The 72089-nt window shown below is 36.4% G+C and overlaps 3 protein-coding genes and 1 non-coding gene across 4 annotated transcripts; 1 reads left to right on the forward strand and 3 right to left on the reverse strand.

Annotated features, from left to right (window-relative positions):
- Positions 1-8127: 8127 nt before the first annotated feature.
- Positions 8128-9522, reverse strand: LOC133832403 (uncharacterized). The gene is made up of 3 exons (XM_062262752.1): positions 9411-9522; positions 9132-9275; positions 8128-9050 (listed from the first exon to the last, which is right to left on the reverse strand). The coding sequence occupies exons 1-3, from the start codon at positions 9520-9522 to the stop codon at positions 8128-8130; spliced, it is 1179 nt and encodes a 392-aa protein (XP_062118736.1).
- A 15585-nt stretch (positions 9523-25107) lies between these two features.
- On the reverse strand, positions 25108-25214 carry LOC133833667 (small nucleolar RNA R71). Its single transcript, XR_009893035.1, has one exon. It is a non-coding gene; the product is annotated as a small nucleolar RNA R71 (small nucleolar RNA).
- Positions 25215-44952: 19738 nt separating this feature from the next.
- Positions 44953-45303, forward strand: LOC133832404 (uncharacterized mitochondrial protein AtMg00820-like). Its single transcript, XM_062262753.1, has one exon. The coding sequence runs from the start codon at positions 44953-44955 to the stop codon at positions 45301-45303; it is 351 nt and encodes a 116-aa protein (XP_062118737.1).
- Positions 45304-47235: 1932 nt separating this feature from the next.
- On the reverse strand, positions 47236-49690 carry LOC133830655 (pentatricopeptide repeat-containing protein At5g66520-like). Its single transcript, XM_062260674.1, has 2 exons — positions 49381-49690; positions 47236-49176 (listed from the first exon to the last, which is right to left on the reverse strand). Exons 1-2 carry the CDS (start codon positions 49404-49406, stop codon positions 47490-47492), a joined length of 1713 nt encoding a protein of 570 aa, XP_062116658.1. The 5' UTR covers positions 49407-49690; the 3' UTR covers positions 47236-47489.
- Between the last annotated feature and the right edge of the window lie 22399 nt (positions 49691-72089).

Consider the following 72089-nt stretch of genomic DNA (forward strand, 5'->3'; position numbering starts at 1 on the left):
AAATAAGAGATTTTGTTTTCTTATTTTAATCGAATAGTAGGCTGTTAATAATGGTGTCAATTATTAAATGAGTTTACAAATCTATTAACTAATGATATTTTTTTACTCTCGCCAACCGGGACAATGATATCATAGAATAGTTAAAAACCTAGAGAAATAGAGATATGTTGTGCTATTTCTTGAAATTGGAGTGAATAGAAGTTTTATTGAGCAAATGTAATTGATTTCTATTTTATTGATAATATGTAGTTTTAAATATGGCTGAGTTTACTCCCATCCTTTCTCAACTTTCTATGGAGAAACTCACTGGAGAAAACATCCTTAAGTGGAAGCAGAATATCAACATAGTGTTGATTGGTGACAACGTCAAGTTCTTCATGACCGAGGAATCCCAGAAAGTTCCAGCTGAAGGAGCTACCAAGACTATTAGAGACAATATGAGCGTCGGCAGGCGACCAGTAACAAGGTACGGTACTACATGTTGACTAGTATGGTTGACACTCTAAGACAAAGATGGAGAATGACGAGACGACCTACGAAATCATGGATCAAATCCAAGACATGTTCGATGCAAAGTCTGTGCAGACTTGTTTTGAGGCCACCAAGAAATATGCCAATGCTCGGATGGCACCGTCTCAGCACGTCACCTGATCAAGATGACCAACTACTTTCAAAAAGTTGAACTGCATGGAGCAATAATAGATGAGGAGACTCAAGTCGGATTAATCCTCAACAGTCTCTCTCCAGCTTTCCTGTCGTTCACCACCAACTATGTGATGAATAAACTCAACTATGGTCTGACGCAGCTCATAAACAAGCTTCAGACTTTTGAGTCTATCATGGGTGGACCAAATAAGGGAGGCGAAAAGAAGACTATTGTTGTTGTTCATAATCCAGCTAAGGTTGAAGCTAACCAAACTTCGTCTTCGAAAGCTGGAGACAAGAGGAAAGATGGACAAAACAACCCCAGGCCTGCAAAGGCTATAAAGACGAGCGCACAACCAAGTGCAGAAACGCTTAAGGGGAAGAAAAAGAAAAACAAGAAAGGTAAAGGTAATTTCTTTCACTGCAAAAAGAAGGGGCATTGGAAACAGGATTGCCCCAAGTTTCTAGCAGCGAAAAACAAAGGTAATGATTATAGTTCATATATCTTAGAAATATGTGTTTTAGAGAATGATAAATCTATTTGGATTATTGATTATGGATCTACTAACCATGTTTGTAACTCTTTACAGCTTCTTGAATCGTGGGAGGAAGTGGACGAATGCGACTTAAAGCTTAGAGTTGGGAATGGAGCGTTCGTTACGATCCAAGCTAGAGGAAGAGCTCGCCTGAAGTTCTGAAATAAATATTTAATTTTTAAAGATGTATTTTTTATTCCAGGTTTTAGTAGAAATTTAATTTTAGTTTCCATGTTGCAATTAGAAAAAAATATTATGACTTTCACAAGTTTTAATATATCTATTTCTTTCAATGGATCACAATTGTGTATTGCATGTTTGAAAAACGGGTTTTATATACTGCGACATAAAGAACCCCTCGCTCTTAACAATGATTTATTCAAAGTAGCTAAACTTAGGACCAATAAACGTCGAAAGACCGATAACGATAACATGACGTATTTATGGCATTTGAGACTAGGTAACATTGGCTATGATAGAATTCAAAGACTTACAAAGGACGGGTCTTTGAGGGAACTCACCTTAGGTGAATTACCTGTCTGTGAATCTTGTCTAGAAGGCAAACTAACCAAGCGTCAATTCTCTGTAAAGGGTGATAGGGCCAAGGAACCACTTGGACTTGTTCATTCAGATGTTTGTGGACCTTTGAATGTACAAGCCAGGGGTGGTTTTGAGTATTTTGTCACTTTCATTGACGATTATTCTAGATACTCATGTCTTTACCTGATGCATAGGAAATCAGAAACATTTTCAAAGTTTCAGGAAGTCCTAGCTATGGCTCAGAACCAATTAGGTAAAACATTAAAGATCTTGCGATCTGATAGGGGTGGAGAATATTTGGATATGTAGTTCCAAGATCATTTAACTGAACTTGGGATTTTATCACAACTTACTACCCCGGGTACTCCGCAACAAAATGGTGTAGCGGAACGCCGGAATAGAACTTTATTGGAAATGGTTAGATGCATGCTTAGTTACTCAACTCTGCCAACTTCATTTTAGGGACATGCAATTGAAACTGTGAATGACATTTTAAATGTCGTACCATCGAAATCAATCCCCAAAACACCTTTAGAACACTGGAATGGTCGTGAACCTAGCTTACGCCATTTTAGAATCTGGGGGTGTCCCGCCCATGTCCTGAGGAAAAAGGAAGGAAAGATAGAACTGCGAATTGAAGTTTACATGTTTGTTGGCTATCCTAAAGGCACTCGGGTGGAATTTTCTATAGTCATTCAGAAAAGAAAGTGTTTACTTCTACGAATGCTACTTTTATGGAAAATGACTACGTCCAAAACTTCAAACCGCGCAGCAAAGTAGTTTTAGAGGAGATGGTTGAAGAATTGACTCCAACCAATGTTCCTTCATCATCAACGCAAGTTGATGATAAAATTCTCACTCTTCATGTCCAACCGACGCAAGTCGATTTAAATGAAGAAAGTACCACTGTTCCTGAGCAAACAATCATGGAGCCTTGTTGTAGAGGGAGGGTTTCTAGGAACCTAGTTCACTATGGTTGGATGGTGAAACCAATATGGTTGTTGGTGACACTAGTGATGATGATCCATTGTCTTTCAAATAGGCAATGGCTAGCCATGAAAACAAACTATGGCTCGAAGCCATGAAACAAGAAATGGAGTCCATGTACTCAAATTCTGTCTGGGATCTTGTGGAAGCACCTAGTGACTTTAGGTCCATTAGGTGCAAGTGGATCTACAAGAAGAAACAAGGTGTTGATGGAAATATCGAAACTTAGAAAGCTCAATTAGTGGCAAAGGGTTATACCCAAAGAGAAGTCATGGACTATGAGGAAAATTTTAGTCCGATAGTCATGCTCAAGTCCATTCGCATCCTCCTATCCATAGCAGCCGCTCTTGACTATGAGATCTGACAAATGGACGTCAAGACAACTTTTCTTAATGGGAAGCTTGACGAAGTCATTTATATGGATCAACTAGAAGGATTTAAAGTAGTTGGACAAGAAGGAAAAGTTTACAAGTTGAATAAGTCCATTCATGGACTTAAGCAAGCTTCTCATTCCTGGAACCTTAGGTTTAATGAAATATTTAAAACCTATGGCTTTGAAAAAAATATTGATGAGCCTTGTGTTTACCAACTGAAGGCAAATCAAATAGTAGTATTCCTAGTTCTTTATGTAGATGACATCTTACTCATTAGAAACAATATTAAGAAATTATCAGATGTGAAGAATTGGCTGAGCACTCAATTCCAGATGAAGGATTCAGGTGAAGAAAGTTATGTTCTAGGTATCCAGATCATTAGGGATAGAAAGAACCGACTCTTAGCTCTATCTCAAGCAACTTACATCAATAAAGTGCTTGAACGTTTATCAATGAAAAATTCCAAGAAAGGACGTCTACCATCCCACCATGAAATTCATCTTTCAAAGAAGCAGTCTCCCTAGACTCCTAAAGAGGAAGATGCAATGGGAAAAGTTCCTTACGCATCTGTAGTTGGAAGTTTGATGTATGCTATGTTGTGTACTAGACCAGATATCTGCTACGCAGTGGGAGTAGTGAGCAGGTATCAGTCAAACTTAGGACCAGAACATTGGATAACAGTTAAGCATATTCTGAAGTATTTAAGACGGACTAGGGATTATATGGTAGTCTACAAAGGTGGTGTTTTGAGCCCTGTAGGCTACACCAATTCAGATTTTCAGACTGATGTCGATGACAGGAAGTCTACTTCTGGAATGGTGTTTACTCTTGGGGGTGGAGCTGTGATATGGAGAAGCGTAAAGCAATCTGCGATCTCAGATTCCGCCATGGAGGCTGAGTACATAGTTGCATTTGAAGTAGCTAAGGAAATAGTCTGGCTAAAGAAGTTCTATTCAGATCTTGGTGTTATTCCAGAAATGGATAAACTGCTTGTGTTGTTTTGTGATAATACAGGAGCGATAGCCAACTCGAAAGAACCTCGAAGTCACAAGAGGAGTAAGCATATAGAAAGGAAGTATCACATTATTTGAGAATATGTGGCCAGGAGAGATGTGAAGGTTGTGAAGATTGCAACTGAAGACAATCTTGCGGATCCGTTTACAAAGACACTACTAGAAGCTACATTGGATAAGCATATCAAGGAAATGGGATTAGTAGAATTAAGGCATTAGTTTCAATTAGTGCAAGTGGGAGTTTGTTGGGGTTTCATGCTGTAACGCCCTAAACTCCAGGGATCGTTACGGTGTGCATTATAAACAGTGATAAACTCGCTAATCGAGTCATTTGGCCATAAACGTGTAACTAAGTATGATTAGCGGTTTAGGGACTAAAAATTTTGGTTAAGATATAACGTTTCATTAGAACGCTTACTATATACATGGGGATCCCAAAAATATAATTTAAAGGTCTATTACAAGAAAATATTTACAACCAGTGGATCTAAGCGGCAAGACAGGGTTTAACCCTAGTTCCTCTTTCAACCCTCGGCCGTGACGATCGAGCAGCCGTATATTTACACATCGTCACCTAAGCTCTCCAACTTAGGGATGGTCCAGCTTTCTTTTGCCTTTACCTGCACCACATAACACCCATGAGTCGAAGCCCAGCAAGAAAACCCAATATGGTCATGAACAGCCATATCATGTCATCAAATCGTAAGGCGCATGCCTAGCAAATACAACCCTATTCAAGCAGGAAAATAAGTTCAAACAATGAACGGGTGACTAATCAACAAGTCACCAACAGGGAGTCTATACCTTTAAACGAGCGACTAACTATCAAGTCACTAACATGGGGTCTGTACCTTTAAACAAGTGACTAATTATCAAGTCACTAACAGGGGTCTGTACCTTTAAACGAGTGACTAATTATCAAGTCACTAACATGGGGTCTGTACCTTTAAACGAGTGACTAATTATCAAGTCACTAACATGGGATTCCGCTCCCTCGGCCATGTGACAAAACAGTCACCTAGGCCTTTGGCCCTGGCTCTGAGTAACTAGTCTTAGACTAGACAAGCGCTTATAATTTTCATCGACCTTCGAGTTGGTCTAGCATTAATTCTCATTGAGTCATTCAACGTTGATATCGATTAGATCTAATCTTTTATCGGCTCTGCGTCCATGACGCTTATGTCATTTCTGACTCTTAGGTCAGTAATACGCGACCAGTGCCGATTTTGACTAGTTAGTCAGTGCCACACACAAGTAAGCAATGCTACCAGTCATATATCATATGTTAAATATCCAAATACAGGGCATTAAACATGCTTACTTAACAATTGCTAGCATAATTAAGATCATACATAAACAAAGAGACTCAAGCTCTGATCAATCTCATATTCAATATTCATGGCATGCCCTAATCACATGTTTCTCGTGCATCACATGCATCACATTTAAACATCTAACATGCATAAAGAATAACCATGCATGTCACACATGGGGGTGCAAGTTTTCTTACCTCGGGTTCGAGCAAGAATTAGTAAAAGAACGACCCTTGAGAACGATCAATCCTTTGATCCTTTAAAGGTCACCTAGTCATAACCAAATATGGAATCCCATCAATAAAATAAATCATAGAAAGGTTTATAATCTAAAACCTCACTCTCGGGACCAATCCCGCACTCTCGGGACTCCCAAACTACCCAACCAGGGTAAAGGAACCCATCCCTAAGCCTTAAAAGTCATCCTGAGCCCTAAAATAGGCTTGCTAGAAAATGGACCAGTGCTGGGGCACTGCTAGGTGGCGCTGGGGCGCTGCCCCAAAACAGAGAGAGTCCCACTCTTTGCCCTGCCTAGCGTTGGGGCGCCAACTGCAGACCAAAAAAATTTCTGGTTTCCTTCCTTGCAACTTCCCCTGAAAACTAGGCTTCCAAACCAATCCCAAACATCAAATTCAACCCCTAAACCTCATTCATACCTCAACCTCATCAAAACCCAAGCAAACTTCTCCCAAAAACCTCATTGAATTCTCAACCTATCACTTCAAAATTCTCAGCTGAAAACTAAATGAAAAACAGAGTATAACCAAAATTCATGGTTGAATTATTGATATTATTTTTTGATGAAAATATGATTATATTGAAAAACAATCAAAATAGATACAAACACAAGCTCAATCCGAGCCAGCCAACCAACCTTACAACTGAACAAAATTCTCAAAAAAAGCTAAGTCATTTTTCTTAACTTTCAGCTTAGGAAGCCTAGTTAGCCTAGTTTTCAAATAAAACTTGATCAATTGAACAACATACCCTACAGACATTGAGCTAAATTCAAAAATACATTTGTTTCGGTTCCACCACACCATATACACAGCAGCTGCCAGTGCTGCAGCAGCTACCTTTTGCTTCAGGCCCTTAGGCTTTCCAACCATCCACGAGATCCACTCCTCATACCTACTCGGCCCAATATCCATTCCTAGCCATTCCTCCATTTTGGCTCTAACCTGTTGAGAAAAATGACAAGCAAAAAACAGATGGGAATGTGATTCCTGCTTCTCTTCACAGACCGGACAAAGTAAGGATGTTAACTTCAACTGGCAGAGATATAGCTTGTCACGGGTGAGAAGGTGTCCTAGAGTAGCTAGCCACAAAATAAACCTATGTTTAGGCACAGCTATAGTACACTAGACCACATTTGCAAAAGGCACTCTATCTTTATTAATCATCCGATTATATAGTGCTCTCAAACTAATCTTGTTGTTCTTAGCTGCCTCCTCCAGGTTTTTAAAGGGAAAACAGATCTCAAATTGGCTATCTTTCTCCAATACCAGCTCACATCCTGTTGGATTTTATATTCCCAGAAATTCTGCCCCTTAAGATAAATGGAATCTACCCATTTCACCCAAAGAATGTCTTATTTAGAGGATACAACCCAAACAAATTTAGCTAGTAACACTTTGTTCCAATTGGTCCCTTCCTTAAAACTAAGACCACCTAGGCGCTTAGGCAGGCACACTTGATCCCAGGCTGTAAGATGCATTTTACTTCGATTGTTGTTACTGTCCTCGATCCCCCAGAGAAAGTTTCTGCATAATTGATCTATTTCCTTGATAACACTCTTGGGAAGAATGAAAATACTCATCCAGAATGTTCGGATACCCAGTAGAACATAATTAATCAATTGAGCCCTCCCAGCAAAAGAGAGATGACGACTAGACCAAGTGTGAAGCTTCAGCTGGATCTTTTTAATAATAATAGCACAGTCGCCAGCCTTCCATTTTGTAGTCCGAAGAGGAACTCCAAGATATTTTAGAGGAAAGCACCCTTCAGTAAATTGGAGCCTATTTAACAGCTGTTTAGTCTCTAACTTAGCCAAACCCCCAAAGAAAACCTGAGATTTCTCTAAATTGGCTGACAGACCAGATGCCAAACTGAATTCAGTGAAACAATCTTTAATTATCTGAACCGAGTTAGAAACTCCCTTGCAAAATATCACCAAATCATCGGCAAAGCAAAGGTTAACAATTTTCAGATTCTTACACTTTGGATGATATCTTAAATTCTTGTTTAGGGAAGCTTGAAAGAGAAGCCGAGTAAAGTATTCCATCATTAGCATAAATAACAAAGGAGAAATAGGGTCCACTTGTCGTAGACCTTTTTTACCTCTAAAGCCCCCTTGAATCCTGCCATTCATTAAGATCGAATAAGAAGTATCCTTCAAACAAGTCATCACCCACTTGATAAATATGTTGGGAAAATAGAAGGCAATGAGAATATCCTCCAAAAAATGCCAATCTAACATGTCATAAGCTTTGCTCAGGTCTATCTTCATCACACATCTAGGAGAGATGTTTTTCCTTTTATAACCTTTAATAATATCCTGAAGTATAAGAATATTATGCGCCAACAATCTGTTCTTAACAAACGCTCCTTGATTTTGATTAACTAGACTAGGAAGTACCTTAGTCAATCTACCACATATCATTTTAGAAATACATTTATAGATAGTATTACAACATGCTATGGGTCTATAATCCACTGCCTAAGTGGGGGTTTCAATCTTAGGAATCAGAGAAATTGTTGCCTTATTAAACTCTTCAGGCAGCAGACCCCGATCAAATAAATCTAAAATGGCCTTTGAAATTTCTGCTCCCACATCCTTCCACATGACTTTGAAAAAACCTGATCCATACCCATCAGGACCCGGACTTTTAATTGGACTAATACTGAACAAAGCATCTTCCACTTCCTTTTTAGTAAATGGCTTTATCAAACAAATCTGCTGGTCCAAAGACAAACTATTACCATATCTGAAACAAGACCTCTGAATAGGCACCGAGGCATTACTCTGACTTCCCATAATTTTTCGAAAGTGATTCACAAAGTGAGCCACTACATCCTCAAACCTCTCAATTAACTGTCCAGTCTCATTAACAAAAGAAGTGATACGATTAGAAGCCCTTCGCTGTTTTAAACAAGCGTGAAAGTATGTCGTATTATCATCACCATAACGAAGCCAATTAACTTTACTTTTCTGTCTAAGAAAGTTGTCATATATTCTAGCATGATTAGAGAATATCTCACCAGCTAACCTTTCCTCTCTTTGCAAATCTGTTGAGTGAGGGTCACCTTGAAGATTAATTTGAGCAGCTTGGTAGTTCTCCTTAGCTATAGTATAGTTCTGCACTACATCACCCACAGTTCTCTTGTTAAACTTGCGTAGGACATGCTTGAGCCTACCCAATTTCCTTATTATTCTTTCCAGACCATAACCCTTACTAGGCTTGCACCAGCTCTGCATCACTGTCTCTTTAAAATTATCATGATCAGTCCACATATTAAAAAATATAAAAGGTTTGACACCACAGTTCAAGGCAGCTCCAGATTTGATAATGCAAAAGCAATGATCAGATAGCATTTCCCAGTTAACAACAGCTTCAGCATGAGGGAATAAGTCCAACCAATCTTCATTTATAAACATTCATTCTAGTTTAGAGTAGATTCTATCCTCATTAGCTTGCTTGATTGTCCAAGTGAAGTATGAACCTCTAGTGCGCATCTCATCAACCAACCCTAAGGCTCTCCATTTTTGAGCATCCACCAATTCCAGGGCAGTAATGTTATGACCACCAACTCTATTAGTAACCTCAAAAACCGCATTAAAGTCCCCAGCCACAAGCCAAGGAGTGGCTGGAAAACACAAACCAGAAAGATCATCCCCAAGCGGCAGTCTCTCCTCAATCAAATTCCTACCATACACAAAAGTAACACAAAACTTTTTATTAGATCTCACTTCTTGAACATAGACATGAATTAACTAGTCACTTTCCTTCAAAACCTCAACAGAAACACTAAGCCCCTGCCAAATTAGAAGAATTCTTCCTTCAGAAGCTGGTCTTGTATAATAGTCCCAGCCACTGAAATAAGAAGTCATCATTTCCTCAGTTTTTTTTCCAAGCAACTTAGTCTCTAACAAGGCTCCTAAACCTATTTTATTCACTAAACAAAATGAACTCAGGGACTTCTATTTCTCCCTTTTATTAATGCCCCGGACATTCCAACTAAGTATGTTCTGACTCTCCATTAAACAAATTTGTTGTAGAAAGTCCCAAGTTTGTAACCTCCAATATCTTCTCTTGCAGTGCACTATAGGAGTTCTTCAGCTTGTTCTGAGAATTTAGAACTAGCTTCTTATTACCCCCCACCCGTTTAGGGGTAGTCTAGTCAGAATGAGTTCTATCTCTGGAATCCTTGATAGCCTTGTCATCATTTTGCTTTGAATCTTTCGAGTTGCCAAGGGGCTTTGACACATCCCGGGACTCATACACCTCCTTAGCATCTAGTTTCCTTTGACCATCAGCAATACCCCCATTAACTAAACCTGTATCCTCTACTAATGACTGCTGCTCCTTGGGTTTTTGCTTAGTCTCTTCATCAACATTTCTGACTTTCTGCCTCCAGACCTCATTTTGTTTCCTATTACACATCATCTCAGTATGACCATAAACCCTGCATCCTTTACATTGAGTTGGTAGCCATTCGAACTCCAATAATTGCTCCATTAGATGTCCTTTCTCATTGAGAAATTGAATTGATTTAGGAACCTCCTTTGTTATTTCTATCTCCACTAAAACCCTAGCAAATTGCATCATTGTTCGATCCTTTGTAACTTTATCTACTAGAATCGGATTCCCAATTGTACTCATTAGGGCACTCAAACATTTAGTACCCCAATATTGTAGCCCAAGCCCTGGTAACCTAATCCAAACTGGTATAGATTTCACTGACCTTAGAGTGTCTAGATCAGCAGACCAAGGTTTCACAATCACTGGCTTCCTATCAAAGTGGAGGACCCCAGCTTCCAAAACCAAATCTCTGGTTGCTTCATCCCTAAATTTCACAAGAGTATACCCAGCATCCAATCGAGGAATTCTGTCAATACCTAGCTTACCCCAAATCCTCTTAATGAAACCTTCAAAAACAGCAAAAGGAGGATTAGCTCCAAGAACCATACATATCACAGCTGAGTTCCAAAATGATGTTTCAACTTGGATTTCCTCCAAATCCACCTGAGCAATTCTTTGGCCCTCTCGAATTAGGGGTTCCTCAAATTTTAGTTTAGCCCCTCCTTGCTTCGGTAACAATGCCCGAAACTGAGCCCATTTGTCCTTCGCCTGGCTTTGAAACTCATTTTCGCCATCAACCAGATCATTCCAGTTCACTCCGTTCCTCTTAACTCCAGACGATCCCTCATCAGTTTCCATCAACCCTAGACTTCCAACTTCTGGGAAATCCACTAGAGAATCCTTGAAAACCTCTTCCATCACAACCGGCAAATCTTCATCTAAACGAGTCCTCTTTCCCTCACAAGTCTCTTGGACCAACGGAGATTCAGTCACCTTAGATCTAGTAGCAGGCTTCTGGTTGGTCTTCTTGCGTCTCGCCATGGAGAAACCAGAGAGAACCTCACGCCTTTTCTTTAATAATATTCTTGATTGATGAATTATTGTATGCTCATGATGTGATTAAAATGGTTGAATTCTTACCTCAAGCTTGAATTGAGTCCTCCTCAACAGTTGAACTAAGGTTCTAAGCTCCAAACCTTGATTTCCTAGCTTGGTTCTTCAAGTAGGGTTCAAAATTTAGAAAAGGAAAATAAGACAAGTAGAGATACGGGAGAGAGATAAGATAGGATGATGATGCTATGTTTTTCTTATATTTTCTACAGCTTTCTTATTTTATATCTATCCTTTGCCAATTGACCATATTGCCCCTAGGTTTAAATAAAGTCCTTTATAGTCTAGCAAGGGCAAAATCGTCCTTTCTCCTCTAATCCTGTTAATCATAATTAACGACCTCCAATTCCCGTTATTCTCAATATTCTCAAATACCACTAAATCATACCCCATTACCCTTTTAATTCCCAGCAATGTTCTAATCCTCAAATCACCCCGAAACTAACCCCATTATGACTAGACCGATAACTTGCATTCCATGATCGTCTCATGCCGAATGGCTCGAAAAAAATCCACATATAATGTGGTATTATTTATAATTTACCCACATGCATGAAAATACACAATCACGCCCTCAATGGGCCAAATTACCAAAATGCCCTTATAACCAAAATGTGGACCCATATGCATGCATTTATCATCATATAATAATATAATTCACATAAATATGCATATAATAATTTATAACCTAATAAATCAATTATGGCCCTCCCGGCCTCCTAATCAAGGTCCTAACCCTTATTAGGAAATTTGGGGCATTATACATGCCCTAATTAAAGCTCAATTTCTTTGTATTCTCATATTATTCTCAATAAAAGAATAGAAATCATTTTTTGACTTGGTCAATCACTTTGCTCACATGTTTTATTTTCATGATTATTTGTTTAATATAAACTTCTACTAAATCCCGAGCATATAGCTAATTGTATTTATAGTGACGTAATCACAGTGGAATATAAATATGATTATATGTTCAAACATAAGTTAGTCCTAAAATTAGTCATTGCACATGATTTGCACCGACTTACCAATCTACGATATGATCTATTTACACATTGTAGTCCCATCTCCTTGTAGACTGTCTATAGAGGATTGAGTGACAATTATGGTTGTAACAATGGATAATTAATAACGTATCTATATTTGTTATAGAGCGTTCTATGAATTCAAGAGTGTGATTCTGAGTCTTTAGTGGAGTCACGATAAATTAATAAGTTAGTAAATTTATTATAACTTACTGGAGCATGATTTCATAGGCTCATGGTCCCCATTGTACCTTAGATAAAATCATCTAGATAGTCTCAATTAATTGATTTAATTATCTATTAGAATTATCAAAGTTGACCAGGTCAATTTTGGATAGTTTCATAGAGTTTTACAATTTAGAGAAGAAAAGAGATTTCATAGAAGATTTATTAATTAAGACAAATTGATGTCTAAATTAATAAATAAGTTAAATCAAGGTTCAAATAATAAATACTTAATTTTATAAAGGATTTAAATAATTATTTAATTAATTAAATCAATAAAAAATAATACAGGCCTTGATTTTAAATCCAATGAGCTTAAAATTAAATGGGAAATTTCACGGGCCTAAAGCCCATGAGAATTTCAACCTAATGGTTGATATTATCTATTATTTATTTATTTTTTAATTAAAAGAAATGACCTAATTGAGCCTATAAAAGGAATGCTAAGTGAGAGTTGAAATCAGATTTTTGAATCACTTGTTTTTAGAAGATCAGAAGATCTATTCTTATGCTCCGGGTTTTAAATTCTCTCTACAGCATAAGTCCTTTGTCAAGCCTCAATATTCTCTTCTATTCTTCTTCTCTTTGTATCTATCTCATGTGTTGAGAATTTCTCACTCTAGTTTAGGTGATTCTAAGGATACTTTGGAAGATTGTGAAGAAAATTGAAGATCGGTTAAGTTTCTTGGTGATACTCTGCAACAGAAAAGATTCAAGAGTTAGAGAAATTGAAGGAATAACTTATTCATTCTGATGCGTATAATGTAAGTGTTCTTATCATTATCTCTGTTTAAATTCAATTGTAGAAACATGTTCTAGGTTGTCTTATATAAATGTGTTTAATATATGATTTGCATTAAAATAATTAAGATCCTGTATAAGTTTTTCCCAACACTAAGGGTACAAGTTACCATGAGGAGTACTAAGCTTGCCTATTTATAGACAATAACAAGTATGTCCGACGAATAGGGATCCCAACCAACTTAACAGCTTATGTTGATGTGTCTTCCATGTGAGATTTTACTTAAGTTATTGAACCAATCACAACAATCATCCACCTTGGTTTGATCACTTAAGAAACTTAGTAAAAGCTCTGACTGTTTTGGCTAGCCTCCAAGGAGGCTCTTAGTTTTTGAGTATGTTAAGCAAGTTTAGGCAAACTTTGTTTGAGTGACATGTTTTGTCATCATATCAGCTAGATTGTCTTGTGTCCCAACTTTCTGAACTCGAACTTCATTTCTTGAATTACATCTCTGATGAAATGAAGTTTGATGTCAATGTGTTTTGATCTCTCATGAAACATGAGATTTTTCATGAGATGCAAAACACTTTGATTGTCACAAAATACATTTATGTCATCTGACTTTAAGCCCAGCTCACTTGTAAAACCTCTTAACCAGATTGCCTCTTTAATTGCTTCAGTAGCTACTATGTACTCTGCCTTAGTAGATGATAGATCTACTACCTTTTAAAGATTTTCCTTCCAACTTACACATCCACCTAGGACTGTAAAAGCATAACCTATAAGTGACCTTGTAGTGCAATGCGACCTGCATAATCTAAGTCTACAAATGTTACCGCTCTTTCTGCATTAGAATCTCTATTGTACAGTAGTCCCAAATCCAATGATCATTTCACATGTCTGAGTATCCACTTCAAGGCTGACCAATGCTCAATTCCTGGATCTGAAAGAAATCTACTAACCGTGCTAACTCCATAAGCCAGGTTTGATCTGGTGTACATGATTGAGTACATTAAACTTCAAACACAGAAGCCATAGGGTACATTGTCCATGTGTTCTCTATCTTCATCTGTTTTCAGAGCTTGTTCTTTTGTGAGCTTGAAATGAGGTGCTGGAGGTGTAGCTACAACTTTTGCATCTTTCATGCAAAACTTGTTCAAAACTTTCTGCAAATAAGTTTTCTGTGATAAGAAAATATTATGTAGTTGTAACGCCCCAAATTAGCTATTAAGGCTTAAGGGCCTTGATTGGTGTGCCGGGAGGGCATAACTGGGATTAGAATGAATGTTATTGATTTAAATGCGTAAATGTATGATTAATAGTGTGTTTATGATAATTAGTGATATTATATGATGATATGATATATATGTTTGAGATATATGTGAGAACCACACTATGATGTGGATAATTCCGCAGCCGGCGACTCGAGGCGATCCTAGGGCTAGATAGCAGGAAAAGTCACAACGGGGCATTATAATTGACTCTGGACAAGTCAGGGGTATTTTAGGTATCGGGTAGTGATTTAGACTATCGGGTGATAAAAATAAATAATTGGAGATATATCTGAGGTTAGGATGTCTAGGCGGGATTATTGGGGGATTTTACCGTTTTGGCCTCGGGGACGTTTCCGGCACCCCGAGCTTTGGGATTAGTCTAGTAATCTAAGGGTATACTTGGAAGACTTAGGAAAATACTAGATAGAAAAGTGTAAACCGACCCTATCTCTATTTCTCTTCCTTCTCTCTCTTAGCAAAGGAAAACTACTGAAACTTGAGAGGGAATTGCTGGATTTAAGCTGTGTCTTGGGGAATTGAAGGGAATAATCTGGGGGGTTAGCTCAGGAACTGATCAAGGTCTGAGATAGAGCTAAGGTAAGTTCTGATTTTTCGTTTCTAAGGTTAGGAATTTAAAGAAAATGGCTGAGTTTTAAATATCTGTGGTTTTGGAATTTAAGGTGGGATTGAGGCTTGAAACTTTGAAGATAGGTCAGGGGACTCTTGGAGAATCGATTCTACAGCTGAGGTAAGGTTTAATTTACAGTTTGATGGTTGAATTTGAGAGTTTTCATGGCTGGTTTTGAGTTCTATGGGTTGAAATTTCAGAAGTTGGAATTGGGGTTTTGGTGAGTCTTAGGCTGGATTTTTGGTTGGATTGTGTTGTCTAAATCATTCTAATGTTGTTATTATTAATTGGTTTTGAGTTGGGGGCTTTGGGATGGTTTAAGGTGAGGTTTAGAGTTTGAAAATGGTGGTTTTTTCTGGGTTCGAAGGGTCGGGCCGCGGCATGGTTCTTGGTGAGCCGCGACCCTTCGAAGAGGTTGCATGCTGAAGAAGAAGGGCGGGCCGCGGCATGGCCCAAGCAATGCCGCGGCCCTTACCTGTTTTTTAGCCTTTGGAGGTTCTGTTTGGGGGCCATGCCGCGGCATGGGTGGCCTATGCCGCGGCGCTTAAGGGATTTTGGGATTTTGAGATTTTAGGCTTGGGAATTTAACCTAAGGTGCTCGGGGTTGAGTCTTTTACCATATTTGGTGAAGTTCAATGTTCCAGGTACTAGAACTTGGCTTGGGAACTCATTTAAGATTGTTAATGGTATTATTTATCATGGTTGTGACTAGGTGTTAAGCTAGGGCTTGAGGATCGGATCACGCTCAAGGAGTATCGCCCGTAACTAATTCATCTGGAAGTTAAAGGTAAGAAAACTGCACCCGGTTATATGTTTGTGATGGGACTAAGTGCTCCCGAGAATTGTATCGTGTCAATGTTGGTATTACGCCATGGGACATGTAAAAGCGGCCTAAGGGTGTCGTACATACTATTAGCGCACAGAGCGCGATTTGGCCTCTGGGAGCCATGAACACTGGGATAATAGAGGGAGCAGCCTGTGAGCGCTAGCCCTAGTTATCATTTGTAAACTGTACATGTTGTGAGTTGATATGCCTAGTATGTGGAATACTTGACTATATTGAATGGTTATTTGACTGAGGCTATGTGATGCAACGTGAGATATTGACTTGTCTGATAATTGCTTATGCTCTGTTGATACTGTGTTTTCTTGCTGGGCCTTGGCTCACGGGTGCTACGTGGTGCAGGTAAAGGCAAGGGCAAGCTGGACCAAGCCTGAGGTGGAGAGCTCCACGGTGAAATGTACATAGCCAGCTGTTCGATCACCACGATCGAGGAGTAGACCAGGACAGGGACTACCTAACTGCTTGTTTTGCCTTAGTATGGCTGGTTAACGTATCTGAGTCTTACAACTTCTATAAACGATCTTAAAACTTGTATTTTTGGGATCCCGTGTAACCAGATAATGTTTCTTAATGAAAAATGTGGCTTTTGAGACCGAAACGCTTTTAACCCTAGTTCCTTTGTAGCTTCTGCAACACGATTTTAATTAAATGACTTGATTAGCAAGTCTGGCACTTTATAAATACACAGTGTAATGGTCTTGGCTAACCAGGGCGTTACAGTAGTCTTTGCCTTTGAATCTCTATTCCCAGCATCATTTTAGCCTCACCTAAATTCTTCATTTCAAATTATGAGCTTAGTTGCATTTTAAGCTTAACCACCTCTTGCCTCTCTTTCCCAATAATCAGTATGTCATCTACATACAACAACATGTTTATGTTTTTTGTTGTAATAGACATGGTAACTCTTGAATAAAGAGTTATTCTTTATACTTTTAAGCTTATAAATATAGAATTAGGAAGAGTGATGTTTTCTTTTTGTTGTTATTTTTAGTTAATTTATTTATTTTTTGTGTTTTTGTGATTTATTGCGTCTTTTTAGTTTTTAAGAGATGAAGGTGTGAAAACAATGAATTTATGCATGAATTATCCAAGAAAAAGATGAAAAGAAAATTGGTTTCTAAGTTGTTTTATTTGTGCTGAAATTTTGCTGGAGCATTTTCATCATAATTCAAGTGGGGAATTTTAGCATATGAAGAAGAGACACTTGGCATGTCATTAATTGAGTTGAAAATGAGTGATGAAGTGGCAAAAATCAAAGGCATTGAGCTACATTTCAGAGTATTTTCTAGAAGAGGATAAATATTGGGCCAAAAATAGAGAAATGATGTGGGCCTTCTAATTAGGGAAAGATTGGTACCCTAGCATCATTGAAAAGAAGGAAGCCACCATATTAGAAAAGAGAATCCTAGAGCTGCCATTGGAGAAAGAGGAAAAAGAGAAATGAAGAAGAAGAAGAAGAAGAAGAAGGAGAAATTCCAATCTTGAAGAGGAGAATCCAAGGAAGAAAATGAAGAGGAGGAAGAAAAGATTATTGATTCATCATCTTTGACTTGTTTTCTCCTCTTTAATCTCATTTAAGTTTGTAATTTCTCTAGCTTTTTCTATTTAAATACTCATGGGTTGTTTTGATTTTGGATTTGTGCTCTTGAATTTAGCCATGAACTAAATCATTTGAGGCTTGAATTATTAATTAACTCAATGTCTTAGTGTTTAAATTTCTAACACTTTATTTTAGCAAAAATACCCATTGTTCATTCAAGTGTGCTTAATGATGAATTCTTGTTGTTGTTTGGCCATCAATGGCAAGATGTTGAGTTATATTTGTGTTGGAAAGTTTTAAATATAATGGATGAACTTGAATGACACAAGTAGAAAATCTTGTTAGATTATGTTTTGTGAATAGCATGTGAATGTGTTATTTGCCTTGTGTAAAAATTGTGAATTGAAGCTTGAAATTGAATTCTTAAACTTGAATAGCATAGGAATATGTTTAATTAGGTGAAATAATTAATACCATAGGATTTGGGAAAAAACTATGAGCTAATTTGGAATTTTTGTTAACTTTGGGAATTTTGCTGAGATTTTGCTGCAACAAACGTGGCAGGTTACTTGACATGGAGGAATTTAATAGTTCAAGCTCATTTAACCAATTTGAATTTCTCTTACTTTTAGATTGTCATCTTAGTTTATTTCAAGCATTTTCAATTTATTTTCACCACTATTAAATTGTTTGGTGATTGATTTGTGCACAATTATTTGCTAATTCAATCATGTGGACCTGATACTTAACTTATCATTATATTACTTGTTGACTGTGTACACTTGCACATTATTGATCAAATTATATCACAATAAGACACATGGATCATAGTTGCTTCAGTTGAAATCAATATGAGTCATGAACTCATTAAATCTTAGATTCCACTGTCTTGGTGCCTGCTTGAGTCCATAAAGTGACTTTTGCAATAAATAAATTTGATTTGGCTTACTACTCTTGAAACCATCAGGTTCAACCATGTAGATTTTCTCCTCAAGCCTTCCATGTAATAAGGATGTTTTAACATCCATTTGATCCATTTCTATATCATATTTTGCAACCTTGGCCATCATGATTCGAATAGAAGTTTGTTTAACTGCAGGAGAAAATATATCATTAAAGTCAATACCTTCTCTTTGATTGAATCCCTTTGCCACCAATCTAGCATTGTACCTCACTTTTCCTTCACTTGGCAACCCTTCCTTTTTCTTGAATATCCACTTGCAGCCTATTATTTTCTAACTAGGTGGTTTCTCTACAACTGTCCATGTGTTGTTCTTCATAAGAGAATTCATCTCTTCTTGAATAACTTCATCCCATCTTGGACTTTCTTGACAATTGACTGCCTCTTGATAAGTAGCTGGTTCTGAACTTTCAATTTCTTCAACCGCAACAAGTGCAAATGAAGTGCATTCTGCAAAACCAAATCGGTATGGAGCTTTTATTTCCCTTCTATCTCAATATGTTGCTAATTGGTAACTTTCCAGCTCTTGTTGAGTGTTGCTAACTTCTTAAGTAGCTTGTTCTTCTTGAGGAGATATTTGTTTCTTAACTTGACTTGTATCCACCTGAATTTGCAATCTGTTTTCACTTTGCCTCTAGCTTGTTTCTGATTTATTTGATTGCTTCATGGCCATTTCATCTTCCTTGAATACCACATCACGACTTATTATGCATTTCTTGTATCCACGTTCCAAACATCATAGCTTATAGCCTTTAACCCCAACCAAGTAGCCTAGAAACATGCATTTTAATGCCCTTGACTGCAACTTGTCTTGCCTTATGTGTGCATAGGCCAAGCAACCAAACACCTTTAGATGCTCATTCTTAGGTGCCACTCTTGTCCAAATTTCTTATGGATTTTTGAACCCAATGACTGTAGAAGGACATCTGTTCATAAAATAGCAAGCTATTTTGAGAGCTTCACCCCAAAAATTCCTTTCTAATCCAACTCCATTTAACATACATCTTACCATCTCTAAGATAGTTCTATTCATGCGTTCGGCCAACCCATTTTGTTGTGGAGTGCTTGGTACAATTAGATGTCTTGCTATGCCTTCCTTTTGACAAAAGATATTGAACTCATTTGAGCATAATTCTAATCCATTATTTGTTCTCAGCTTCTTAATTCTTCTTCTTGTTTGGTTTCAACTAGTTTCTTCCAATGCACAAAGGTTTCAAAAGCTTGATCTTTTGTTTTCAATGGAAACACCCAAACTTTCTTTGTGTTATCATCTATGATACTCAGAAAATAACTTGCACCACCAAGAGTTTGAACCTGAGATGCACACCACAAATCAGAGTGAACATAGATTAGAGGTTCTTTAGCAATGTGCATACCTGTACTGAATTTTACTTAACAAGCTTTTCTCAAGAATGCATTCCTCACAAAAACCAAGTTTCCCATCTAGCTTATCCATCAATAAACCTTTTTTCTCTAGTTCCATCAAGCCTCTTTCACTTACATGTTCGAGTCTAAGATGCCATAGCTTTATTTTGTCAATTTTAGTGTCATTAACAGCTGCATCAGCTTTGCCAACTGATTAGTGCTAAAAAATATCAATTTATTAGTTTTAAAGTGTAAATAAATTAAGTTTAAATTAATATTTTCATGAATTTAATGTAATATATTTTATAATTGAAAATATTAATTTTAATTTAATTTGTGTTTAATTTTCTGGAAACAAATTGTATTTGGACATTAATAAAAATAGAAAAGAAAGAAATAGTTAAAACAGAAAAAAGAAAAATGAAAAAAATGACATTTTTGTGGTCCAAACCCAACAAGAATAAGCCCAAAGGAGCCCAGGCCCGCCTAGGCTTTGCCTTGTTCTCCATCAGGCCAGCGCGCCCCGTGGCGCTTCTCCCTCACGCCACACATCCGCCAGCAGCCAGCGACTCGCGCGCTCGCCCAGCTCCCTGACCCGTGTCTGACCCGCGAGCCACCCAGCCTGCTTGCCCTTTTTTTCTCCTTGCCCAGCCGCACCATGTGTCTTCCTCTCATTGGTTGTGGCTGGGTCAACACCACCAGCTGCCACCATCCCATTTTGTGTGCTCTTTGGGCCTTGGTCCTTCCATTTTGAGCTTTAAAGCTTACATTTTGTGGTGTTTTAGAAAAATGGGCATGTTGACTATCACTGAAATAGTTAAGTTAATATTAATAATAAGATTTGATTTTTCAAAATCATATTTTATTATTAATGTTTCAAATTTATTTTGTAAACCTCATTTGTAGTATAATTTCTTTTTAGTCATTTTCTTCTTCTATAAATAGGGATTCTTCTTTCACATTTAGTATGTAATTTTTAGAGTAAAGAAACTATAGCAAAATTTCTACTCACTTTCTTCTCATACTTTCTTCTTAGAATTTTGTGAGAATCATAAGCATAATGGCCTAATCTTCCTAGGAAGGTTAGGGATTATTCCATATGCTAGTGATGTTATTTTGCTACTTTGATTTACTATGTTCTTAATATAATGCATTTGAGTTGTTTATGTTCTTTCATCCTCATCTTTATTTTGTTATCTTCATTTACATGTACTAATAGTATATATGATTAGTCACGCTCTTTCTGTGTGCTTTTAATTAGTAAAAGTAATATTGATACATAATTTTATGTCCAATTTTCTATTGCATTATTGTCCTTGGGTATTTTGTCATTTTTAGATTTTTCATATGATTAACATTGTGCTCCTAAAGCAAAGAATTTTATAACTCAAATGGACTTTTGTTAGAAAAGAATATGGACTTTAATGTTAGATTTTCCAAGTAAATGTTGGGATGTGAACTATTTACTTGTGTATTTTTGTAAATCAAGTAACTAAGTAACCAAACAAGCATATGGATGATTCTTGAAACATTTCTAGTTCGCAACCCTTGATTACACCTTATTTTTATTTCACTTGTCTCGTTTTATCATTTCATACAAAAGACAACATCAAAATCTCAAATCTATTTTCATTTTCATTTTTATTTATTTCATGTTACTAACATTTTGTGTTATTTTTCTACTAATCTTTTGGTTTTAGGTTACGTCCTTGTGGATTGACCACCCGATTTTACTACAACTACTGTTTAGTGGTTGTCACATTTTTGACGTTTAAACAAATTTTGGCGTCGTTACCGGGGAGGTAGTTTTCAAAAGTTTTAGTGAAATTTTTACCAAAAGGTTAGTAACTTTATTTGTGTTTTTGTTGGTATGAATATTGTGTTAGTATGGTATTTTTTTTCATTTGTGTGTTATATTCTTTTTATTTACTAATTTTTAGTTAATTTGAATATTATTAAAAAAACAAAAAAAATTAAAAAAAAATTAGTTATATATATTTTTTTCATTCTTTTCTTTTTCGGTAAAACAAAAAATATTATATATATAAATACATATATATATATATATATAAAACAAAAAAAAGTAGAGAAAAACATAAAGACAAAAAATATATATATTTATTTTTATTTTTCTTTTCGTTTCTTTTTTGTTACATAAAAAAGGGAATTATATAAATATATATATTTTTTTCTTTTTAGTTAATTCTAATTCCATTTCTCTTTCTTAATTTTTTTTATTTTTATTTTTTAGTTTAATAAATATTTGTAAAAAAAAAAAATATTAAACTTGTTATTTTATCTTCACTTCACTTCAATTCTCTTTTCTTTATTTTTTGTGTTGACTATTGTTGCTTTAGGTTCTTAGTTTATATCTTTCATTCTTTTTGCCTTAGTCTTCCTTGGAATTTAGTTCTTCCTTAAAAAAAAAACATAAAATTGCATAAAACTGTTCATAAAATTTCAATCATAAAACGCTTAGTATTGGGAACAATTGTGTAATATTACAAATGGTAGAAATCGATATTGTTCTATCTACAAAAGATTGGTTGTTAAATAAGGTTTGTGATAACATTACCCCCACACTTACCTGTGAACCTCGGGGAGTTCTATCTAGGCAAATGTGGGTCTAAAGTGGTACCTTGGCAACCTTCCCAATCGGCTTGGGAACATTTCGAGCATATACATTTGCACTATTACACTTTTGAACTTATTACTGTAAGAAAACCAAGTTTGTTTTGTCAAAATAAGCAATTTCACTCTGCTTAAATGTTGTTTGGTCGAAAATGTTAACTTGTGATCTACCATACTTACTCAATAACCTCGGAGAGTTCTTGTAAGGTGTTGGAGATCACCCCAAAACCTCCAAATTTACCTAGGAACAAGTTTAACGAAAAAAAATCAAAAAAATTAAAACATAAAAACATAAAAAAAAATATAAATTTAATTATGATTTCCGAGAGTGGATGAATCATCACGAAACTTCTAGTGAAACTTCTTCCAATTCATCCACCACTCCCTTTGGAACTCCTTCCACCATTCCCGCTTCTCCATAATAATCCTTTCGCAATGGTTCGCAGTGATGAAATCAAACCAAGAACTCTCAATGACTAACTTCATCCTACTCGCACTTCCACGCCTTCATTCATTATATTCCCTCCTAATATGCCCGCATTAGATATTAAACCTGGCATGATCCAACTCTTGCCCACATTTCATGGAATGGAAAACGAAAGCCCATACGTGCATATTAGAGAATTCGAGGAGGTAGTAGCCACGTTCTATAAACGAGCCGAAAACATCGATTCTGTGCGACTGAAGTTCTTCCCTTTCTCCTTGAAGGACAAAGCCAAAAGCTGGTTATACTCTTTGACACCCAGGTCTATTGGAACATGTGAGGAAATGACCAAATCCTTCTTTCTGAAATACTTCTCTAGCCATAAGACCAACTGTAGAGTCCCATAATTTACTTAGCTAGTTAGATAGTAGTAGTAGTAGTAGTAGTAATAGCTAGTATTAGTTATAGTATGTTCATTACTATGGATTTTGGTTCAAGCCGGGACTTAGTTGGAAACTCCTAGCAATAGTTATGGATTTTAAAAGTTTAACCTATAGTTTAAGAATATTAATTATAACATAAGGTTTGATTAATATTGCTGGTTATTAATATGATAATTATTATAACCTAAGGTGTAGATAGAGCTAATAAGAATATGACACTTGTCATGAGCATGGTTATTCCTAAGGTTATGATTTTTAAGGAATTATTATTTTAATGATAAAATAAGAGAAATATAAGACTTAGTCTTCACCAAAACATGATATTTGTCACAATTTTATTTATTTGTGGATTAGGATGTAAATAGATTTTTCGTAACTTTAGGGTACTGTAACTTCCTACCCATTTTTGATCCAGTTATTTTATGAATTTCAAAAAATAGTATTTCTAGAAAGTTGTAGATAATTTAATTAACTTCTAACAATATAAAGAGAGTCCAAATCTGAGTTCTATAGCTCCAGATATGTTGATTTTACTGAAGGAGAGTTTAGACTTACGAGATTTAGGGAGTTAGAAGTTAGGATTCTATTTGTTTTTATTATTTTAAAAATCAGGCTTTGAATCCTTAAGTCTCTCTGAAAAATTTGACCAATTCCTAAGCCTTTGGCTGAAGGATATTCAAATATTTTCAATTAAATTTATTATTTTTATTCAAAGCCAAAAAGAAGATTTTTATTCCTAGAACTCTATAAATAGGACCTAGCACCAAGCATTTTCATTCATTTTTCAAGCATTGATCATAGCCTTCCATGTGCTAGTGAGACTATAGAGTGATAAACACTTGGATTGGGGTTATAAGCTTAATCATTATAAGCTTAATAAACACTTGGGAAGTAAGGTTATAGTGTATTTCGGTTTCGAGGTATAGTTCGGTCATAGAAGCATTCAAGGTATTCCTAATTCTAGTTCCTTTCTATATTGATTCTTATAGTTCTTCTCTACTCAAATCTTAACTCAGTCTTTTCTATTCTTGGTTAGGCATCTAAGTTCTTCGAACTTAAGGTTTTCATTGGTAGGTATCGTTTCGATGGTGTAGTTTATTCTTTCCATCTCTTTTCTGTAGTATACTCACCTCTATATTATGGTTTTTAGGAGTGTTCCAAAATCCCGACTTTGTTCTCATCATCCCGGTATATTGGTAAGGAAAATAGGATAGGATTTATGTGTTATATGATTTTATATGTTATCTTATGAATATGTGTTATGAAAAATGCTATGTTAAGTATGCTTGTAGACTTGGGCATATGACCTATACAACTAACAAGCCCCAAATAGAGTATGGGCATATGACTTGCTTAGCTAGCAAGACCCTACTAATCTAATGGGCATATGACTTGTTTAGTTTATGGGACCCCAAGTAATAATGGCCATTATAGTATGTGTGACATATGTTTATGATATGTTTTATTATATGCTACATTATGAATTTTATGTATATGAGTTATGTGTTAGGTTTTCCTTGCTGGGCATTAGGCTCATTCCTTTTTTTTTTAGTGTGATGTAGGAAACTAGATACGGAGGCGGAAGGATTCTTGGAAGCTTGGCATGTGTGTTGAGGATGAACGGACTGAGTGGACTGCGTGTCGATCGAGGATGAAGTTATTTATATTTAGTCTTTTAGATCATGTTTTTCCGCATTTTGTTTTTAAACAGTTGAATTAAAGTTTATGTTTTTCTTTTAAACAATGGGTACCCATGCCATATTTTCTATTACTATGTATTTGATACAATATTTTGAGATTTAATAAAGTTATATTATTTCTTATGTATCTTTCCCAAAATAGTAGCTATGTATAGTAGATCTAATTGTCCAAGGTCATTGAAATAGTTGGGACATTACACCAACAGTCTAAAACGACAGATTTCCATATTTTCCCAAAAGGACAATGAAACGTTCTATCAAGTTTGGAAAAGATTCAAGGATCTGTTGAATTAGTGCCCACACCATGGCTATGAGAAATGGCGTTTGGTCAGTTACTTCTATGAAGGCCTCACGATTCGTGAGCGCCAGTTTGTAGAAATGCTATGCAATGGTGAATTCCTTGAAAAAGAGCTAGACGATGCTCTTGAATATCTCGAAGAAACCAAAAAACATCTCACACCTGGACTGGTCCAAGTGCTACTGATAGCACCTACTAACATAAACCATCTAGGATCTATCAACTTTGAGAAGAGGATAATGTTAAGGGCACAACTCGAAAATTTGAAAAAGTAGTTTGAGGTCTTAATGACGAAAAATGGCCAAAAACCGCACATGATTGCTTAAGCGGAACCACAAGAACCTTGCTTTGTTTGTGGAGGGACGGAGCATTTAGCTAAGGACTGCTTAGCTTTTAATGAAATGAGAGGGGTTTATGAGGAGAAATGCAATGCAATGCCTTAGGGGCATATAACAAGCCATTCTCCCATACGCACACCCCTGGTTGGAGAAACCACCCAAATTTCAATTGGAGAGATTCCAACCAAGCTCAATCGTCTGGAGGCCAATGGAGAAATGAGCAACAAGTTCAACCATCAAATGTGTATTCTGCACCTCAATACAGTGCTCATCCACAACAAAATTCTCTTGAGAATACCCTTCATGCATTCATAAAGGAACAATCCAAACTAAATCACCAAATGATGGAAGAAATCAAGGAAATGAAATGTCAATTCTCAAATTTGACTAAATCCTTGGCCATTATGGAAAAAGGCAAGCTTCCTTCCCAACTGAAATTGAATGTGCAAGGCCAACACATGACCCAATCATCAAATTCCAATGATCAAAATGTTAAGGAAGTAAATGCCATCACAACTAGAAGTGGTAAAAAACTTTGCAAGACCCATCCATAAAAGCCACCTCTTCTAACATTCCAAAAGTTAATCCCAAGAATGCACCACTCAATATGTAACGCCCTACTTCCTTAGAGCCGTTACTAAGTGAGTTTTAAGACAAAACAGTGTGCAATGATCTCGCTAACCGAGGTTTTGAAACGAAAGTGTGACTAATTAAAAGTCAAGGCTGTAACCTTTGAAAATGCATTGTTTCAATAAAAACTTCTAGTAATAGACATTTGGGATCCCAAAATAAGGTTTGAAAACTATTTACATCTAGAAATAAGTTTACAGTTGATCAGTACTAAAATCATAGATTATTACAGCCATTTTCGAATAAACCCCCAACCAAAGCAGTCGGGCAGGCCAAACATGTACGCGTCGCTTCACGCTCTCCATACTCATGGTTGGTTGACTCAGTCTTTGCCCTTACCTGCAACATGAAGCACCCGTGAGCCGAAGCCCAGCAAGAAAACTCATGCAGAACATAACATATGCAAATATACAGTTAATCATATCAGATAGTCCACAGATAAACAAGTCAACCATTAGACTAAGCAAACACGGCCATGCCGCCCCAGAAGCCTTACCGAAGCCTGGGGTATCGGTTCTCACCGTAAGGATAACACATGTATCCACCGGGCCCTGCCCTGACTATAGCATCCCATGTGCTAAGTGTTACTTCCGGCCCCGCTCCCGCACCCGGCCTACGCCGCTCTCGGCCCTTGCCGTTCATAATATTATAATCATACATATAGTATAACACAACAACATTCAAACGAATATTAATTCATTTAAGTCTGCATCCTAACATGTGATGCAATATAGGGCCATGCCCTGCAATCATCTCATCATGCAACATGCAACATAGGGCCGCGCCCCGTAATCATACTATGGGCCCATGCCCTATCCTACGGGTGTTATAGTTTTCTTACCTTTAGCTTTCAAATGAGTTAGTTACGGGCGATACCCTTGAGCGGGATCCGATCCTCGAGCCCTAGCTTAACACCTAGTCACAACCATGAAGAAAGACACCGTTAACAACCTTAAATGAGCTTCCAAGCCAAGTTCTAGTTCTCGGAACGTTGAACTTCACCAAATATGGTAAAAGACTTAACCCCGAGCACCCTAGGTTAAATTCCCAAGCCTAAAATCTCAAAATCCCAATATCCCTTAAGCGCCGCGGCATAGGCCACCCATGCCGCGGCATGGCCCCCAAACAGAACCCCCAAAGGCTCAAAAACAGGTAAGGGCCGCGGCATTTCTTGGGCCATGCCGCAGCCCGCCCTTCTTCTTCAGCATGTAACTTCTTCGAAGGGCCGCGGCTCACCAAGAACCATGCCGCGGCCCGACCCTTCGAACCCAGAAAAAACCACCATTTTACTCTCTAAACCTCACCTTAAACCATCCCAAACACATATCTCAACCCCAAAACATCATAACCCAACTCAATAACACAATCATACTCAAAATCCACCCATTTGATCTCAACTTAAGAAATCTAAACCCATAAACCGAAAACATAAACCAAAGCTTGAAAAGCTTAAACCATGCTTCAAATTTCACAAATCAAAACATAAATCAAACTTAATTATGCATAAATTCCTTACCTTAAGTAGAGAATCCAACCCTAAGCTTCCTTCATCCCCTAAGTCTCCAATTTCAGCTCCTCCACTCATCTTCTTCTTCTTCATGCCCTAGCTTTTCCTTCTCCTTTTTCTTCTCTTCAATTTATCAAAGCATCAAATGACCAAGCCCCAAACCGTGTACCCCTTAATACCCAGCTGCCATATATCAAATTCCCAGCCAAATGACCATTTTACCCCTCCTTGCCTATCCTTTCCTAACTAAACCTCAAGGGCACTTAAGTCTTTACACTTCTATTTCAATTCTATCACTTTCTATCTTAAAACTTGTTACCCTCAGCAGTTACAAACGGTTACCCAGGTTACTCAATTACCAATAACTAACCACTCATTTTCAACTCAACTTATAAGATTCCCGAAGTACCCCTAGGCTCCTCCCGAGCCGGGTACAACTTCCTGTTGTGACTCTTAAGTTAATTTGCTCTCTCTCGGACCGTCTCGGCACGCGTATCACAATAATAACACCACACTCACGTGGTACAATTCACAGAATACATTTATCACATATCAATACAGCTGTGCCCAATCATGGCCAAAATTACAATTATGCCCTTCAACACAATCAGGGCCTACATGCATACTAATACACATAGTCATGCATCTCAGATAAATAAATAGTCAAATAACATGCTTTAAATCATAACCATGCATTTAACTAATAAAATCACACATAAATCCCGGCATGCCCTCCTGGCACACCAATCAAGGCCCTTAAACCTTATTAGTGATTTTGGGTCGTTACACAATACTTCTTCAAAAGTACCATTTCCCTAGGCTTTGAAACTTGTTGGGAAATTTCTTGATAACCGAGCTGAAATCCTTGAGCACTTGACACAAGTGAAGATTAATCTTCCTTTGCTTCACATCATACAACAAGTGCTAGCTTATGGAAAAATCATCAAGGATCTATGCACTGCAAAAAGGAAGCACCATGTCAAGAAGGCTACTTTCTTGACTGAGCAAGTGAGTGCAGTGATTTAACAAAAGACATCGCCAAAATACAAAGATTCTGACTATCCCACCATTTCTTGCCAAATTGGGACTCATGAAGTTAACCAAACCTTACTTGATCTTGGCGTGAGTGTAAATCTCATGCCTTACTCTGTGTACTCGCAACTCGGTCTTGGAGAAATGAAGTCAACCTCTGTTGTGCTACAGCTTGTTGACCACTCCACCAAAAAGCCTAGGGGTATTATTGAGGATGTTTTAGTTCAAATTGAAAAATTATATTACCACATGGACTTTCTTATTCTTGATACCCAATCTGTGGTAAACATGGAGTCAAAAATCCCTATTATCCTCGGAAGTCTATTCCTTGCTACTACAAAGGCTTTAATCAATTGTCGAAATGGCCTAATGAAGATATCATTTGGAAACATGACTCTTGAAGTAAATATCTTCCACATCGGGAAACAACCCCGAAAAGATGATGAATGTTATCAAACACTCATGATTGACACTTTAATTCCTGAGGAGGTTCAATTGCCAAGAAACTTCGATAATCTTGATGAAATCCTCCTTTTGTCTCAAAATGAAAGTTCCGGTTCTATTGAGTCTACTCTTGCAATATCAAATCACATAGACTCACGCAATAGAAGGACTAAGTTTTGGCAACCTTGCTTTGAAGAGCTACCTCGTGAGAGGGCACAATCGACAACTTCAGTTGAAGAGGTTCCAATTGTTCAATTGACCTAACTACCCGAGGGTCTAAAACATGCCTTCTTGGGAGACGGTGAAACCTTTCCAGTTATCATCTTTTCCAACCTTCAAAATTCTCAAGAATTGCAGTTACTCGAGCTACTACGAACACATAAATCTGCGATAGGCTGGACGCTTACTGATATCAAAGGTATTAGCCCTTTAATTTGCTCCCATCGAATCAATCTGGAGGACGAGGCTATCCCTTGAAGAGACCCTCAAAGGAGACTGAACCCCACAATGGAAGAAGTCGTGAAAAATGAAGTTTTGAAATTGCTAGACGCTAGTATCATCTATCCAGTGGTAACAAATGGGTTAGTCCTACTCAAGTCGTGCCCAAGAAATTTTGTGTCACCGTAATCCAAAACGAAAAAGGGTCATTGTCCCCACAAAAACTGTGACAGGGAGGCACATGTGCATTGATTATCGAAAATTAAATGCTGCCTCCCGCAAAGTTCATTTTCCACTCCCATTCATTGATCAAATCCTTGAGCGTGTAGCTGGTCATCCTTTCTATTGCTTTCTTGATGGCTATTCAGGATATTGTCAAATCGAGATTGCATTAGAGGATCAAGATAAGACCCCTTTGGCACTTTTTCTTTCCAACGTATGCCATTTGGCTTGTATAATGCATCAGCTACATTCCAAAGATGCACGATGAGCATCTTCAGTGACATGATTGAAAAATCAATAGAAGTATTCATGGATGACCTAACTATTTTTGGAAATTCCTTTGACACAAGTCTCATTCATCTTGAAGCTATTTTAAAACGATGTATTGAGAAAGGATTTGTGCTCAATTGGGAGAAATGTCATTTCATGGTATCTTCTGGCATAGTCTTAGGCCACATTGTTTTTGAAAGAGGGATTGAGGTTGATCAATCAAAAGTTGACCTTATCTCCAACCTGCCTACTCCTAAGACTGTCCAAAGAGTTAGATCATTCCTTAGTCATGCTAGTTTCTATAGGAGGTTCATACAAATTTTTCAATGATTGCTTGTCCGCTAAGTAACCTCCTAGCCAAAGATGTTACATTTGAGTGGATACCTAAGTGTGAGGAATCATTCCAAATGCTTGTAAATTCACTTACTTCCGCTCCCATCATTCAGTCACCCGATTGGAGTCTTGGTTTCGAGATCATGTGTGATGCCAGCAACTTTGCTGTGGGAGTTGTGCTAGGAAAACGAAGGGAGTAGAAACCCTTCATTGTCTACTATGCAAGTCGAACTCTCAATAGTGCTCAAATGAACTATTCCACTACTGAAAAAGAGTTGCTTGCTGTTGTTTTTGCCCTTGAAAAATTTCGATCTTATTTGATTGGATCACCTATTACGATCTTCACGGATCACTCCGACTTGAAATATCTCATTTCCAAAAAGGATGGTAAGGCGCGATTAATATGATGGATCCTTCTCTTGCAAGAATTTGATATAACAATCAAAGATAAGAAAGGTGTTGAAAATGTCATCGTGGACCACCTGTCCCTACTCGAATTCAGCGTTCTCGCTGATGGTCCACCTATTCGTGATGATTTCTCCGATGAACAATTGCTTTCTATTACTAGGTTACCATGGTATGCTCACATTGTGAACTACATAGTAACAGGTGAACTCCCATCTGAATGGAGTGCACAAGACAAACGCAAATTTCTGGTCGAGGTGCGCAATTTCATTTGGGATGACCCATACTTATTCAAGTGCTGCCCTGACCAAATCATGCAAAGATGCATCCACAACGATGAGTTGTCTAGTGCGCTAAATTTTTGCTACAATGATGCTTGTGGTGGTCACTTTTGTGTGAAGAAAACCGCTGCAAAATTCTTACAATGCGGTCTTTACTGGCCCACTTTGTTCAAAGACACCAATGATTTCTATCATTCTTGTATATGGTGCCAAAAGTTAGGTTCCTTGTTCCGTCGGCACATGATGCCCTTGAACCCAATTCTTGTTATCGAAATATTTGATTGTTGGGGGATAGACTTTATGGGGCCATTTCCACCTTCTTTTGGCTATCTTTACATTATTATCGTCGTAGATTATGTTTCAAAATGGGTCGAGATCATACCCTATTGAACCAATGATAACGTTACAATTGTCAAATTCTTGAAAGAAAATGTGTTATCAAGGTTTGGTACTCCTCGCGCTATCATCAGTGATCAAGGCACTTATTTTTGCAACAGATCTTTTGAAGCTCTTATGTGTAAGTACGGTGTACTTCATAAAGTTGCAAATGCCTATCATCCACAGACTAATGGCCAAGCTGAGTTAACCAGTAGGGAGATAAAACACATTCTGGAAAAGATGGTAAATCCCGACCACAAAGATTGGTCTACACGTCTTCTAGACGCTCTTTGGGCATACTACACTGCTTTCAAATCCTCTCTTGGGATGTCTCCCTATCGACTTGTCTTTGGAAAAGCTTGTCATTTACCTGTCAAGCTCGAGCATAAAGCTTATTGGGTTATCAAAGTCCTCAACTTTGATCTAAATGTCACAGGTATCAATCGAAAACTCCAGTTGTCTAAAATTGAGGAGTTGAGAAATGATGCTTATGACAATTCCGGAATCTATAAAGCGAAGTTGAAAATAGCTCATGATAAACAAATCTTGTGAAAACACTTTGAGCCAAATCAGAAAGTGCATCTGTATGATTCTCACTTGCACTTACACCCCAGTAAACTGAGATCGCGATGGACTGGTCCATTTGTAGTGAAGCAAGTTTTTCCCAACGGTTCGGTTGAGGTTAAGGACCCAACCGATGGGAGAATTTTTCAAGTCAATGGCCAAAGACTGAAGCATTACATTGAGAGTGTGAGTCACGTGGAAGAGGTCCTTCTTAAGGACCTAATTTATACACTCCGAATTGTGAATGGTTTTTTGTTTTTTCCTTTATTTTTTTTCTTCTTTTGTATTTCTTCTAGTGTGTTTTTTTTTTGTCTTTTGTTTGTTTTGGGGTATTGTTATCAGGCTATTTACACTCTCGCCTCATGGACACTGTCATCATTCAGGTGTTCTCTTTCCCTATCTTTTTCATTAAGTATTCATTATACATTGAGGACACTGTCTGGTTTTTGGTTGGGGGTGGTGAGCATTCATTTGGAGAATCTTATTGTCTTGTTGAATTTTTAAGTCAAATTTTCTCAAAATTATCCGAGCATGAGTACAACTTGTTGGTTTGAGTAAGTTTTTACTATGTTTAGCTATTAAGAAGTGATCTCCAGAGTTCTTTTGTGCACTTTCCAAACATGTGGTAAATTGGTTGTTAACACATATAGTTGAGTAAATTGCAAGTTAATTTTTTTTTTCATTTCTTGGTGAGTTGTGAGAGTTGAGAAAACAACTTTTTGAACTTTTATTGGTCATTTGAGTTGGTAAAATCACATCTTTGGAATTTAAAACATGAGATTTACTAGAGGGATGTTTTTCATATAAAAATGAGTCTTTGTAATAAATTTTAAATTTGTGTTCTATTTAATTTATTTTATTTGTAGTTTCCTTTTATTTTTGTGTTACCTCTTGTAAAAAACAAATTAAAAATAAGAACAAAGAGAAATAAAAACATAGTAAAAAAATAATGAAAAAAAAAGAACAAGAGCAACACTTTCCTTTATTATTTTGTAGATTTTGAAACAAAAAATCTTTCTATTATTATTTTATGTTTTGTCTAATTGTATTAAAAAAAATTATTATTAATAGTTTCCTTTTCTTATTTATCATTTCTAGTTAGTAGTCATTTTACTCTTTGAAGTTCTCTCATGTAAATCCCAAAGGTTGTTTGTTATTTGAATTCCAATAAGTTGATATGCCTATTTTGTGATTAATACTTGTTCAAATTATTTGTCTTAAAAAGTTTATCTTTTCTCATTCGAGTGTAAACTGTTACATTTCCAACTCCAAGAGTGTTATCATTCCCATAAAAATACTTTCAATGGCCGTGAGGAATTTGGAGTTGAGACCTTTATACTTTTGAGATTTTTCGATACTATTTGTGTTATGACTTGCAATAAAAATGAATGTGGTTTGGTGCACACACACAACTCTGTAATTGCAACTGAAGTACTTCGATAGTAATCTATGACTTTTTGCCAATACTTTGAAAATTCTTAGATGATTTTGCTTGGTTTGACTTTATTATTCAACTTGATAATTTTATTTTTCGCTTGAATTGCTAGGGACTAGCAATAAGCTAGTTGAGGCTTGTGATTAATGCTCAAAAACATCAATTTATTAGTAAGTGTAAAATAAACTAAGTTTTAATTAATATTTTCATGAATTTATTGTAATATATTTTATAATTGAAAATATTAATTTTAATTTAATTTGGACATTAATAAAAAGAGAAAAGAAAGAAATAGTTAAAGCTGAAAAATGAAAAATGAAAAAAATGACATTTTCGTGGTCCAAACCCAACAAGAATAAGCCCAAAGGAGCCTAGGCCCGCCTAGGCTTTGCCTTGTTCTCCATCAACCCAGTGCGCCACATGGTGCTTCTCCCTCGCGCCACACGTCCATCAGCAGCCAGCGACTCGTGCCCAACAACCCACGGACCTGCTTGACGACCTGCACGCCCACGCAGCTTCTTGACCCGCGAGCCACCCAACCCGCCTACCCTTTTTTTCTCCTTGCCCAATTGTGCCACGTGTCTTCCTCTCATTGGTTGTGGTTGGGTCAACACCACCAGCTGCCACTAGCCCATTTTGTGTGCTCCTTGGGCCTTGGACCTTTCATTTTAAGCTTTAAAGCTCACATTTTGTGGTGTTTTAGAAAAATGGGCATGTTAACTATTTACTAAAGTAACTAGGTTAATATTAATAATAAGATTTGATTTTTCAAAATCATATTTTATTATTAATGTTTTAGATTTATTTTGTAAACCCCATTTGTAGTTTAATTTCTTTTTAGTCATTTTCTTCTTTCACATTTGGTATGTAATTTTTAGAGGAAAGAAACTATAGCAAAATTTCTACTCACTTTCTTCTTAGAATTTTGTGAGAATCATGAGCATAATGACCTAATCTCCCTAGGAAGGTTAGGGATGATTCCATATGCTAGTGCAGTTATTTTGTTACTTTGATTTACTATGTTCTTAATATAATGCATTTTAGTTGTTTATGTTCTTTCTTCCTCATTTTTATTTACTTGTGCTAATAGTATATAGGATTAGTCATGCTTTTTCTATGTGCTTCTAATTAGTAAAAGTAATATTGATACATAATTTTATGACCAATCTTCTAATGCAATATTGCCCTTGTGTATTTTGTAATTTTTAGATTTTTCATTAGAATAATATTGTGCTCCTAAAGTAAAGAACTTTAAAACTCAAATAGACTTTTGTTAGAAAAGAATATGGACTTTAATGTCAGATTTTCCAAGTAAATTTTGGGATGTGAACTATTTACTTGTGTATTTTTATAAATCAAGTAACTTAGTAACTAAACAAGCATATGGATGATTCTTGAAACCTTTTTACTTCTCAACTCTTGATTACACCTTATTTTTATTTCACTTGTCTCATTTTATCATTTCATCAAAAAGATAACATCAAAATCTCAAATCTATTTTTATTTCAATTTTTATTTATTTCATATTACTAAGTTTTTGTGTTATTTTTTTACTAATCTTTTTGTTTTAGGTTACCTCCTTGTGGATTGACCCCGATTTTACTACACCATCGCTTAGTGATTGTCACATTTTGGGTGTTAAACAACAACAATGGTTCTACCAACCAAAAAATAAATTTCATTCTTCAAATCTCCTCTCATCACCACTAGTGATCCTTTTATAACTTTGAGTGAACCATCTATCTTGATAACACACCCTCTTGTTGTTAGTTCCCCAATTGACAATATAATTCTTTTGAGATCTGGTACATATCTTTCATTCTGCACTAATCTTTGTATGCCTTCATGCATTTTTATCATGACTGAGCCTATTCTAGCAATTTTGCAAGATTTATTGTCACCCAACAGAACTGATCCACCTTCCATTTCTCTGAAACTACAAAAGAATTGTTTGTTTAGTGTCATATGAAAAGAACATCCAGAGTCTAAGATCCAGTCATCACCTATTTCTTGACTTAAGACCACAAGAACATCTGCTGAATCATATCCATCCGAGACTACACTTGCATCTCCCTTTTCTTTGTTTTGTCTTTGTTCAACTTAGCCTTTAAAGCATAACATTCATCTCTGAAGTGGTCCTCTTTCTTGCAGTAATAACATTGGGCTTGTTTGTCTCCTTAACTCAGAAACAGTTTTCTGTTCTAAAAAATAGAAAATTGTTTTTGGAAAACAAGTTATGTGTTTGGCTTTGTTTTTTTAAAACAGTTTTTAGAAAATTGAGTTAAAAAAAACAAGTATTTAGAAAACACCTTATTTATGTTTTCAAAAGTTGTTCTCAATTCTCTTAGTTCTCTCATTTCTCTCTCTCGATGAAAATAGAAGAAGGCAAGGAACATTAATGGAGCTTTGAGCTCCTTCTTAGTCTCCATCTCTCTCTCTCTCTAAGTACCTTCTCCACGCACAAATCCATTGTTCTCCTCTGTACTGCAGACTGAAGTGAATTCTCTCAATATTTTAATTATGTGTTCTTCTTATCTTACACACTTTTGTGCCCTAATTTTTTTTCTCTTCTGATTTAACATCTCCTCATATAGGGAAGCTCTCTGAGAAGTAAATTCTACCTTGTCTTGTGCCATTGATTTTACTTCATCACCTTGTTCCTCTCTTGCATGTCATATCTTGATGTTGCACGCTTGCTAGACCTTCACTCTATTGATCCAATGCCATTCGCCTGGTTTTTCAAGGTATCTCCTTCTGTATATTTATATATACATATACACACACATGTACATGCATCATCTATATTCTATAGTGTCTGCAGCCATGAATCCATCTCAAATTTATTCTTCTAACTTGTCTCAAATTGTTTTGTCCTCGCCTTTAATCCACCATATATTTGCTTCTTATTTTTGCTGTTCTTGTTTTGGTAAACCCCAAGTCTAAGTTCATTTTTTTTTTTTAAATGGTTTGATGCCACAGTGTTGATTGATGAAAGACTATTTTAGTTTGTTTATGGGTATTGCTGTATTTGGATGATTACCTGTGAAAGTTTGGATGAGTTTTATTTTGTTTATATCTAATTTGCATTTAAATTTCCTTATGCAAATTAGACCACTAGATCGTGTATAGATTGTTTTGGTGATAACTTATGATGACCAACTTTGTGGTTTCATATATCTTTTCAATGGTAATATTTTGGGCAATGCTTATAATTGAAATTGCACTAAAGATTCATGGTAGAAATCTAAAGAGAGAAAAAAAAGTTGAAAGTGCAGCTGAAGCTTTTTAAGCCTTGAAATGAAATTGCGTGCATATTTTCTTCTAAGGTACTGTTTCATTACATAAAAATGCTTCTGTTGATTCCTTCATTACAGGGTGCCCTTTTGTGTTTACATAACCAAACCCAAAAAAACATTATTGTACAAAGAACCCAATTTATCCACGAGTAACATCTATATATATATACATATATTTCTTTGTTTGAAGTGGACTGGTCATTGTATTTGTTTTGTTGAACAAGAAAAACATCAAACATTTTGATAAATACTTATAACTGACTTCAGAATAATAAAGTGTGGGAAGGTTGTACTTCATTATTAGAGTTGAAAAAATCATGTCAGAAAGTGATTTCTTTAGACCATAGGTGAATGCATACATATAAATATATTCTTTTAACTTTGGAAAGTCTTACAACTCAACTTTGAAAAGTCCTATGCATATATTTTGATCTTCCCAATAGTCCTACTATTCAACTTTGAAAAGTCCTATGCATATATTTTGATCTGCCCAATAGTCCTACTACTCAACTTTGAAAAGTCTTTTCACTTTTCAATTTAACTCGGACTCCCATGTTCTTCTCACACCAATGATTTATTTACTTTATTTTTAAAAAAGAGTATGTGTTGAAAATAAATGAAACTCATCAATATTGTGACTATCTAATCCTTGTTTTAATTTTGTTTATGTTAATAGTTAAAACCCTTTATGATATGCACTAGTGATAGATAGTTTATGAAATTTAAACTCGGCTCAATAAATACAAATTTTCCCTTTTGAAAAAAATGAACACATAATTAGTTTTGAAAAACAACTTCAAAGGTGGATTTGTAATGTTTCCACATAAAACAAAACAAGAAAATATAGTACTAATATATAGTAGCTACAAAAAACAAAGGATCATCACATAATACATGTTTATTGAGCCGATGTTGATGATGATCACAGATGTTGGAATATTGCTAGATTTGAAAGATGCCCATTGAGATCACAAATGTTGATGATGCATGTTTATGGGGACCAACTGTAGAGAAGATTTTCATTGATATCATGGTTGATGAAGTGAATAAAGGAAATATGGCAAGTGGTCAATTTGGCTAAAAAACATGGGCGAAAATTCTTGAGGAGTTGCAAAGTAAAAGTAAGCAGAAATACTTAATTAAACAAATTAAGTAAAAGTTCAATAGGTTGCGCACTAAGTATCGCGAGTTTGCTGAGTTGTTGAAACAAACTGGATTTGGATGGGATCGTGAAACTGGATTTGGATGGGATCGTGAAACCAATACTGTGGTTGCTTCTAAGGAAATATGGCAAAATTATCTAAGGGTAAGAACCAACTAAAGCTATTATTTATATAAAAAATTAGTCTTGAATCAAATTAAGTGATGAACCTAGTTTTTTTTCTTATTTTAGGCACACCCAAAGGAAACACAATATCGCAAGAAAGGATGTGATCATTTTGTATTGTTAGAACTAATTTTTAGTAAGTCAACTGCCACTGGTCAGTTCCATCGTTCTGCTGCTTCAGGTCCACCCAACACTGATGATGAAAGGGAAATGGATAATGAATTTGATCGCACATACGCACATGATATTGATGAGAATGATTCTACTAGTTGCTTTCGGCTTGTTGATGATGTTTTTAAATGTTCAACAGCTGCAAGTACAGAGCGAAGAGCTAAGAGACAAAGATCACAACAAATAAGTGATGCAATTGTTGCATGGACTGAGGTAGCTAAAGTAAGAGCTGAGGCCACTTTAGCTAAAGATGAAAAATATAAGAGTACAACTGAAGGAGGAGGAAGCCAAAAACATGAGTTTTCTCTCACAAACTGTATGCAAATCCTCGAAGGAATGGAAGAAGTCAATGAAGATGCCTACATGAAAGTTGTTGAGAAATTTAAGGATCCAGATTGGAGAGAGATTTTTATTAATATGTCTACTATTAGAAAGAGAGCTTGGTTAGATAGGCTTTGACTATACTGTGATATGTTTGACTATACTATGATATGTTTGACTGTGTAGGCTTTGAGTTTTATTTTATGTGTGCTTGACATTACTATAGTATGTTATGTTAAGATAATGTAGTGGAGACTTTGTTATTAGTTTCAAATACATATTGTTTTTTTCTAAGTTAATTATGCATGTCAAATAATTTGCAGGATTCAGAGTAATCAAATGGATGATTCTAGTTCATTTTCTACAGATAGTGATTTTGATGATTTTTCAGATTTTTTGATGCTAAACTTTTTAAGTGATTACAATGAAAAGTTTATCGAGAAAATCCCTCAAAGAACATCTTCTTTATGTGGAGAATATTTTATGAGAGAGCTATTAGGTGGTCATGAGAGAACATGCTATGGATTATTGCGAATGGATAAAAATGTATTCATCGAGCTTTGTACTTGTTTAAAACAAAAGGAATACATTAAGGAAACACGGGAGATTAAAGTTGAAGAAGCAATTGTCATTTTCCTTATAATTGTTGGTCAAAATGTGGGAATGAAACTTATAGCTGACCGATTTCAACATTCGATTGAAACTATTGATAGGCACTTCCATTTAATATTAAAGGCAATATGTAAATTAGGACAGGATATCATTCGACCAACTCAATCTTCGTTACCTTCTCATATTGTCAACTCCTCAAAATACTACCCATGGTTTAAGGTACTTATATACATCCAATGTAATATAACTTTATATATAAATTATATTTTAACATATTTTTAGTTTACATTTTTCTTCGATAAATGTTTGTAATGGTTTTGGATTTTTGTACTATCAGAATTGCATTAGTGTCATTGATGGAACGCATGTGAGTGCATGTGTCCCTACAGATAAACAAGCCAGTTACAGAGGCCGAAAAAATGTGATAACACAAAATGTCTTGTGTGCTTGTAACTTTGAAATGTTCTTTACTTTTGTATCTACTGGCTGGGAGGGCACTGAAAATGATTCTAGGGTGTTTATATATGCAATTACGAAACCTAAATATAAGTTTCCATTGCCTAAAGAAGGTATTGAAAGCCTAGTATTGAATTATTATTTTATAATTTATGTGATGGTGCATATAGAAAACTAATTTTTCTTTTTGACATGTTTTATTATGTAGGTGAATACTATGTTTTGGATTCTGGGTTTCCATGCACAAAAGGTTTTCTCCCACCATATTGTGGTGAAAGATATCATTTGCAAGAATACAATAGTGGACGTAATCGACCACATGGTGTGAACGAACTATTCAATTATAAGCATTCTTCTTTTAGGAATGTCATTGAACGATGCTTTGGTGTATTGAAAGCACATTTTCCTATATTGAAGATGATGCCACCTTACAAATTAAGTAGACAACTTTTGATAGTTATTTCTTGCTGCACTCTTCATAATTTTATTCGTCAACGCACACAGTATGATCATATGTTTAGAGAATGGGAAGAGAAAGAACTTGAGGGTGAAGACAACATAGAGGAAGCTAACACTAGTGTGTCAAGATGTGAAGTCAATTTATCTGATGAATCTGCTGGCAATGGCAAGATGTCGAGATCGTATTGCTCAAGCTATGTGGACAACTTATAATAATAGAAATTAGTCAACTATATTTTATTACTAGAAAATAATTTTAGTATTCAAATTGTGTTTATGGGGACATATTGTAGGGTAATGGTGGTTTTCTATCTACTTTAGATTAAATATTTTATTTAAAATTTATTTAGGTATTAAAAAATTTCATATTTTTTTTAAGCATTATAAAATTTTATTAATATTTTACTTGTAAAAATTATTTAGATATTAAAATTTCTAATTATATTTTTTCAAACAATATGATATTTTGTTAATTTATATGGAAATTAACAACATTATAACTAAGTTAGATTAAATATGTATGTGATATGTCACTTTTTTATTAAAAAAACATAATAATAAATATTAAAATAATTCATGTAAAAAAAATTTGTTTTCTAAAAATTGCTTGTATTTTTATCATCCAAACATGTTTTTGGTTTTTTGGTTTATGAAACTGTTTATAGAAAACATTAGCCAAATAACATTACATTTTGAAAACTACAAAAACTGTTTTCTATTATCATTTTTGAAAACACAATTTTGAAAACAGAAAACATAAAACAATGCCAAAAACCCTCATTGTTTTCTAGTTCTTGATTTCGATCTTGATCTTTGATCATGATAGTTGCCTTTGTGATTATTTCCTCTGTAATTGCTAGTACTTGTCTTGTAATTTCCATGCTTGTGATCCCTTTTCTCCGATCTTCCTCATGCAAACAAACCCTCTCCAGTGCCATCAATTCTTACTTCAGCTTTCTTTTGTGTTTCTTTCGAATTGAGGGCTGCCTTTACTTCAGTAAAGGTTAAGGCGTCTTTCCCATATAGGATTGTGTCTACAAAGTGTTCATATGATTTTGGCAATGAGCTAAGTAATAAAATACCCTGACCTTCATCATCAATCTCCATTCTTGTATTTGTTAGATTCAAAATAATCTTGTTGAATTCATCAAGATGTCTTTTGAGTTCCTTTGATTCATCCATTTTGAATGTATACATTTTCTTCTTCAAGTACAATTTGTTTTGCTAGAGATTTCATCCCCCAAACTCGGTAGTATCAAACTGTGTGCCTTAGTTTGAAATTATTGTTGTTTCGTCTTATCTTCATCGAGTTCTACCAATGCTTTGCTATTAATTGTTTCAGCCACTCCTTGACAAACTATCGTAGCCTTCATCTTGATTCTCCAAAGGCCAAAATCATTGTCACCTGTGAACTTATCAACTTTGAACTTTGTGGCTGCCATTTTCTTGATGATTCTTGATTCTTATTCAGTGTTCTTGAACCAGCTACAGACCTGAGCTCGTGATAACACTTGTTGTGAATGTAATCACCTCAGCAAGAACAAATAACAAGAACCAACAAACATAAATCAATATGAATCAAAGTGAAACTTAAAACAGAATCAAAGATTGAAACAATGAGAATAAGAAACAATCAATCAAACACAAAACTTACGTGGTTCAGTACTTCTACATCCACGGCAAAACAGCCACTAAGGCTAGAGTTTTATTGCAAAACAGTAATGCACAATCACCAATACACAGAAGGAGACTTGCTCCAAAAAAAAATCACTCCACACAAAGATCTCTTTCTATCTCAACTTCTAAGTAGCTTTACAACACAGAAAACTTCACTCTATACTTCTAAGACTACAAGTTACCATGAGGAGTACTAAGTGTGTCTATTTATAGACATTAACCCATAATTATGCATTGTATTAATTTGTTTTCCTCTCTTTCTATTATGTTTTGTGTATATGGACAGGTGTCCTATTCTTGTTACAATGGTCCCCTCTTGTACCCTGTATAATATCTGTACTATAATGAGAATGACTCAAGGAATATCAACATATTATTATATTCCTTATAACATGGTATTAAAGCCATAACGGTTCTTTTCATGGCGTCCGAACTCAGTACGAGGTCTACCACCCCACCAGTACACAACACCTTCCATGACCCATTGGTCTCATCTTCGGCACCACCAGTCACACTACCCCACCACAACCTGTTCCTTCTTTTTTTTTCTCAGCCCCAACTTTAATCTAATTTCCCTTCTATTAGCCAAACACTCTCCATTAAACTTGATGACACAAACTATCTTGTTTGGAAAATGCAAATGCTCAATATAGTTATCGCCAATGGGTTGGACAGCTACCTTGATGGAACAATGGTCTGCCCTACATAGTTTCTTCCCGAGTCATCTCAACCTAATCCTGAGTTTGTTTCTTGGCACCGCTTTAACAGGTTACTCATGAGCTGGTTGTATGCCTCACTCTCAGATGGTATGCTCGGCCAGATCGTCCATTTTACTACCGCTGCTGAGATCTGGTCCTCCCTCGCGCACATTTACACCACTGCTTCCTCTGCTCGGGTTTTAGAGGTTCGCACCACCTTTGAGACCATCAAGAAGGAAGGGCTCTCGGCGTTTTCCTATTTGCAGAAACTGAACTCCCTTTGCAACACTCTGGCGTCGCCCGGGGACCCTGTCTAGTCCCAGAACCATTTGATTTACCTATTGAACGGTCTCGGCATGGAGTACAATGCCTTTGTTACCTCGATTCAAGCTCGCTTCCCCAAACCCACCATCGAGGAGGTCCACTCGCTGCTTCTTAGCTACGATGCATGCCTTGAACGCCAATCTACTGCTACCTCCCTTAGCTCCCTTCAAGCCAATTTTTCCAATCTCACCTTACCCAAATCCAAACCTCATTCTCAACCTTCTCCCCTTTCCTCTCCGTCCCAATACCCACATCGCTCGTCTTCACGCCCCTCATACCAACCTTCTTCCTCTTCCCCTCGACCCTCTCAGCCTCGGCTCCCATCACCGCACCCTCCATTCCCACATGGCCCTCGTGCTTTCCGACCTCCCAAATGCCAGATCTGTTTTAAGATTGGTCATTACGCCAATGCTTTTTTTCACAGGTCCAACCTTAGCTTCCAACCCCCATAGCACTCTCCTAGACCATATCATGCCTATTTTTCTCACCACACTCCTCATACCCCGTCTCCTCCTCCAACAACTCATGGTGTTGACTCTGATCCACACTGGTATATGGACTCCGGGGCATCTCATCATTTCACACCGGACCTTAACTTGCTTGAGTCTCCTCAGTCGTTCCATGGTGGTGACCAAATTACTTTGGGCAAGGGTAAGAGTACCTCTATCTCTCATGTTGGCTGTCCTTATTTACCTGCATATAACTTTGCTCTAAAATTGTCCCAAGTCTATCACTCCCCTGCCTTATCCAAAAACTTGTTAAGTGTTTCCAAACTCTGTTATGATAATCAAGCTTATGTCGAGTTTCACCCCACTTTTTTCTGTGTTAAGCACCAGGGCAGTCACAAAATCCTCCTCAAAGGAATCCTTGATCAGGGCATTTATCGTGTCTCCTCTCCTCCATCGCTTCCTTCCATTGCCAGCATATCCCCACAGCTCCATCTCTCCACCAACTCTTCTCCTCCTCTGTGGCATTCTCGGCTAGGCCATCCTGCTCCAGTTGTTCTTTCTAAAGTTTTTTCTCTATGTAATCTTTCCTTTTCTAAACATGAATGTATTTCCTTTTGTACTTCCCGTCAGTTAGCAAAGTCTCACCGACTTGCTTTTCCTTCTTTTGTATCTCGGGCTTCCATGCCCTTTGAATTAATACACTCCGATCTTTGGGGTCCTTCCCCTGTTATTGCAATTACTGGTGTCAAATATTTTGCATTATTCATAGATGATTATACGCGTTTCACATGGATTTATTTACTCAAGTCTAAGGATGAAGTATTTTCTGCTTTTCATACTTTCAAAGCCATGGTTGCTACTCAATTTAATGGTGTTATCAAACGTGTTCGTACTGATTGGGGTGGGGAATTTCGCACTCTTTCTTCTTCTTTTTCCGCTCTTGGTATACATCATGAACTCTCCTGTCCTCATACGCCCCAACAAAATAGTCGGCTGGAACGCAAAAATCGACATGTTGTTGAAGTTGGCTTGACCCTTAACCCATGCGTCCATGCCTCTTCATTTTTGGCCTTATGCTTTCAGTACAGCTGTGTACCTTATCAATTGTCTCCCTACCCGTGCACTCAACTCTCTCAGTCCTTTTCAAGCCTTGTACAACAAACTCCCTTCCTATGCTCATTTTCGTGTGTTTGGTTGTGAGTGTTTTCCCTTTCTCCGTCCTTAGAACCATCACAAGTTAGAACTTCACTCTGCTTCTTGTGTTTTTCTTGGCTATAACAACCATAAAAAAGGTTATCTTTGTCTCAATCCCTCATCACGGCATTTGTATGTCACTCGTCATGTTATTTTCAATGAAACTTGTTTTCCATTTTCTTCTCTTCCTTCCACTCCTGTCCCTGTTGCCAAACCCCACGCTGTTATCCATTGCCTTCCTTTCCCACCTTCCCAACTGTCTCCCCCTAATCCACCTCGTCCTCCTCCTTCTGTTCTAGCCTCTGTTAGCTCTCCTTTGATTCCTGCCCACCCTTCTACACCCACTGTTTCTTCTTCTTCTCCTACTGTTTCGGCCTCCACTCCCTCTAGTTCTTCTTCCTCCTCCTCGTGCTCTCCTCCCCCTATTCCATTGTAGGATAATTTGCATGGACCCCACGAGCCTACTATTCCCCCTTTTAATTTACACCCTATGGTTACACGTGCTAAATCAGGCATACACAAGCCTCGTTTGTTTTACAATGTGGCTGCAGGTACCCCTATTGAACCCTCTACCTACCGAGAGGCTAGCAAATATGATGAGTGGAACCATTCGATGCACACAGAGTTTACTGCTCTTCAATCTCAGGGTACTTGGTCTCTTGTTCCATTTCCAGCAAATTGCAAAGTTATTGGTTCTAAATGGGTTTATCGCATTAAACTCAAAGCTGATGGTTCAGTTAACCGTTACAAGGCGCGTTTGGTAGCCAAAGGGTCCCACCAAACTCTTGGCTTGGATTTTCATGAAACATGCAGCTTGGTTATCAAGCCCACTACCATTTAGATTGTCCTCTCCTTGGCTGTTTCTTTGCATTGGCCTATCCAACAACTCAACATCCAAAATGCCTTTCTCCATGGGGACCTCACCGAGACAGTTTATATGTCCCAACCTCAGGGGTTTGTGGACTCATCTCGGCCTACTCACGTCTGCAAGCTCTCCAAATCCATTTATGGTCTCAAACAATCGCCCCGTGCCTGGTTCCTTAAATTGAGCACTGCTCTACTTGACTGGGGTTTAGTCGCATCAAAGGTCGATTACTCCATGTTCATTTACACCACACCATCTGTTATGCTTGTTCTTCTTGTGTATGTAGATGACATTATTGTCACTGGTTCCTGCTCTTCAACTATCACTCAGATGCTGTCTTATCTCCACACTAAGTTTGCGGTTAAGGACCTTGGCCCGCTACATTTTTTCCTTGGTCTTCAAGTCCATCGGTCTTCCTCTGGTCTGCATTTATCCCAAACTAAGTACATACAAGATTTACTCTCCAAGACCGGGCTTCTTGATTCAAAACCAGTCAACACTCCCATTGCTCTTGGTCCTTTATCTCTTTATGATGGCAATCCTTTACCCGATGCCACTGAGTATTGCAGCCTTGTGGGAGCTTTGTAATATTGCACTTTTACTCGGCCTGACATTGCTTACCCTGTCAATAAACTATGTCAGTTCATGCACGCCCCCATTGATGTTCACCTCATTGCTGCCAAAGGAGTCTTACGTTATTTGAAGGGATCTGCTCACCTTGGCCTTTTTCTACAGCCGGACTCCAATTTTTTGCTTCAGTGTTACACTGACGCTGATTGGGCTTCCTGTCCGGATGACCGTCGCAGCACAAGTGCATATTGTATTTTCTTTGGTATGAACCTTGTCTCATGGTCTTCTGCAAAACAAAAAGTTGTTTCTCGGTCAAGCACCGAGTCTAAGTATCGGGCGCTAGCCAATGGAGCCTCGGAACTTTCCTGGATCTCTTCTCTTCTCTCTGAACTTGGTGTTCCTCTCTCCTCTGTTCCTTCTTTGCACTGTGATAATTTGAGTACGCTGCACATTGCTTCCAATCCATTTTTACATGCCCGCACCAAACACGTTGAACTGACTACCATTTTGTTCGTGAACGCGTCAATCGTCGCTCTCTCTCGCTGGTGTTCACTCCTTCTGCTGAACAAGTTGCTGATAGTCTCACCAAGCCACTGGTTGCCTCTCATTTTCATGAGTTGAGGACCAAACTCACTGTTCTTCCTAGCCCATTGAGTTTGAGGGGGGATATTAACCCATAATTATGCATTGTATTAGTTTGTTTTCCTCTCTTTCTATTCTGTTTTGAGTATATGGACAAGTGTCCTATTCTTGTTACAATGATCCCCTCTTGTACCCTATATAATATCGAGTTTGAGGGGGGATATTAACCCATAATTATGCATTGTATTAGTTTGTTTTCCTCTCTTTCTATTCTGTTTTGAGTATATGGACAAGTGTCCTATTCTTGTTACAATGATCCCCTCTTGTACCCTATATAATATCTGTACTGTAATGAGAATGACTCAAGGAATACCAACATATTATTATATTCCTTATAACAATAGACAATTACAAGTCTGCCCGACCAATAGGGAACCCAACCAACTTATCAGCTTATGCTGATGTGTCTTCCACGTGAGATGTTACTTGAGTGATTGAACCAATCACAACAGATGGAGTGAAATTCTTGAAAGCTATTTGGTTTACATATTTGTCTACAGGCTTTATTGAAAATAATGATACTATAGTAGATAGGAGGGGAAAAAACATAAAAGATTACACTATTAAGGGATACTTGCATTGATTTACAAGTGCATTCGACAGTTGAGAAAGGTTCTGTTTTGCTCCATGTTTCAAGGACTAACAAGCATATTACATTGTATACGCAAGTCTCTAAAAGAAAGAAACTAAGAAATGTAAAAAAAGAATGTAAGAGTGAAGAGCATGTCATCAGCTTAGTTATTTGGATTGATGAATACAACACGAGTGGATGTAAATCCGTACTGGAGCAATATTTTGGACAAAACCTCAACAACCATGTTGGCTGATGGCAACTCAAGCAAGTTCGGGTTTTTACATATTATGTAAAATGGTACATCATAACTATCCATTGGGGTCAAGTACAACCTCAATGGATGCTCTAATGTTAGCAAGCAAAAAGATCTTATACCTCAATATTCTTCAGCATATAAGGGCATATCTCTTGAGTTCATTTTGTAGATCTCATCAAGCATTTTATAGATAGAAGAAGCATGCCTATGAGTCATGTCACCAGCAACAAAATCATGAATAATGCCATCGATCTGAATCCAACTTCGACCTGGAGGCTTTTTCACACCCATCTGGACCATCTTTTGTCTCACAAAAGCAACATCTAGCCACCTTTCAGCAGCTGCATACACATTTGACAGAAGAACTAGATAGCCTGCGGCTTGGTCAGAATTGAGCTCAACTGATAGTTTTTTAGCAATATTCGATGCAAGCTCAGCATTTTTATGAAGTCTACAACCACCTAAAAGAGCACCCCAAATAGCATCATTTAGCTTCATTGGTATAGTCTCAATAAGCCTCATTGCTTCATCGAGGAAGCCAGCACGGCTCAAGAGATCAACCATGCACCCGTAATGCTCAATCCTTGGGCTGATTCCCATAGTTTGAGTCATGAATTTGAAAATATGGCGGCCCTCATTAACTAGTCCACCATGGCTGCAAGCACAAAGAGCTCCAATGAAAGTAATCTCGTCAGGTCTTTCTTCTCTCTTTCCTGAGCTTAACATCGTCCAAAAGACATGGAGGGCTTCATCCCCACGACCCTGTTTTGCAAACCCACTGATGATGGTTGTCCATGAAACAGTATTTCTTTTTGGCATCTTTTTGAATACTTCATATGCTTCGTCAATTACCCCACAACTAGCATACATGTGAATAAGAGCATTGTTCAACGAAACCAAGAATGGCTGGTTTTTCACACGCGACGCTTCTTCAATGCCCCAGTGAATCCATCTTCCCAATTCCAAATCACCTAACACAGCACATGCCGATAATGCTGACACTAGAGCCACTTGGTCCAACTCCATATCTGCTCTCCTCATCCGTTGAAACAGAGACAGAGATTCTCTAGATTTCCCATTTTGGGCACACCCCGCCACCATGGTCGTCCAAGAGACGACGTTTCTCTCCGGCATTTCGCTAAAAATTCTCCTTGCTCCGTCGATATCGCCGCACTTAACATACCCCTTAAGTAAGGAATTCCAGCTCACAACATTCCTCTCAGGCATATCATCGAACGCTCGGCGTGCACATTCAACACGATTACCTCCTCCGCCAACCGCATAAAAATTCACCAAATTTGTTTGAACAAAGAGATTAGAGCAATACCCATTTGCGAAAACTCTCCCGTGAACCTGTTCCCCTTCTCTAAACAATCCCGACTTCGCACATGCATTAAGAAGAAACGAATACGTATACCCATCTGGCTTAGCTTCAGTCTCCACCATTCGATTGTATAATTCAACTGATTTTCCAGGGGTTTCGCTTCGACCATATCCTCTGATTATTTGGTTCCAAATACCAGTGCTTGGCTTCTCAACATTTTCAAAAACAGTTAGCGCAGGCTCAAGATAACCAGAATAAACGTAGTAAAATAGTAGCTTAACAAGAAGGAAATTTTTCTTGGTGAAGCCATTAACGAGTATCTGGGTATGAATCTGTGTAAGCTTTCTTATGGAGTTACAGCGCTCAAGTAGATTGAAGAGATTTTGTGGATGCGAATGACTAATTGTTGATAATGCTTTGGGCAGACCATCGACTTGAAGTAACATTTGAGAGATTTGTAAATCAGCACCATACATGCAGATACTATAAAAGTCTAAAAAAACCACCTCTTTATGTCGAATAAAATTTTAGGATGTGTATAATATAAATTTCAAACAAATTTAAAATTTAAAATTATAATTTTCTTTTAAAATTATATGGTACAAATTAGAGATATTACAATGAGTACAAACATGTTATGAACTCCAAAGTTCTTCATTAGCATTTTCAAGTCGAACACAAATCTACCTGCAGGGATACTTCAACATGACCATGGGGAAATGAGTATTGAACAGCTCAGCTCACAAGAAGGGAGATCGGCAACACCATAGGAAGGGACATCAGCTACCACCATAAAGGCTCACCAACGGACATACTTCAGCATGACTCTAGGGAAAGAGTTTCGAGCAACTCACAAGAAAGGGGATGAGATTAGCAGCACCACCATACCAGGGGACATTAGCTGCCACCATGAAGGGGACAATATATAATATGTACATAATATATGTTTTTTTTGGGTTTGGGAGGGTTTGAACCCCAACCTTAACTTTAGTGACGAGGCCCCTACCACCCCGACCTAAGAGTGATAGGCAAATATATATTTTTTAAACAATTCAAAATTGTATTATAAAATGAGTAATGATATATGTACTCACATATTAGGCCTGATGTGGTATTGTTGTATCATCTAAGTTTTAATAAAATCATTTATTTATAAAACAACTCCATTATATTTTTGAGTAATTATATATGCATTCACATGTTACACCCATTTTTTACACCATCCGATGTGGCAGTTCTACATCATCCAAGTTTTAATAAAATCATTTATTTATAAACACAATCCCATATTTTTTTTACAATTTCTTTTAGACCACCAATTCTTCACACAATACTATTATGTCTTTTGAACTTCTTGAATACTCTATTTCATTATACAAACTTTCTCTCACATTTTTTTTCATTCTCTTCATTCAGAACACAGTAAAGCATGAATGATACGTATTTTTCAAGCATGAACAATTTTGGTGGTGAGCTTTTCAAGTTTCTAATCTGATTTTTTTTTTTTTTTTTTTTGTATTGTTCTTGGTTCTGTAGATTGTTCTCTTACAAATTTGATGAAATTGTATAACAGTCAAACATACAGCTTTAAATTACACTTCTCTTTTTATAAGCATGATTTTTCCAAACTATATGATTGTGCTTTAGTTGTATGATATTAAACTGAAAGTTCTTTATGCCTAAGCTCAATGCCACCATGGGAGTTAACTGGGTGTCCAAATTCATTAAGGAGGGGTGTTGGGACGAGGCCAAGTTGCACACCTGGTTCCACCCTTGTGAGGTTAGGCGCATCCTCAACATTCCTCTCTCTCGGGAGGATAAAGAGGATTCGTGGATTTGGGAAGAGGACCCCTCAGGATCTTCACTATTCGCTCGACTTTACAGATTGCAACTCATGGTAGAAGTGCGTGTGAAATATGGCCCCAAATTTGGAAAAGCAAGATCCATGATAGGCATAAGATCTTGTGGTGGTAGATTGTGATGGACGTCCTTCCTTGTAAGGTAAAACTAGCAGGTTTTTGCATGGTATTGATATGAAATGCATCCTTTGTAACCAAGTAGAAGAAGATACTTTCCATCTATTCAGGTTGTGCCCAATCTTTGCAAAATTGTGGATTCTGAATTGTTGGAGCCTTAGAGCTAAAATGTTGAGTTTATCTAGTTGGAAGGAGTGGTTCCGATTCCTTGGTAATTGTTCTAACATACTTTCCACGCTCTCCTTCAATAACCTCATGCTAAGAGCTTCATCGATAGTTTCTATGATATGGAGGGAAAGAAACTCAATAGCTCATGGCGATCCCGCTTTGCCATTTGACAAGCTCTGCGAGTTACGTAGTAGACACATTGAAGAATGGGGGTGTTTTGCATGAAATGGAACAAGACCTTCGTTGGTCAAATCCACCCCATGGATGGATTTGTTTCTCAATGGATGTGGTGATTACAGAGTTTGGAACGTATCTGACGGCTCTTGGGCGTGATAGCAAAGGCAGCATAATTTATGTAGTGGTTGACAAGGTCCCTCAAATAGATCCATTGTTGATGGAGGTTTCTGCACTAATTCTGGCAACTAGAGTGGCAACGGAGTTGGATCTTGATGTAGTGGTGTTTAAAAGTGACTGCGCTTGGGCTGTAGATTCTTTTAAGGTTAAGGGCGAAATGATATCAACTTTGTTGGAGGACCTTGCGGTGCAATTCAAAACTCATAGTAAACAACTGAAGCTTTGGCAAGTGACCAAAATCCTGAGGGAATCCAATTTTGCTGTGCACAATCTAGCAACGGTTGCTAGGAAGAATCAATGGGTTGTCAAAGTTGATTGGAAGAGGCTGAACAGGGAGATCTTCAATGATTATAAGGCTTACTATTGTAAAGACCCAAACTTACAAGATCAAAATAATGCGGAAAATCACATTTTAAAATTTTAATAGTCTCCAAAAATCCACATAAAAAAAACTTTTAAAAAGTCGTGTGCGCAAACTTAGACAATTACATTGTTTTCGTCAACTTAAACATTTGTTTCGAATAAAAAGAAATAGTGCCCATAAAAAAAGAGTTTCCCAAAAGCCATTTCCAAAAAGAACAAAATCCCAAAGGTCGGGCCACATGTACACGTCGACAAGCAGACTCCAGCGCTCACTGCTGCACCTTGCCCTTACCTACAACATGAACAACTAGGTAAGCAATTAAGCTTAGTAAGATTAATCTTTCAAACAAAAACATACTACGACCCAAGGACGGGGTTCTACTAAGAGTAATTGAAGCATAACTCACTAGGGTATTAGATAACTTCTGATTCGTATCAAACTAGGTATAATAATTCAAACCAGATCATTAGCTTAGTTGTATCGAAAAACCAACTAAATTCAAAATCAACGTGCACGCAGAAAATCCCAAAACAAGCAAATATATGATATAAATGTGCAACACCATTCTACAATGGCTACAAAAATCACTAAAGATCTACAAAAATATAATGAGGTGTTCGGGCACCTCTTAGATCACAACCACTAAATTTCACGAGGTACTTACTACATGTTTAATCATTTCATTGGTCGACCGTACTCCCTCTACCACGGTCACCTGCTTGAGTGCCAGTATTACCTAGTAATCACTAGATTTACAATAGTACGATCCCAGTACACACATTGGATTTTACAATAATACAACAATTAATCATCTCAGTAGCTAGCGAGATTCACACATCAATAATCGATTCACACACAAACTAGACTCCCCCCCTGAGTACCCCAGTTACAAATCAACAGACATTCGACCGTGTTTCCCCCTACCCTGGTCATCAGTCCATAGTCAATCGATCGGGCTTCCCCCTACCCCGGTCACAAATCAATAGACATTCGACCGTGTTTCCCCCTACAATGGTCACCAGCTCGAATAACAGTATTATCCAGTATTGGAAAATTTTGTACACTTACTGTACCCCCTAGCCATTTCTAATTCAGCCTTTAATCAATCTAGTGTAAAGATCTATAGCAGACAACACACTAGCATGTTTCATGTTGTAGCCAGCAAAGTCAAGATTAACTTACCTGGATTTCTTAGCTCCTAGCTAAAATCCTTGGGTCACCGTGTTGCGTAAAATAATTAGCAATAAAATTGTGTAAGTGTTCGCAGTTGGCAAACAAGTAATAAAGGGATAAGTGAGTATTGTCTCCACATGGATTGTGTTAGCAATAAATTGTGTAAAATCAACATTTAACAAATTGGAATAAAGCAAATGATAAAGATTTGATTAAATCTAAAAACTAAACAAGAAAGTAGATAAAATAAACAAATGAAAGAGAGAGCAAGACAATGATGATGAGCTAGAATAATTAATTCCTCCTAAAATGTAAATTTGATCTAATGTTGCAGTAATGCTATGGAAAACTGGGAATAATTAATCTAGAATTCCAATTTAGTTCAGAGGCTTCTGTCGAAGTTACTATGATATCAATTCTCTAATTAAACTAACATATGTCTATGTCAATCTAACTTCAAGAATATTTATCAAGAAGCAATTCCACAAAGATTATGCAAGGCATTAATAAATTTCTATACTAACACAAATTAAATTCAAATAACTTAATCTTGCACCATTCAAGTTGTATGTCCATTAATTGAAACCTTTTCAGAATTATTAATTAACTCATTTACTCACAATTGATGACCAAACAAAAGCAAGTATATAACATTAAAACCACTTGAACGAATAAAACCCAATTTCGTATTAACACCATTAACAAAGTTCCAAAATCACACATTAGGGTTCATTAACAATTCTAGCTATGAAAAATTTACCTCATAATTAAAATATAAAAAATACTAATAATAAATGCAAACATTGTCAAGAAAAATAAAATAAAAGAAAATAAATTAAATACTAAGAGAAGGATGAGAAAATTAAACCCCAATAGGTATCCCCAAGTAGCTCTCTTCTTGTCCTCATCTTTAAATCTCCTTCCTCTTCTTTCTTTTTCCTCTTCTTCTTCTTCATTCTCTACCTCTCTCTCTAATGGCCACTGTGTACGTGTATATCCCTCATCCAAAGGGCAAAGTGATGATGGAATTAGGTCTTTTTTTTTAGTTCCCGCGTGGGCCTCCCTCTTTTGAATCTTTTCCTCTTCTTTTGAAAGTCAATGGTCCAAAAGCAATTAAAGGCCCAATAGCATTTTAATTAATACTCAGCCCAATTCAAAATTGATGGATAACACTAATGGATTAGATGACCACGTGGGCCTTCCAAGTAGATATCTAGAACAACGTGATGCTGCTACGATGCTACAACCTCCCAAAATCCTGATTCCACTTCAAGCTTCAAATCCTTCTCAAAATGCCCACAACTCAACCAATCATCTGTCAAGACAAAATTCAATATTTTTCAAGCATTAATCTAATATTTAATATTATCTCATTATAATTAATATTTGACAAAATCATAATAAAAATACTACAAAACACCCAAAACCACTCTTTTCTTGATAAAAATATAAGTTCAAAAGCATTAAAATAACTATAATTCCTAGAGTTATCACACCGTTGACCTTTTCCCCCCTTAGCCAATACTGTAAATGATACAATATACTCTGATTAATCTATGGCATTCACTTAGTATTAATATCTAGACATTTATGTCCCAAATATACTCATGCATTGCGTACCCACCATGTACATAGTAGGGCATTGGACCCTAATTTATTTGAATCCATAAAAAAAAATCCCTTTTTAATTCATTATAAAAATTATTTCCATGTCTAGTGTTAATTTATCCAATATTTATTAATAAATGTATTTTTCTTTAACTTCCTTTTTCGCTTTCTAGAACTAACAATTTAGTGATAGTTTGCTAACTTTCAATTGCTACAATTTTCTCTGTATTAAACCACACTCGTTGAAACTTTACAGTTTTAAACCTCATCATAAGGATTAAAACTACACAAAAATCCCATGCCAAAATTCATTATAGGTTGGGAGAACCAACCTTGCCAAAACCTTAACTTTTATTGTCAATTATTTAAGAGTTCTTGATTTTTGGGCAAATTTAGAAAAATTATTCCTTTTCAACCACAATGTATTTTACCCTAAATTTTTTTACAGGGACCTTTATAATTATGTTACCAATCATTCCACAAAATTTCATAATTATGCATGCAACGAAAAATTACATCTTAAGCCTTATTAAACCATTACCAATAAAACTAAACACAATATAGGATAAAAAAAAATCAATTTCACTAAGAATACAAGATTTCTATTAAAAACTTCAATATTTTTACCTTTTATGTCCTAGCTTGGTGGTTCGCTTCTAGGGCTTGGATCTATCTCTCCAAGAGTACCCCCAATGTATTCTAGCATTCTCACAACATATTTTTAAGAACAAAAGTCAGATCATTGTTCATAGCTTTTGGAGATGAAGAAGATAAAAAAAGAGAGAGTTGAAGAAACCTAACTACTCACCCTTTGGAAAATGCTTGATCAAGCTTGCATGCACTTGAATCTTTGCATGCAGCTTCCCCACACTTGATGAATGCTCTTTAGAACTTAGGATGAGTGAAACCTTGAAATGAAAAAAATGGCAAAACACCCTTTAGGGTTTCAACATGTAGAGGAGATGAAAGAAGAAGAAGAAACACAACCATGGATGATACTAGCTTACCTTCAAGCTTGATCTTCTACAAGCTTTCCTCCTAAGCTTCAATGAATATTTTCTCCTAATGAGAAAGATGAGAATTATAGAATAATCCTCCCTCTCTCTGTCAAATATTCTTAGTATTTATAGAGAAATTCCATAGACAGGTTTGGGTAACCGCGTGAGTCAATCACTGATTTACATATTTATTACATTTAATACAAACAATTCTCATTTATACTAGGATATGATTTGATCATGAAATAAATGATCTCCTAATATCTGGGATATCAAATATGACAGGCTGGTCATAAATAATCGTATAAAAGTACCCGAGTCTTTGGGGATCTGCAGGTACGCAATATATTTGAATTATCACGAGCTGGATATCTATCCGAGCTCGTACTTCGGCAGCCATTTGAATATCATGAGCTCGTGCTTCACAACCTTCGTGTCTATAGCTCGGGTTAAACTCAGGATGCCTAACTCCGGAGTTGCTTATGTGGATAATAAACAGATTTCATTTCCTTGGTTATTTCTCCATATATTTATTTGCCAGCTGTACCCAAGATGAGTGAAGGACTCGTGCTGAAATTAGAGTACAACATTTGCCCCCAAGTCCCTGCTCGTGGTTCATGTCATCACCTTCTGACCTACACAGTAGGGACTTTTAGACTTCTGTTGCATTAAACCATGCCTGCCCACTACTCGAGTATTGGACACGTGGTATACCACAATTGGCGTCTATTCGGGTTTCGAGGCCTACAATAATTTTCTTGTCACTTTTTTGCCACCGTTTTGTCTTTTTAACCATGGCCTTTGGATCTTGTACTAACCAAATCGGATGGCTCAAATTAATTTATGCCATTTACATATAAATAGGGTAGGCAGTTTTCAGGTTTCACCACCTTTCATTTGAAAATTTTCTATATTCCCTCTCTTCTGTATTTCAGAATCCTTCTTCTTTCTCAGAAAAATGAATAATTTTTAAATACTAAATAAACAAAATTAAAGAATTAGAATCAGAAAGAAAACATGGAAGGCATAAGTTTCATTCATGCAAACATGTATATATTTTAATAAAATTGATTTATTCTAGTCAACTATAATTCTACACCATTAATTATAGTTGGAAAATATATATAATAAAGCTCACCTTAAAATATGTTCTTAATTAAATTATACTAACTTCTAATTTTAAAAACTTATCATATTATATACTTTAGAGCAACAAAATACCAATGGCAGAATACAATAAAACGCATATAATATAACAAATATCCTAAATTAAATTAAGAGCCCAAATTACATAAGAAGAGCATGACTAGACTTATGTAAAAGACACCAATAAACTTAGAATAAAAATTAGAAGAAAATAAATTTATTTGTAACGAATATATAGAAATTAAGAACAAAAAGAATCAATATATTAAAAAATATAATGTGAAACATGAACTCTACTCTAGCCTTTTCACAAGAGAATTTAACTTGAAATAAGCATTGTTTTCACTCAAAAAGTATAAAAGAAATCAAAGGAAAATAAGAAATAAGTGTAATTATCTCTAACTCTACTCTCTACTCTTAATTCCCCATCTGATCCTCTTTTTCCCTACATTTGGCTTGTAACGACCCAACAAATACAAGACAAAAAATATGCGGAAATTAAAATTTTTACTTTAAATCATTGTACCAAAAAATCCATAGAAAAAAACTTTTAAGAAAATATTGTGTGTGCGCACACTTTTAGTTTAGCAAACGGAACTACAACTACTCTTCCACAAATTTATAGCAAAACAAATTTCATAAAATAAATAACAAGTTCCCAGCCTTTTCTTTTCAAAATGGTATTCCATCAAAAACCTCCCCAGGTGCTCATTGCTCACTGCTCCGCAAGTAGACTCTGGTGCTCACTGCTCCACTTTGCTTTTGCACTTACCTACAACATGAATAACTAGGTAAGCGACAACGCTTAGTAAGAATAGTCTTACACACACAAGTTTACTAAAACCCAACAACAGGTCGACCTAAGGTAAATATAACTACCGATCACTAGGGTATGGGATAAGTCCCAACACTACCATACAATTTTGCAAGTAATAAACATAAGAGATATCAACACATGGGTTGTACCCAACAACCAATTTGTTACATAACATAAATAACCTGAACTCAGAAAATTCCCAGAACATTCAATATAGATAACCAATTTATCCTGTACATGGAAATTGATGGTTTCTTCATGAACCGTGTTAGACTATTAGTCATAAGTGGGGAAAATGGTGCTCGAATAGTCTAACATAGTTCATGAAGAAACCACTTATGGCAGAGTTTCAGTATTGCAGAATAATCATCCCTCTCTCTGTCAAATATTCTCAGTATTTATAGAGAAATTCCATAGACAGGTTTGTGTAACCGCGTGAGTCAATCACAGATTTACATATTTATTACATTTAATACAAACAATTTCCATTTATACTGGGATATGATTTGATCATGAAATAAATGATCTCCTAATATCTGAGATATTAAATATGACAGATTAGTCATAAATAATCGTATAAAAGTACCCGAGTCTTTGGGGATCCGCGGGTACGCAATATATTTGAATTATCACGAGTTGGATATCTCTCCGAGCTCATACTTCGGTAGCCATTTTAATGGTTGAGGGAAGTGCTAGGTAGGGGTGGCAATTCGTGTAAACGTGTCGGATTCGTGTCGACACGATTATGACACGACACGATTAAGGTCGACACGAACACGACACGATTATTAAACGTGTCAAAAATATGAACACGAACACGACACGATTATTAAACGGGTCAACACGACACGAACACGATAACACGATTATGACACGATTATGACACGATTAATCATAATTATACGAAAAAAATCAGAAAACCTATGTAAAGTATTCGTGTTATCGTGTCTGACACGATTATGACACGACACGATTATTAAATGGGTCGACACGATTATGACACGACACGATTAAGGTAAACACGAACACGACACGATTATTAAACGTGTCAAAAACTCAAACACGAACACGACACGATTATTAAACGTGTCGTGTTCGTGTTTACTTTAATCGTGTCGTGTCGTGTCGTGACCCAAATTGCCACCCCTAGTGCTAGGCGTGTAGGTTGAGGGAAAAGAGAGAAGATTGAAGACCATACACTACTACAAAAACTGATTTTTATGACACTTTTTTAGGGCACTCACTTAGATGCGAGTCCTAAAAACATCTCCTAGACTTTTTAGGACACTCAGTGAGAGTCCTTAAAAGTTGCATTTTAGGACACGCAATGCGAGCCCTAATTACAGATTTGGGTCCTAAAAGACTATGAGAAAATTTGAGTCAGTGGAGATTTTGAAGGGCACACTTTGAGTGTCCTAAAAGAATATTAATGGCGCTCGCAATGGGCCCTAATAAATGAATAAATTAAAATTTTATGTTAATAACTAAATTAAAAAACACAGATTTCTTTTATTTTTTTTTAAAAAAGAAGAAAGAAATTTTTTATTTTATTTATTTGGGGTTAGGTGCTCAAAGTCTGCCCTAAAAACCTGAATATTGTATTTTAAAAAAAATATTTCTGACCTAACTAAAGTCTAAAACACTAACCCTAAAATATTTTCCCCTCCCTCTTCTTTTTGTTTCTGCCTCTCTCTTGCTCTCTAGACTCTGGCCTCTCTACGACTCTCTTGCCCTCTCGAATCTCTTCTACCCTGTCAGCTGTTGCCATTGTTCTCCCCATCACGACCTCTGCGACTGTAACCAAGGCCCTCTGCCTCCAAATACGCACAACAGCTGCGATTGAGGCCCTTACGAGTGTGCTAGACGAGGTCCTCCGCTTCTTCGACTGCCATCCCTGCAATGGCTCCAAGTTTGGCCTCCGACGACACACAGTAGGGCAAGCACATTCTCGGCGTCTTAGAGCCCTCATCTATCCGTGGTATGTTTAGATTTTCCAATCAGTTCATAAGCTTAGTAAATAGAGAAACAGAGAGTTGAAGGTTTACTTACATGGTAGCTTTAATTTCCTTTTCTATATTTTCTTGTATAATCTGATTTCCTTTTGTGCATTCTTGTCGTAGTTGGTTTGAATAGAAATTAATTAGTGAGTTTTATGATGCATTTATGGTTTGAATAGTAATCAATTGGTGTTAAATTATTGACCCAAATGAATCTAAGTGAGTTGTTCTTTGATTTGTTAGTTTCATTTTTTTTTATTATGGATTGTTTACTATATTCAATTTTTTTGTTTGTTAGATCTTAATATATTGATCTGGATTTTTTAGTTTTGTATGCGGTTATTCGAGCACCATTTTCCCCACTTATGACTAATAGTCTAACACGGTTCATGAAGAAACTGTCAATTTCCATGTGCAGGATAAAATTACTTTAAATGAGATATGGCTGGTATGATCCCAGCATGTACTTTGGGGATTTTTAATAATTTCCTTTGTTAGTGATTAGTGCTAAAAAAATATCATTTTATTAGTTTCAAAATTTAAAATTAATTAAGTTTTAATTAATATTTTTATGAATTTATCGTAATATATTTTATATTTGAAAATATTATTTTTAATTTAATTTGTGTTCAATTTTCAGAAAATAAAATGTATTTTGACACAAACAAAAAGAAAGAAGAAAGAAAGAATTATAATTGAAGAAATGACGAAAAAAGTGACATTTTTAAAGAAGAGTCAGGCCCAAATTCAAGCCCAGCTGTAACACCCCAACCCCAAGTTGCTAATAAGGTTTAGGACCTTGATTAGCGTGCCTGGAAGGCAATAAGTGAATTAATACGATAATATATGAATTTAAATGAATATGTGATTAGAATGCATGTTTAGGTGGTATAAATATGCATGTGGGCCCCGTTTGCATGATAGGGGTAAATTGGTAATTTTAGCCCGTTGAGGGCATAAATGTGATAATTATACTATGTGGTTTGTACCATGTGGGTGTGGTGATATTAATGTGATGCACGTGCCGAGACAGTCTTAGAGAGCTAGATAACTCAAAAGTCACAACGAGATTTTATAGCCGGCTCGGGAGGAGCCTAGGGGTACTTTGGGGAAATTTTGTGAGTTGAGTTGAGAACTTGTGGTTAATGGTTATTGGTGATTGAGTAACCTGGGTAACCATTAGTAACTGCTGAGAGTAACAAGTTTAGGTGGAAGAAATGGTAGAATTGTAATATAGGTGAAAGGACAAGAGTGCCCTTGAGGTTTAGTTAGGAGAGGATAACTATGAGAGGATGGGATGGTAATTTGGCAGGGGTTTAGATCACTTCAGCTGAAGGAAAAGGATCATGCACGTTATTTCATTTGGGGACATGTTTTGTTTATGTTGAAATTGGGAGAAACCTAGAGGAAAAGAGAAGAAAAGGAAGGAAGCTGAGTTTGGAACCTAGAGGAGGAATCAAGGTGGGTTGAGGTAATTGAAGCCAAACAAGAGTCAAGATTTGTTCTGAGGTAAGAATTTCTCCTGTTTTACTGAGTTTTAAGCTTGATTTTAGAAAGTAAGAGTGGGAATTTAAGGATAGCTATGGCTGGTTTTGTGAGAATTCAGCTTGTGGAATTAGAAGGCTTAGCTTGGAGCTGGAAGCAAGGGAGCTTAGGGTTGGATTCTTCATTCAAGGTAAGGATTCTGTGCAATTATAAAGTTTATTTCTATTATGAGTTATGGAGTGTGAAGTGTGGTTTAGGTTTGGGTCTAAGCTTTTAACTTTCTGGTTTGAATTATTAAGGCATGAAACTAAAGTGTGATTTATGGGAGTGATTGTGTAATTAAGCTGGGTTATGATGTTTATAGGTTGTTGAACGGTCTATTTGAGGTTTTGAATTGGTTTTGGGGCTTATGTATGAGTTTGGGATGAATTGGGAGTGTTTTGGCTCGGGGAAATGAGGGGAAAAACCCAGATTTCTGGGTTTGCGAAGGAGCGCCGCGACCCTGTTCTTGGGCGCCGCGGCGCGAGACTGCTTCAGGACAGGGGAAGGCTTTCTGACTTGCTGGGCGCCGCGGCGCTAGACCAGTTTCAGAGCATGGAATTTTGCAATTTTGAGCTTTTGCTCCGGGGGTTCGGGGGTTATTTCCGATGAATTGTTTTAGGAATTTGGGGATTCCGAGAGTGTGGGATTGGTCCCGGGAAGTGGTTTGGATTGATTAGTATTAAAGGATGTTTTATATTGTTGTGACTAGGTCTTTGGAGAGGCTCGGGTTAGAGGATCGTGCTCGCGGCCTTAGTGCATCAGAAAGCTCGGGATACAGGTAAGAAAACTGTAGCACTCGTAGAGCAGGGCTTGGGCCCATAGTTTTGTTGCAGGGCGCGGGCCTAGATTGTATTATTGCTAGGATGTAGCATTACATGAATGATTATATATTTGATTGTTATTTGAGAATGCTAAATGTTGAAATAGCATAATGAACGGCGAAGGGCCGGGAACGGCGAAGGGTCGAGAACGGCAGTGGGGCCGGGAATACCACTTAGCACATGGAGTGCTCGTGGTTAGGGTGAGACCCCAGTGGATACATGGGATATCCTTACGGTATAGACCGTGATCCTAGGCTTTGGTAATGCCTCTGGGACGACATGCTCGTATATGTGTTTGATTTCATGGACTATCTGACTAGTTATGAGCTATCTGTTGTAGTGACTGTATATTATGCATATGTTATGTACTGTTTGAGTTTTCTTGCTGGGCTTCGGCTCACGGGTGCTCTGTGTTGCAGGTAAGGGCAAAGAGAAAGTCAACCAGCCATGAGTACGGGGAGCGTGGGGGCGGCGCGTACATGTTTGGCCTGCCCGACTGCTTTGGTTGGGGATATTTTTGAGAAATGGCTGCACAAACCCTGGTTTTGATGGTTAACTACTTATAAACTTGTTTTGAATTGTAAATATTTTATAAACTGAGTTTTGGGATCCCGAATGTTGAACTCTTGAACTTTTAATGAAATAGAGTACTTTTTAAAGATTACAGCCTAGACTTCTGTTTAATCATACTTTTGTTTTAAAAACCTCGTTTAACGAGTTGATTGCACATTTTAACCTCACTTAGTAACGACTCTAAGGTAGTAGGGCGTTACACCAGCCCAACCCAGCCGAGTCCACCTACGCGCAACACATGTCCCTATCACGACTGCCATTCACCTCTGCCAAGCCACTCTAGTGCCGCCATGTGTTTGCATCCCACCACTTCACTTTATTACGCGGCCCACTCCGCTTGACCACTCTCCTGCGGTTGCTCCCCACTCGCCTGACAGCGCCTGCCATGCCTTACACCTTTTGGTCGAGCTCCTCTCAGCACATGACATGTGCCCTTGTTATCTCCCACTAGTCCCATTTTCCATCAGTTTTTGTAGCCGTTTTTCCCACTCTTTTGTACACGATTTTACACATGTTGGGTCCTATTTCCACTATAAGTAGAGAGCCACATGACATCCCGAGTTTTGAACACTCGTTAGTAGCTGGTTCAAGCCGGTGAAGAATTGTATGGAATATTATTTTGATAAATAATATTACATGAAATTGTGTTATTTCATTAGTTTTATAGCCGTCATGATGATCTGGTAAAGGGTTTAGGCCTTGTAAAGAAAAATTGGTCTCGTACCAAGGGGCAAACCCTAATAGTGGAAAAATCTCAGATTTAGTAAAATAGGGAATACTATGGCATAAAAATATTTTGGCAACTGGGACATTATAGTCGAGCCAATAAATTTAAGAAAAAATGATTGAGGTTTAAATTCCAATCAACTAGGCCTAAGAATAAATTTTTTTGCTCGGGCCTCTAAGGACATTTTGGTCGATTTGATAAATTGAAAAAATTATGTGATATGTGACAAATTTTATTTTTGGGTCACATTTAATTTGATTAATTAAGCTTGGAGATTCAAAACTATAGGGTAAAAATTTAGGGAATTTTAGATAAGCAAAATTACCAAAGGGCCCTTGAGTGTCTTAGGAGAGAGGTAAAAATGAGCAAGGGCATAAATGTCTTTTCCAAGGGAGGAGAGAGAGAGAGTGGTGGGCGGTAAGGCTAGGTCCTAGGGCTCTCAAGAGCCTATGACACATACCCTAGGGGAAGAGTAAGAGTCTTACCCCTCTCATAAGTAAAGACCTAATCATTTCCTCTCACAAAATTTATTTTCTCTCAAAGAAACACTCTCTCTTCCATTTTCCTCTCGCAAATCCGAAACCCTATGCTCTACAATCCTCCATTGCTGCAAATTTTTATCCATAATCCAACTACACTCATCCCTCCATTGAAGAAGGGAGAAGCTCAAGAGAAACCTTGTCTAGTGTAAGTTTTGAAACCTCATTCATCTTCTCTTCCATTTTCCTCTTCAAACCCGAAACCCTAAGGGTTTATTATGCATGCATGTGATCTAATATCCATGCATGGAATTGATCTTGTGTTCTAGGGTTCAAGGGAAGCTTGTACTAGTTGGATATCAAAGGTTGGGCACTTTGGTGATCAAGTTAAAGCAAGGTAAGAGATCTTTGTAGTTTGCATGTTCTTGTTCCTCATCTAAGTCTTTCTACCCTAATTATTTCTTAAAAATCTGCATGTGGGTCTTTGGGGCTCGGTTTGAGAGTGTAGAACACAAGGGGGAGTTTTGAGAAGCTAAGGAAACACATCTCCAAGCTAGAACTATCAAAATGTAGAAATCTATGGTTATTTTTTGAGTTTTGTGTTAATATTTGTAAATTTGGTTCTATAGGTTATTTTAATAGTTTTTGGATCTTATTTTATGCTTAAGGTTGAGATTGTGTGATTTGATGATTTTCATGCATGCATGTGGCTAGGGTTTTGCTAGAAATGCTTGTTGTTGTTAAGTTTGTGTAAAAATGCATGTTGCCAAAATTCGTGGTCTGGCTTCCACCGAGTCAATTGCACTCTACTATCTCTGTTTATAAAAATTAAATTGTGTAGTTGCATAGTTCTTTGTGAGTACTTGAGGTTAGGCTTTGAAAAATCGTAAAAAAGTATTTTTAAACCCAAGTTACACACTTTTTGGCATTGTAATGTAAATTTGGAAATTTTTTGGGCAACATGCACTGTCCAGATTGTTTTGATTTTTGAATGGGTTTTATTACTCCAAAAATTATGAAGCTATTTTAGACATTTATATATATATATATATATTTGTAAAATTTTAGAAAGAACTGGGCTACAGTGTAAGAGAAATAAATTTTCAAAGTTACCTTAAAATCTGGGAAAAACTTCTAGGCAGTAGGCACTGCCCAGATTGTTTTAAATATTTGAATTGGTTTTGCCATCCCAAAAATTATGAAATTTTTAAGGGAATTATTTAATATTTTTCTAAGGACCTTTGTACAATTGTAGAGAAAAATGTATCACTGTTTAAGAGAAATGATTTTTCTAAGTTTTCCCTAAAAATATTGAAAAGTAGTAATTTCGAACCTTAACAAAAAGTGATTTTTGGGAGGTTAGTTCTCTTAACCTAAAACAAGTTTTGACGTGAGGCTTTCACCTAGCTCCCGTCCTTATGACAAAAAATATGTGAATGATAGTTTAAGGGTTTTTCCCAAAAACTCAACTTAGGGCAAAAGTTTAAAAATGAGACCGTACCACTTTAAATTAAATAGTGGAAGTAAAGTTTTGGAAATGAAAAGAAATATTTCCTTGCAAAGATAACTAAGGATTTGGAGATTTAACCAATCCACAAATTGGCTTAAGTTAAATAAAGTTGATTTTGACCATTTTATAATTTAAGGGTCCAGTTGCCCTTCTTTTAAAAAATAACATAAAATGAGATCCTAGGTTATGGATAAAAATGGTAAAGATGGGAGTTTGGGTTTTGTAGAACCTTTAAGAGAAAGGGGTAACGTTGTCAGATATTAATTGTAAATGGTCAAAATGTGGTATTTTGATAAATGGTAGAAAATGGTAAACTTTCATAAGAGAGCGAAAAGTTGGTATTTTTCTAAAGATATGAGTTGTGTAGAACTCCTTTTTATAAAACCAAAATACGAGTTATCCGATAAGAGAGTTCTTTATTTAAAGAATATTAAAATGCACAGCACGGAGAGCATGTTGCAGTGAGGCCGATTTTCTTATGATACCATAAAGACTGAAATGAAATCCGGCCTTATACACTGTGAAGTGTATGAGAGGCTATAGTATAGAGTCTCTAAGAATTTATTTCATGTAGCTATCGTAGAATATTAGCTGTAAGAATATGCCATAGTTTAATCCGAGTACACTATATTAACTATAGTAACCATAAAAGGGAAAACAAATAGTAGTGTTAGAGATCTAGCTGGGAACTAAGGACTCCAAGTAAGTTAACTTTTCCATTCTTGGCTATAACATGAATATACTAGCGTGTGCATGTAGTAGTAGATTGCACTAGTTTTACTTGGATCATTAAGACCAGGGTATGCTTAATATCTACTCTTGAAATGCTTTTTCATTCTGTGGCTAAATGGTAAGTTGGTTTGGGTTGAAGCTAGAACCTTAACATAATATAGTTAGGGTTGGAGCCAAGACATGGTAAGAATATAGTCCGGGTAGGAGCTAGGATATGATGAATATATTTTCCGGGTAGAAGCCAGGACATGGTGAATATATAGTATGGGTAGAAGCCAGTGTTAGAGATATTTGTATTGCCTCAATGGAAAATAAGAAATACTATTACAACTCTATGCAAAATAATACAAAGACACATTGATTGATTAAATAAGATTACAACTCAATACTCAAAATACAAACATATATAGAAAAGAAATAGATGAAGAGAATGATAAAGACTACAACTTTAAAACAAACGATACAAATAAATATGTAAATAGAAAATAGAAGAAGAAAAGACAAAAACAATAGTAGAAAAAATAACAAGAACAAAAAAGTAAAATACTCTCACTCACACAACCAAAGTGAAGAGCATTGGGGATCACCAACTTGAACAAGGTTTACAACCTTTGCCCAAAAGCTTATTTCCCCCTATCTCAAGCACTAAGGGATTCTCTCAATATTTGAAATAGCTCTCTGGAATAATCAAGCCTTTTGGTGTATTTCTAGCCAAGTGCTCTAGTGGATAGAAATAGAGTTGTCTTACAAGTGAGCATTAGGCTTCTATTTATAGAGTTTTGAGATACCCTTTGAATTTCAAATTCCACCAACCCCCATGGCTGTTACCAATGTTTAATTGGATGTTTATGAAATTAAATTGGAGATTTGGTAGTTACTTGGGATGTTAGAGTCGTTCAAATTGGAAAAAATTGAAAAAACAATTTGGCTGTCAGCCTCACTGGCCGCAGTCAAGACTATCAGTGGCCGCGGCCATTGGCCTCTGTCCCCCAGGCCACAACGAGGGAAATTCAGTGGCCGCGACCACATGCCATTTTCAGCATAAAATGTCATTTTTCCAAAACGTTCCAAAATGTCCCAAATCCTTTCCCACATGATTTTGTAACCTCCAAACACCTAATGAGAGTTAAAAACATGTCTCCAACAGCCATATTTCATAATGGCTTTGTGAAATCCAATCTCAAATGTGTAACATACAATATACACATTATTGGGTAATATTTGGGAGTTACAAATTTGTAATTGATTTTTGTAACTCCAAAATATGTCACATTTTGGCACACACATGTGTCCAATTTTTGTGACTCTCAATAATATGTTACAAGGTGTGACAAATCACATTTGTGTGACAAATCACATTTTGTCACATTATTTAATCTAACATTATATTACATGAAATAATATAACAGCCAGGACATGGTGAATATATATTCCGGGTTGGAGCCAGGACATTAACGGTGGAACCAGGTTGAGGCCCGTATCCCTTGCTGATAATTTAATTGCTTAATCATGATGTGTGTTAAATATATCTTGAATATTCTAAGAATCTTATGAGCGTAGGATATTACGTTATGAGTAATATATTGTATGTTTTGAGAATTTTTTGAGTGTCGGTTATTGTGTTATGTGTGAACTTGGTTGTTAGAAACAACCAAAGTTATTATTCAGATATGGTTATCTATATTGAATATTCTGGGAATTTTCTGAGTACAGGTTATTTATGTTATGTAACAAATTGGTTGTTGGGTACAACCCAAGTGTTGATATCTCTTATGTTTATTACTTGCAAAATTGTATGGTAGTGTTGGGACTTATCCCATACCTTAGTGATCGGTAGTTATATTTACCTTAGGTCGACCTGTTGCTGGGTTTTAGTAAACTTGTGTGTGTAACACTATTCTTATTAAGCGTTGTCGCTTACCTAGTTATTCGTGTTGTAGGTAAGTGCAAAAGCAAAGTGGAGCAGTGAGCACCAGAGTCTGCTTGTGGATAAGTACATGTGGCCCGACTTGGGGAAGTTTTTGATGGAACACCATTTTGAAAAGAAAGGGTGGGAGCTTGTTATTTATTTTATGAAATTTGTTTTGCTATAACTTTGTGGAAGAGTAGTTGTAGTTTCGTTTGCTAAACTAAAAGTGTGCGCGCACACAATATTTTCTTAAAAGTTTTTTTCTATGGATTTTCGGTACAATAATTTAAATTTTCGCATGTTTTTGGTCTTGCAATTGTTGGGTCGTTACAAGCCGAATGAAGGGAAAAAGAGGATTAGATGGGGAATTAAGAGTAGAGAGTAGAGTTAGAGAGAATTACACTTATTTCTTATTTTCCTTTGATTTCTTTTATAATTTTTGAGTGAAAACAATGCTTATATCAGGCTAACTTCTCTTGTAGAAAGGCTAGAGTAGAGTTCATGTTTCACATTATATTTTTTAATATATTGATTCTTTTTGTTATTAATTTCTATATATTCGTTACAAATAAATTTATTTTCTTCTAATTTTTATTCTAAGTTTATTGGTGTCTTTTACATAAGTCTAGTCATGCTCTTCTTATGTAATTTGGGCTCTTAATTTAATTTAGGATATTTGTTATATTATATAGGTTTATTGTATTCTGCCATTGATATTTTGTTGCTCTAAAGTATATAATATGATAAGTTTTTAAAATTAGAAGTTAGTATAATTTAATTAAGAACATATTTTAAGGTGAGCTTTATTATATATATTTTCCAACTATAATTAATGGTGTAGAATTATAGTTGAGTAAAATAAATCAATTTTATTAAAATATATACATGTTTGCATGAATGAAACTTGTGCCTTCCATGTTTTCTTTCTGATTCTAATTCTTTAATTTTGTTTATTTAGTGTTTAAAAATTATTCATTTTTTACATTATTTCTAAGTTTCTTATTTATAATTTACTAATATTTATTTTTACTTGTATTTTACCTCTTTGTGGATACGACATAACCTGATTACTACTACGACTGCTTAGGAGTTTATTGGGCAATATCAATTTTTGGCGCTGTTTCCAGGGAGGTAATTTTACAATTAACGGTTTTCATAGTGAATTATTTTATTTTATTGTAGAAAAAAATATATTTTTTAAGTTCTCTTTTAATTTTTTTTCTCACAAATTTTTATTTTTAGTTTCTTTTTATTTATTCATTCTTGTTATTATTTTATTTATTTATTTTCGCTTACTTTTAGATTTAGAGTTTTATTTTCTAGATTTATGTTTTTTTCTTTCCAAAAAAAAAATCATAAAACTTTGAATCATAAAAATTTGAAGTATAAAAACAAAGCATTGAGAACACTTGCGTAATTTTGGAAATCAGTAAAAGCCAAACTTGTTCCTACTTAGAAAAATTGGTTGTTAAATAAGGCTTGTGTTAGCATCACCCTCTAATCTTTTTTAAGAGCTTAGTGGAGTTCTAGAAAAGCTCTTGGGCCTAAAGTGGTACCTTGACAGCCTTCCCAATTGGCCTGGGAACATTTTTGGTGTATACTTATTACACTATTACACACTTGTGCTTATAATACTTACAAAAAAAAAAAATTATGCCACAAAATTGAGACGTACTTGGGAGATTCGTGAGACAACAAGTAGAAACTTTAGAGAACTCTCCTAACTCGTCGTCTTCTTCCATTTGTTCACATTCACCCAATTCATCGAGACTTCCTGAACCACCCACGATGGTGTAACAACCCTCAAAACATACAAGACAAAAACATGAGGAAATTTAAAACATTTTACTTTTAACTCATTGTACCGAAAATCCATATAAAAATCTTTTAAATATATTGTGTGCACACACTTTTAGTTTTAGCAAACAGAATTACCACTACTCTTTTAAAGAGTTAAAGCAAAAAATGTCATAAAAGAGATAACAACTCCCAGCGTTTCTTTTCAAAATGATATTCCCTCAAAATCTCCATAGGTCGGGCCACATGTACATATTCACAAGCAGACTCCGGCGCTCACTGCTCCACTTTGCTTTTGCACTTACATACAACATGAAACAACTACGTAAGCGAAAACGCTTAGTAAGAATAGACTTGCACACAAATATACTAAACCCAGTAAAGGGTTGCCCTAAGGTAGATATCACTAACGATCACTAGAGTATTGGAATAAATTCAAACCCTATCATACAATTCTTAATAATATCCATACATAAATAAAGCGCATTGGTTGCGCCCAACAACCCATTTCATACATATCATATCAACCTACACTCAGAAAATCCCAGAACATTAAAGATATATAATTATACAATTCAAATCAATTCAAACAAACACAAAGGATCCTGGCTCCAACCCAGATTCATTCTTAGTGTCATGGCTCCAACCTGGACTATAATTTCACCATCACCTGGCTCCAACCCAGACTTTATCTTACCATGTCCTAGCTCCAACCTAAACTATAATTTCAACATGTCCTGGCTCCAACTCAGACTATAATTTTACCATGTCCTGGCTCCAACCAGGACTATAATTTAACCATGTCCTGGCTCCAACCCGGACTATAATTTCACCATGTCCTGGATCCAACCCGGACTATAATTTCACCATGTCCTGGCTCCAACCTGGACTATAATTTCACCATGTCCTGACTCCAACCTGGACAATATTATAATAAGGTTCTGGCTCCAACCCGAGCTCACTTACTATAAAGCTGTAGAATGTATACGCATTGCAAAGGTAGGCAATAAGCGTACCCTGGTCTTAACGACCCAAACAAAACTAGTGTAATCTACTACTACAAGCACACACTAGTCCTTAGCTCCTAGCTAGATCTTTAACACCGCTATTCATTTTCCCTTTTTGCGATTATTATAATTAATACAGTGTACTCGGATTAAACTATGAGATACTCATATAGCTAATATTCTATGATAGCTACATTCAATAAAGTTCTCTTAGAGACTATATACTGACATTTCTCTGATACACTTTACAGTGTATAAGACCAGATTTCGCTTTAAATCAATTTACAGTTTCCTGAGAAAAATCGTCCTTACCACAACATGCTCTCCGTGCTGTGCATTTTAATATTCTATCTCTAGAAGACTCTCTCAATCGTATTACGCGTATTTTGGTTACTTATAAAAGGAGTATTGAGCGACTCTTAATCATAGAAAACCACCCACTTTCTACTCAAGTACGGAGTTTATCGTTTTCCATTCTTTACCCAAAATACTGTGTTTTGACCTTTAACAATTTATTATCCGTTAATGATAATACTTTTTGATTTACAGTTTTATAAAACCTAACTCCCAATCCCTAACCTAGGATCTCTATTACGTCATTTTTGAAAAGAAAGGGCAATCAGACCCCATGTTTAGAAAATGGTAAAAATGAATTCTCAATAACCTTAAACTAATTTGGGATTTGTTAGATATAAAAAAATATAGCTATTTTAAAAAAAAACTTTATTTCCAATTCCGAACCTAACTTTTCGCTATTCATTTTAACGTGATAAAAATCCCACTTTTAAGCTCATATTCAATGTTAGGTTCTCTAACCACAACCCTTTAAAATCCCGTTCATGTATTATGCGTCCTAATTACGGGAACTAGGCGAAATGTCACATAAAAAATTCAATTTAGGTTAGGAGAACTAACCTCACAAAACTCATTTTTTGTTAAGGTTTGAAATTACTATTTTTCCTCGTTTTTAGGGAAACTTAGAAAAATTACAAATCTTAAACCGTGACATATTTTAATCTAAAATTTTACCAGAGACTTAATACTTATCTTAAAAAATTTCTCACCAAGTTTCAAAATTTTTGGGAAGGCAAAACCCATTAAACCATTTAAAGAAATCTGGGTAGTGCCTGCTGCTCGGGAGGTTTTCTGAGATTTTTAGGGTTCTTTGAAATATTATTTATCTTACACCGTAGCCTATTTTTCCCTAAAATTTTACCAGAATAGTTAATCATATCTAATTCAGTTTCTCAAAATTTTTTATAATTTTAAGGATAGAGGAACCCATTAAAAAATGTAAGACAATCTATGCAGTGTTTGCTGCCCAGAAATTTCATTTTCAGATTATTAGGGCAAATTTTGAAAAACCATTACTATTTAACCATTTTGCATTTTCCTCTAAAATTATTTTGTGATCCTTATACATATTTCAATTAACATTTTAAGAAATTTCATGGCTTTTGGCTCAGTAAAACGTGTTCAATATTCAAAATAATCTGGGTAGTGCATGCTGCCCAGAAATTTTCCAGATTGCATCAAGATGCCAAAAAGTTCATAACATAGGTTTGAAAACACATTTTTTTTTTTCGATTTTCAAAAGCCTAAACTCAAGTACTCATTTAGAACTATGCAACCATATAATTTATTTCCACAAACAGAGGTAGTAGGGTACGATCTGATCCATTGGAAGTCAGACCACGAAAACTTGACAGCATG

Source organism: Humulus lupulus, chromosome 4, assembly GCF_963169125.1.
Source record: "Humulus lupulus chromosome 4, drHumLupu1.1, whole genome shotgun sequence".
Lineage (NCBI taxonomy): Eukaryota > Viridiplantae > Streptophyta > Magnoliopsida > Rosales > Cannabaceae > Humulus > Humulus lupulus.

Coding starts and splice junctions, on each gene's coding strand:
- LOC133832403 (XM_062262752.1), bottom strand. CDS start 9,522: ATGATGACTTCTTATTTCAGTGGCTGGGACTATTATACAAGACCAGCT. Junction 9,276..9,410: donor TGTTGAGGTTTTGAAGGAAA/GTGACTAGTTAA, acceptor TGTGTTTTCCAG/CCACTCCTTGGCTTGTGGCT. Junction 9,051..9,131: donor TGATGAGATGCGCACTAGAG/GTTCATACTTCA, acceptor TTATAAATGAAG/ATTGGTTGGACTTATTCCCT.
- LOC133830655 (XM_062260674.1), bottom strand. CDS start 49,406: ATGGTCATGTTGAAGTATCCCTGCAG. Junction 49,177..49,380: donor ATGTTGAAGTATCCCTGCAG/GTAGATTTGTGT, acceptor AGACTTTTATAG/TATCTGCATGTATGGTGCTG.
- LOC133832404 (XM_062262753.1), top strand. CDS start 44,953: ATGGTTACACGTGCTAAATCAGGCATACACAAGCCTCGTTTGTTTTAC.